General features: G+C 49.6%; 4 protein-coding genes across 10 annotated transcripts; all 4 read right to left on the bottom strand.

Moving 5' to 3' along the window:
* Positions 1-15,084: 15,084 nt before the first annotated feature.
* On the bottom strand, positions 15,085-17,740 carry GJA4 (gap junction protein alpha 4). Of its 4 annotated transcripts, none has more exons than XM_082616292.1 (2): positions 17,673-17,740; positions 15,085-16,594 (listed from the first exon to the last, which is right to left on the bottom strand). In XM_082616292.1, the coding sequence occupies exon 2, from the start codon at positions 16,575-16,577 to the stop codon at positions 15,576-15,578; it is 1,002 nt and encodes a 333-aa protein (XP_082472418.1). In that variant the 5' UTR covers positions 16,578-16,594; positions 17,673-17,740; the 3' UTR covers positions 15,085-15,575. The 4 variants fall into 4 exon arrangements, with proteins under 4 accessions (XP_082472418.1, XP_082472419.1, XP_082472420.1 ...); XM_082616293.1 differs by lacking the exon at positions 17,673-17,740 and adding an exon at positions 17,505-17,655; XM_082616294.1 differs by lacking the exon at positions 17,673-17,740 and adding an exon at positions 16,681-17,487.
* A 5,381-nt stretch (positions 17,741-23,121) lies between these two features.
* GJB3 (gap junction protein beta 3) lies at positions 23,122-27,855 on the bottom strand. Of its 4 annotated transcripts, none has more exons than XM_082612348.1 (2): positions 27,593-27,855; positions 23,122-24,965 (listed from the first exon to the last, which is right to left on the bottom strand). In XM_082612348.1, exon 2 carries the CDS (start codon positions 24,929-24,931, stop codon positions 24,119-24,121), a length of 813 nt encoding a protein of 270 aa, XP_082468474.1. In that variant the 5' UTR covers positions 24,932-24,965; positions 27,593-27,855; the 3' UTR covers positions 23,122-24,118. The 4 variants fall into 4 exon arrangements, with proteins under 4 accessions (XP_082468474.1, XP_082468475.1, XP_082468472.1 ...); XM_082612349.1 differs by having other exon boundaries at positions 23,122-24,987; positions 27,593-27,709; XM_082612346.1 differs by having other exon boundaries at positions 27,482-27,610.
* Positions 27,856-50,741: 22,886 nt separating this feature from the next.
* Positions 50,742-51,563, bottom strand: GJB4 (gap junction protein beta 4; the record flags this gene model as incomplete). Its single annotated transcript, XM_082615514.1, is given in 2 exon segments — positions 50,742-51,218; positions 51,222-51,563. Coding segments are annotated over 2 exon segments (786 nt in total). The 5' UTR covers positions 51,531-51,563.
* Positions 51,564-54,060: 2,497 nt separating this feature from the next.
* GJB5 (gap junction protein beta 5) lies at positions 54,061-55,833 on the bottom strand. The gene has a single exon (XM_082615071.1). The coding sequence runs from the start codon at positions 55,387-55,389 to the stop codon at positions 54,568-54,570; it is 822 nt and encodes a 273-aa protein (XP_082471197.1). The 5' UTR covers positions 55,390-55,833; the 3' UTR covers positions 54,061-54,567.
* Positions 55,834-60,948: the final 5,115 nt, after the last annotated feature.

The following is a 60,948-nucleotide window of genomic DNA, read 5'->3' as shown; positions in this document are numbered from 1 at the left end:
TTTAAATTCCCTGCTGATAAATCCAACATCCTTTTCATATCTGTGTCTGGTTCTGATGTTGGCTCTGTCTCCTCAAACTGTATTTTTGCCTTTTAGTATGCCTTGTAATTTTTTTTTGCTAGCTGGTCATAATGTACTGGGTGAAAGGAACTGCTGTAAATAGGACCTTAGTAATGTGGTGGTAAGGTGTGGGGACGGGGAAGTGTTCTCTACTCCTATGATTAGTCTCAGTCTTTTAATGAGCCTGTGTTTCTGGACTGTGAGCTTCATAAGTTCTTCTTAGATATTTCCTCCCTCCCTCCCTTTGGTGAGACAAGTTGGCAATAGCGGACCAGAGTTGAGTATTTCCCTTCCCCCCAGGTCAGTTAGGCTCTGATAAAACTCCAGCGGGTTAGGCTCTGGTAAAATCGTTTCTCCTGAGGACAGTCCTTGATAAGAAGAATAGTATGCTCTGATGTATTTCGAAATGGCTACTTTCCCCCTCCCTCTGCCAGAAGGAGGACTTTTTCTTCTGATATTCATTGTGAGAACCTAGGTGAGATCCTGAATGTAAAACTCACAGAAGTGTGAGGACCCTCCTTCCCCATGACGGGTTCCCCTGGTTTTTGACTCTCAGACCTGTCTACACGGAGATTCCAGGATTCATCAATTACAGTTTAAGTTTCCTACCCCAGCACTGGTTCCCTCAGAGGTTTCAGCTCACGTGTCTGGAATGTTGTGAATTTTCTATACTAGCCTGTTGGTCTCTCCTTTTGTGGGGACAGTGGTTTACTTCTCTTACCGATCCAGGAAGAGTTGTTGATTTTTCCGTTTGTTCAGCTTTTTACTTGTTGTTAGGAAGGAGTGGAGCTCTAAGCTCCTTACATACTGAGTAAGAAACCAGATGAGTGGAATCCAGAAGTCTCACTTATTTTTGAAATATATTTTCCCTGGGATTAGAGTTCTAGATTGATCTTTTAAAAAAAACTTAAAAAAACTATTGCTCCATCTTGTTTTGGCTTGCTCAGTTTTTTTTTTAACTGATTTATTTTATTTTTTATTTATTTTTGGCTGCATTGGGTCTTTGTTGCTGGTGCGAGCTTTGCTCTAGTTGTGGCGAGTGGGGGCTACTCTTTGTTGCGGTGCGTGGGCTTCTCATTGCGGTGGCTTCTCTTGTGGAACACAGGCTCTAGGTGCACGGGCTTCAGTAGTTGTGGCACGCAGGCTCAGTAGTTGTGGCTCATGGGCTCTAGAGCACAGGCTCAGTATTTGTGGTGCACGGGCTTAGTTGCTCCAGGGCATGTGGGATCTTCCCAGACCAGGGGCTGAACCTGTGTCCTCTGCATTGGCAGGTAGATGCTTAACCACTGCGCCACCAGGGAAGTCTAAATGTCTTCCATTGTTGTCTTCAGTATGTTCATGTTTTTCTTTATATGCTTGAGCATAATTTTTATATATATATATATATATATATATATATAATAACTCATTTAACTTGCTTTTTGCTAATTTCATCATCTCTGTCATTCTTGGGTCTATTTCCTTTGGTTAAATTTCCTCCTGGTTATGAGTTACATTTTCCTGCTTCTTTGCATTTCTGGCAATGTTTATTGAGTGTTGGACATTGTGAGTTGTACATTTTGGATGCTGGATTTTGTTGTATTTATTTTTAAAATGTTAAAATGCCCTAGCATGCAACTAACTTACTTGGTATTAGTTAGAACCTCTTGAGGCTTGTTTTTAAGTTTTGTTAGGGGAAGTCCAGAGGATCCTTTAGTTTGTGGCTAATTTAGCCCCACTACTACATGATACTCATGTCAGGACTATTCAACACCCCATATATTATGTGGTCTCTTACTCTGGCAGGTGGGAACACAAACTATTCCCAGACCTTTGGAGCTCCAGGATTTGTTCAGTTCATGGTTTTCCAGTGATTCTTGCTCTGTCTTCATGGAGTTTCACCATGGACTCAAGGGGAATTTTCTAAACATCTCTGGAGCTCTCTGTGAAGTTCCATCTTCTGTGGCACTCTACCCCAGAAAGTCTAATTGTCTTGGCTTCCTTGAACTCTGATCTCTTTCTCTTCAATTCAGCAAGACTGTTGGTCTCTGTTTGGGTTCCCCTTCCCTGCTTTGCAGCCAGGAAACTGTTCCCACGTAGTAAACTGTGGTAATTGCGGTGCTCACCTTGTTTATTTCCCTTCAGAGATAATAGCCCTTCACTGCCTATTGCCCAATGTCCAAAGGAGTTATTTCATATATTTTGTCTGTATTTTCTAGTTGTTTATGATGGGAGGAAAATTTTCATAGCAATTAATCCTTTGTGAGTAGAAGCACAATTCTCCATTAGTTTTAAACTTCAATAACTTCTAAAAATTTTCTGTAAGTTTGATTTAGTTCTTTTTCTAAAATGCATGGACCTTTATTTCTTAAAAATCTTTCTTTCTCACTTTTTTATTCCTTCTTTTTTTCTTAGTCATTTTAAACATACTTGTTTGTATAACTTAGCTATTTCCATAATAATATTGGATAACACATCATCCAAAAACTCAGTAGCCTACAACAAAAATCACTTATTCTTATGCATCTGTTTATTGGCTGGGGCAGCTCTGCAGAGCTAGGCTAGGTTCAGTTGGGAGCCTCTGGCAGCTGGCATGGCTCTACTTCTCACTGCAGGTCTGTGGTCAGCTCTGCTTCTAGAATGTTAGTTCAGGGGCCACCACCACTCAGGGGAAAATCTTCTCATAATGATCGCAGAGGCACAAAAGAACAAACAGAAACACTTGAGGCTTCTTAAGGCTTAGTCTGGGGACTGATCTGTGGTCACTTCCTCCCCATGCCTCTGGTCAAAACAAGGCATCTAGGCAAGCTCTAAGTTAAGGGGTGTATAAACACACTCTACCTACAATGAAACCATAGCAAGGGTGTGGATGCAAGGAAGGATAAGTACTGGGTCAGTAATTCAGTCTATCACAATTTGATCTACTGAATCTATCCCATGGTTCAATGATTCGAAGTTTTTGGAGGTCAAATTCTGCTGTATGTTGTTTTTGCTCACCCTTATTCATAGTGCATTACTTTCTTGCCTGTTTTGTAATTTTGTGTTGTGTGTTCGTATATGGTGGTGCTATTTTTATGGGACTTCCATGTGGCTTTGCTTGAGGAAACATTCCTCAAGCATGACTTTCTTTCAATTTCTACCAGGTGCCCTAAGTTTCATTAGCTAAGGACTACTTATTATGTTAATTTCTGAGCTTAGGGGTACCTGGATATTGCAAGGAGAAGAGATTCGAACTCCATACTCATGAGAACAGGTCTGTGGTTACTAAATCTCAAGGGAGGCATTTTTTTTCTACTAGCACTAGGGCTGAGAGAAAGAAAGTACTGGCTTTATGCAGGAGTCTCAATTCCAGCTTTGCCACAGGTGGGCCCAAAGCCTTGTCTCCTATTCCCACATCATTGTTAAGAGCCAGTCCCCTGTTACCAAACGCAGGACAACAAAAGCATTGGTACCCACATACTCACTTTGATTTTAAGTTTTCCTCCTTAGTTTTGATGTCTCTTTTCAGCTCAGCTCTCCACTTGAAAAGTTGTTTGTAAAATTTTATCCAGCATTTCTGTTTTATATTGTATCGCATCAGCTATATTGTCATTTTGTACAAGCTTTTCTCTTCCCCTGGATTTCTCCTTTCCTGTTCCCCAATCCTTTGGCTGATACCCTCTTATCCTTCAGGCCTCATTTCCTCTGAAACCTCCAGTAAATAAGATATCCCTGTTATTCCCCCTTATAGGGAAATTATTTTCCTATATAGCATTTATTCACAATTTGTAATCTTATATTTATATACTTTATTTAACTTCTGTCTCCCCCATTAGACTATTAAGTTCCTTGTAGACAGAGACTAGATCTATTTCATTTTCTACTGATCCCCAGAGCTTAGTTCAATGTTTGGAATATGACAGGCTATTTACTGAGGATAAATATTTGTTGAATGAACAGTCATGATATTTGCAAATACCATATTAAAGTCGTGTATGTGATATTATGTTAGTCAAAATAACTTCCAAAGTGTTCATCAAGTGTGGTTTCCCAAAGCTTGGGAAATATGAATGAGGGAGGGGCTCTAGTGGCCTGCTGTAGAGCTGTATCCTAGACTGTGTTCTGGCCAACATTTAACCAATGATGGGATGATGACGTCTATGGAGTATGTCAGAGAATTATATAGGCTTTGTCAAGCTCTTGGTTGAAATCAGTATTTGATTAATTATTATTGGTTGAAATCAGTATTTGATTAATTATTAAATCATTTATGATTAATCTAAACAGAAAAGGAATTTAATTGGGAAGGTATTAAGTAGCTCATAGAATTGACCCAGAAGGCTGAGAACTGGGCTTGAACAAGCTCTAGGGAAGACAAAGCCCAGCGAAGATCCAAGCATGGAAATGGTTTGCTTAGTACTCCTCAGCTAGGGCTGATGTGTCACTGGACACATCCTACCATTGTTCTTGGATTCAGTAGTCCCTGGGCACTTACCATCTGCTATGGACTGAATGTCTGTGTCCCCCCCCAAAATTTATATGTTGAAACCTTAATCCCGAAGATGATAGCATTTGGAGATTGGGCCTTTGAGAGGTGATTAGGTCATGAGTGTGGAACACTTGTGCTGGGATTAGTGAACTTATAAGAAGAGACAGGAGGAGCTTGCTCCACACCCACTCCCTGCTCCCCTCTCTCTGCCATGTGAAGAAACCAGGAAGAGGGTTCCCACCAGAAACCGACTGTGCTGGCACTCTGACCTCTGACTTCCAGTCTCTAGAACTGTGAGAAAAAAATTGTTGTTTAAGCTACCCAGTTTTTTAGTACTTTCATTATAATATAGCAGCCTGAACTAAGGCATCATCATACCAGTGGGCTCATCTCTAAGTGCCCTGTGTCTTGGCAGCCCTTCCTGAAGAGTCTTGGGTAGAAACATCTGATTGGCTGAACTTAAGTCATGGGCTCAAGCTCTGCTTTCTAGGTTCCAGGAACGAGGTCCTATCTCCTCACTTCAGCTTCCATGTTGGGAGGTAGACCCTGCCCTCAATTTATCTTAGGACTCCTTCCCCATTAGGAAGAGGTTCAGATACTTGTTCAGACCCAGCTGCTGACCCCCAGAGAAGATACTTCCCTTATCTGCCTAGGTCTCTGTTTGCCACATTTCCTCAACCCCTGCTCCAGGCTGCAGGGATATAGCTTCCTTTCCTTTTGTGACACTTACCTGCCTTCCATGCAGCGTTTTGGAGCTTTCTTCTCCTAAATTGTCCGTGGATTGGGTAGGTCTCCCCTGCTCTCTACTTCTTCATATCCTATAAATAAGCTCATGGACTTTATTCATTTGAAAGTGTTCTCTGCTGAGCCCTACCAGAATCTCTGAGTTCGGTTCAATTAAATTTTATAAACCTGAATGAACCCATTCTCCTGGTTCAAAAAGTGGTTATGCTATGTGAGTTTCCTGATTCTGGGTATTGAGGATGCATGCTCCACGCCCTTAGGGAACGCATGGGCCAGTGGAGGAGGCCTAGAAAACCAGACTATCAAAATATTTAGTCCAGGTTTCTCTTTTCAAAGCCTTTCAGGTATTGAAATGCTTGGGCCACTTTCATTTTTTGAGGCTCTCACTATATTAAATAGCTAAGAATTGTATAGAGAGAGTTATAAAAATTGTGGTATGTTTCAAATATGTCAATATTGAATGATTTTTAACACACACACTAAAACGCAATTGTGTGTGTAACCTCATTTGGAAGTAATGTCAAAACTCCCATTGATGTCGCTGCTGGGTTGGTAGAGTTCTCTGTCTTGGTTGTCCCTCGTTATCTCTACTCCAGGCATGCCTGGCTCTGACACAGCTTGTTGTCATCGCCTCAGTCCTGGAGGCCTCTCTAGAGCCAATCTTGGGAAGCCATCCTGGGCTCCCTGCCTTACTGAGTTCTGTTCTCTACAGGGGCCAACTACTGTAAGGCTGAGAATGCGTTTTCCAGTGGCTAAAACTTGGCTTGTGCACCTGTGGTCCTAACCTAACACCTGCACGTCTCGTCTTGGGAAGCTTTTGGGCCCTGTGCTGGACTTGGCTTCCTGTGTCTGACCCTCATTCCCCCTTGTAGAATCCACCCTCTGTCCACCCTCGAGTTTCTGTTTCTGGTTTTAGAGCTCCTCTGGGTCACAGCCAAGCTGGACTGACTGCCGTTCTTTGAGCTCAGGGCATGGCCTGGGTAATCAGGTCCCCCCACACACTCAGGTTCTCTGTGATACTTTGCTCTGCTGCCTCCCCACCTGTGGAGTGGGGTGGAGCAAGGAATATGCCTTTTAGAAATAGCATTTTGCACTTAACAAAGACCCCAAACATACAGATGCAGGAATAAACATAGTCTTCACCAGGAAGGGCCACTTAATTGTATTAAACTCTCAGATTTGCCAGATGAAAAATAAATCCTATTTATGGAAGCTAGAAGCTAATTCCGGATGACAAGAGTCCAGATTTAAGAGGATGGTTCTTGTCAGTTAGAGCAATGGGCTGAAGTAGACATGATGGAATTCGCTGGTACAGATGTAAGTCAGATGTGTTATTTTTAATTCCCAAATTCCCAGTTACATAAGCTCATGCTTAGTAATAGCTTAGTGGCAGGCCACATGTAAATGGCTTGGGGTTTTAGCTGGAATGCTTTCCAGTTATATTTTACCAAACTAGCATGACCCTGATTATGAAACGTCTCCACATGGCACACAAAGAAGCCAAGGAACAATTTTACTAAGGCTTTTAGTTGAAGTGTAAGCAAAGTGAGAATATATGGTCTGATGACAAAAGGCTGCTCAAACAATCAAATAGGCAAAATTTTTTGGGGGGGGGAAATATAAATTACTAAGATTCATGGAGAAGAAACTCTGAGTAGACAAATAGTCACTGAGTGACAGTGAAAAATTTTTTAAAGAATGACATAAAGAAGGCATTGAGTCCAACTGGCTTTACAGGCAAGTTTGTTCAAACCTTCAAGGAATCATGCTGTTAAAACAACTGCAGAGCACATAGTCTACTTTAGTTGATCATTGTCCTGGGTATAGAATTTCTGTTGCAAATCACTTCACTCAGAATTTTGAAGGCTTTGATCCATTTTCTTGTAGCCTCCAGGATTGCTGCAAAGTGTGATGCCATTCTGGTTCTTGAGACTGTGTTCTCTCTCTCTGGAAACTTGTAGGCTCATCTCTTTGTCTCAAGTATTTTGAAAAATTTCAGAGGTGTGGACCTATATTGTCCATTGAGCTGGGCACTTAGTAGCCCTCTCAATCTAAGATTTTCTCTGATTACTTCCACTCCTTTTTTTTTTTTCTCCTGTTCCCCTTTCTAGAGCTCCTGTTAATTGGACCTCCTGTACTGGTCCTCTAACTTAAAAAAAAATTTTTTTTGTAATGTCTATATCTTTGTCTTTTACTCTATTTTCTGGAGTGATTGCCTAGCTATCTTCCAAAATGTTTACTGAAGTTTTCAATTCTGCTATCATGTTTTTCATTTTCCAAGAACTTGATTTTGTTGTTATTCTCTGCATATTTCTTCTTCTTTTTTTTTTTTAAAGAATCATTTTTTTAAAACATTTATTTGTTTTTTGTCTGCGTTGGGTCTTTGTTGCTGCACGCGGACTTTCTCTAGTTGCGGGGAGCGGGGGCTCCTCTTCGTTGCGGTGCGCCGGCTTCTCATTGCGGTGGCTTCTCTTGTTGTGGAGCATGGGCTCTAGGGGGCGCAGGCTTCAGTAGTTGTGGCACACGGGTCCAGTAGTTGTGGCTTGTGGGCTCTAGGGCGCAGACTCAGTAGTTGTGGTGCACGGGCTTAGTTGCTCCATGGCATGTGGGATCCTCCTGGACCAGGGCTCGAACCCGTGTCCCCCGCATTGGCAGGCAGATTCTTAACCACTGTGCCACCAGGGAAATCCTATATTTCTTCTTTAGAGCATCATCTTCTTTTTTCATGGATGCAATACACTCTTTTATCTTTCTGAAGAAAGCAGTGATAGTTAAAAAAAGTTTTATTCTCCATACATAATCTCTACTTCCTCTAGAAAACTTTATTCTGTTTCTTTCAGACTCTTTCACATAAGGCGCTTCCCTTGAATACCTGACATCCTTGGGTGCACGCTCATATTTGAGAGTGGGTCACTAAAAAGCTGCTCTGAGTGAATGGGTGGGGCGTGGCCATCTAGCTGTCTGTTTTCTTGGGGAACATCTAGTGCCATATCTTTAGCTCTTTTCTTTTGGGTCTGTCAGATTCCACTTAGAAGGTTCTTTCAAACACCTGCCTCGAGAATATATACCTGGCTTCCAAGATTCTCAAGAAAAGTAAAAACAATAAAGGGAGAATGTATTCTACCAGACATTAAAATGTGTTACAAAGGCACACTCATGAAAAGGGTGGTAGTATCATATAATTTGATAGGTTGATGGAATATAATTTTAGGTAGTCCAGAAATAGACTGTTTTATGTATAAAAAGGTAGTAGACAGTCAAGCTGATATCACAAATTAGTATAGGAAGGATTATTCAATAAGTGCTGATGGAATCATTAATTATTGGGGGAAAAATTAGCACCTCAGCTTACATTATATGCTAAAATTAATTTATTTGTTCATGCTTTATTTCATTCAATAATTATTTATTTGTCTCATTATTTTCAAGACAGGTTACAGTATTAAATATCAAAGAGGAAAAATAATCTTAGAAAGTGGGAAACAGTATAAGTATAAAAATATTGTAAAGGAAAAAATTGACAAATTTGACTACATAGAAATTTAAAAGGACAAAATAACACACTGAGAAATTTTTAAAATAACAAATATGCCAGATAAAGAGTTGAAATCTCTCTATAAAGAGGTTACCCAAATTAATCAGAAAGCACCAAAACATGAGTGAAAAATGGGCAAAAAAAATTCACAGAAGAAACGTGTTAAAGATGCATGTGTTAAAATGTTTAGGCTCACTAGTAATCAAGGCTTATGCATTGAAAGGTGATATATATATTTTTCTGATTAATAATTAATAAACATGGGAATTGAAATTTTTAATAGTGCTAGCATGGGTGCTTTGAAACGGGCACTTTCATATGATGCTATTGAATATACAAGACATTTTGACTGGAAAGAAGCTTGTTTCATATCTAAAATAATCCTGAACAATGAATATATCGATCCCCTTTGTTTGTCAGCTCCTTTCTTCTTCAGCTGTTCCCTCTACCTAGGATGCTGTTCCCCACCTCTTCCCTGGAGCCTTCCTCCTCACCTTTCAGGTGCTGAAGCTCACCTCCTCAAGGAGCCTTCCCTGCCTGCAGTCTTATAGCCTTATCTATCATCCAGCGCTCTGGGAGCCAGCTCGGGGGAGATGGCTGAGCGTCTCGCCATTCAGTATGTAAATTTCCACTTCATTCCTCCATGATCTTCATGGCGCTGCCACCCTCTACTCGGCGTGGTGTTTCCCCGTCCGTCTCTGTTCTATCGTCTCCAGAGAATGAGCTCCCATCGCTCCACAGGGTAGGGGAAGGATGGTCACCTAGCTGCTCAGAATGGAGGAGGGGACCCATGAGCCCACCGCCTTCAGTCAGCTCTCCTGTCTTCAGCTCCACCTTCTCTCTACCCTCAGAGGAAGCTGATGCCTTCACTTATGATTTGCTTGTGCTCTTCTGCATTTCTGAATCATTCACAATGGATTACTTTCATAATCAGTAATGCATTAAAAATTTTTTTTAATTAAAAAAATTAAATTAAAAAAATTTGGGGCTTCCCTGGTGGCGCAGTGGTTGAGAATCTGCCTGCTAATGCAGGGGACACGGGTTTGAGCCCTGGTCTGGGAGGATTCCACATGCCGCAGAGCAACTAGGCCCGTGAGCCACAACTACTGAGCCTGCGCGTCTGGAGCCTGTGCTCCGCAACAAGAGAGGCCGCGATAGTGAGAGGCCCACGTACTGCGATGAAGAGTGGCCCCCCTGGGCTTCCCCGGTGGCGCAGCGGTTGAGAGTCTGCCTGCCGATGCAGGGGACACGGGTTCGTGTCCCGTTCCGGGAAGATCCCACATGCCGCGGAGCGGCTAGGCCCGTGAGCCATGGCCACTGAGCCTGCGTGTCTGGAGCCTGTGCTCCACAATGGGAGAGGCCACAACAGTGAGAGGCCTGCATACCACAAAAAAAAAAAAAAAAAAAAAAAAAAAAAAAGAGTGGCCCCTGCTTGCCACAACTAGAGAAAGCCCTTGCACAGAAAGGAAGACCCAACACAGCAAAAATAAATAACTTAATTAATAAACTCCTACCCCCAACATCTTCTTTAAAAAAAATTAAAAAAATTTTATTATTATTATTATTTTTATATATATATTTTAATTTAAATAAATTTTTAAACTTTAAATTTCATACCTTATTATTATTTTTTTTTTTGCGGTATGCAGGCCTCTCACTGTTGTGGTCTCTCCCGTTGTGGAGCACAGGCTCCGGACATGCAGGCTCAGTGGCCATGGCTCATGGGCCCAGCCGCTCCGCAGCATGTGGGATCCTCCTGGACTGGGGCACGAACCCATGTCCCCTTCATCGGCAGGCCGACTCTCAACCACTGTGCCACCAGGGAAGCCCCATAAATTTCATACCTTTTGACCCAGTAGTTTCACTTCTTGGAATGTCTTTCTTTTAAGGAAATAGGCAATTTGGAAAACTTTTATGTACATTCACATCACAGTACAATTTATAATAGAGGATAATTAGTTGCAAACACTCTAAAAATCCAATATCAGGGTCATGGTTAAGTAGATAATGATAAAGCCATATGATAAAGCCATTAAATGGTGTTTCCTAAGATACTTGATAACATGGTGAAAAGCCTTATGATTTAATGTAAAATTTAAAAAGCAGAATACAAAATTATAGGGACACCTTTACTCTGGTTTTTTATTTAAATATATGCATGGAAGAGTCTGGAAGGAATTACTTCTGAATATTAACAGTTGTTACCCCAAGATGGTGGGATCTCATTGTCTATAATGATCATGCATTACCTTTGTTATCCCCCCCCCCAAATTCTATATATGAAAAAGAGAAGAAAAGAGAAAAGCTAATGTAACCCTAGGTCGCATTAATAGAGGTAGAAGTTTTGAGACAAGAGAGGTGATAATCTGGATTCTGACCACCTGGAGTATCATGTCTAGCACCCAGGGGAGTGTGGCACATGTTAAGAGGAAAGTAGACAAACTGCAGATTGGCCAGAGACTTCTGGAAATCAGAGTCAGCTGGAGGAATAGGAGAAAAGCAGGCTCAGGACCAGCCTGGTGGCTATCTGTATGTGGCTTGGATGGGAAGGGCAAAACTGTTGAGTCTCATGTGACCCTTGAAGTCTGAGCCAGGACTGGTGGGAGAAGCTGTAAGGTAGAAAAAGAAGTTCCAACAATCCTGAGATCATACCTCTTCCTGCAAACATCAGTAGTCATGCTGACGTTAGTGTGAAAAGGAAATGAAGGACCTCCAGTCAAGGCACTGGAGGTCAGTGGTAAATTCATGAGGTCAGCAACCCAGTGGTCAGTGAGCCAGCATGTTAGATGGGGAAGAAGTTTTGACATCACCCAGCCCACGAGCTCTCTGTTTTGTTTATGTGTGGCCCATGACGTTCACTGCTCCCATGGGCTGCAGATAAGATGACCTTGGGTTATGAAAAATTCCCAGTGCACTCCACATAACCCCATCCCTTTCTTTTCTACTCAGGAAGGCAGTGTGGATTCAAGTGACTGGAATTGACCTTAGTGGCAAGTTATTCCTTGCGATGCTCCTCATGCCTAGTTGCCACATGCCTGTTTCTCATCCAGTCCTTTCATTTCACAATGGTGACACTGAGGCCCAGAGAGGGGAAAGGACCACAGTCAAGTGAGGGGGTGGGGGCGGGGAGGCAGGAGTCAAGCCTCCTACGGCTTTTTCTGTGACCAAGAGTTGCCTGTTACCAACTTGAATTTTGGTGGTGACGAGGGATAGGCTGGTGGGAGGAAGAAGAATGCGATGGAAGACGTGAGATGTGAATCTGCTGTGTTCCATCCAGGCCACATCACAAAGGAGATGCCTGAGTACAATATATATTAGCCTTCTCCTTGACTTCCCTCCACCAGTGCTTGGAGGTTAAGTGGGGCCCATGTGGTGGTGGTATGGGTTGAATTGTGTCCCCCCAAAAGGTATTGCTAACGCCCAGCCACTCAGAATGTGACCTTATATGGAAACAGGATCTTTACAGAGGCGAGCAAGTTAAAATGAAGCCATTAGGGTGACGCTAATCCAATAGGAATGGTATCTTTATAAAAAGAAGAAATTTGGACCTAGAGACAGACAGGCACACAGGGAGAATGCCATATGAAGATAAAGGCAGAGATGGGGGTGATGCTTCTGTAAGCTGAGGAATGCCAGGTATTGCCAGCAACCCATCGTTAAGTCAGGAGAGAGGCATGTAACAGATTCTCCCTCACAGCCCTCAGAAGGAAATAACCCTGTGGACACCTTGATCTTGGACTTCTGGCCTCCAGAACTGTTAGACAATACATTTCTATCATTGGAGCCACCCAGTCTGTGGTACTTTGTTATGACAGCTTTAGGAAGTGAATAGGGGTGGGCTGGGGCTTAGAGCCACTCTTCATTTCGTAAGTCTTCACCACACTGCCCCTGCCCTAACCTGTGTGGTCCCATCCCCACTACACTATCCTCATCCTTAAACCCCCAGCCCATTTGCCCTTGTGTTTGAGTGGCCACCAGTCTAGGACCCAACCCCAGCCTTACCAAAGGCCCAAGTCCCAGCACCAAGCTCAGAGTGGGTGAGCTTTGAGGGAGGGGATGGATGCCCTCCTCACTCACCTAAACCTGTCTTCTCCCACCTTTCCAAGCCAGGACAGGTAGGGGGTACCAGAAACACAGGCTCCCAGGGCCCCCAGGTTGGGTTGGCTCTAAGAGACCAACCTCTGACCCCCCAGATCTGGCTTCTCAGCCTGGCTTGGGGAGAATCCCTTGGAAGGGGACCTCAGCCTCCTGGAGTTATGCCCTTCCAACGTATGAACAGTCTACTTTCTGCCCAGTCTAACTTAATGCCTCACTTCATAGTCAAAGTGAATGCAGGGGGCTTCCCTGGTGGCGCAGTGGTTGAGAGTCCACCTGCCGATGCAGGGGACACGGGTTTGTGCCCCCGTCCAGGAGGATCCCACATGCCGCGGAGTGGCTGGGCCCGTGAGCCATGGCCGCTGAGCCTGCGCGTCCGGAGCCTGCGCTCCGCAACGGGAGAGGCCACAACGGTGAGAGGCCTGCGTACCGCAAAAAAAAAAAAAAAAAAAAAAAAGTGTATGCAGGGCTAGGCCCGTGGTAAATGAAGAACGTCTCCCCGGTGGTCCTTAGAGGCTCACTGGGGAGATGAAATAGGCTCATACCAAGCAGTGATCCAGATTGCCGAAAGGTAGAGATCATCACTGGAGACTGGCTGGAGAAGTGGGGAAGGGCTTCCTAGAGGAGGAAGAACCTATGATAGCCTTGCTGGAGAGGGTGAGCTGAATTTTACTGCATGGCATTAGGAGCTAGGTGCACTCATATACTTTCTCTTGTTTTTATTTCTTGCACCTGTGAGGCAGACAATATTATCTGCATTTTATAGCTGAGAAAACTCAGACATGGGGAAGTGAAATGATTGACTTAAGACCACATGGCTTTATACGTACTACAGGCAGCATTTAATTTGAGGACCCTCTAACATCAAAACTCATCTTACTCTTTCTTCTGCTTCAGGCTCTGCCTTTTCCAGGATACAGAAGTGTATGAAGGACTGGTGGGGTTTGGAAGTGTGGGGAAGAGGCACTCTAGGCTGGCAAAGGAGCAGGGTGAGAACATACCCAGTGAGTTTGGGGAGCTGTGAGGAGGCTGGTCTGATTGGATCTCAGGGGTTCAGAGGGAACAATGGGAACCAAAGCTGGAAGAGTAAGGGCTGTAACTTGTCAGGCCGAGCATTCAGACTTGATGGGTAAGCAGTGAGTGAGTGAATTCTGGGGTGAAGTATACAGAGCTGGTGTTTTGAAGACGTATCGTGATGGGACAGGGGAAGGTTGCTCACCTGCTATAATGGTTCTCAAGGAGAAGCATGTGGCCACGTGAGATGGACCCCATCCCTTCCTCCAACCCCACCCCCAGATCTCCCTGGGTAGGGGAGGACAACCAGCAGGCAACAGCTTGCCTCCGAGGGCCACTGAGCGTTCCCTCCATCCGGGTCACCTTCCACGTCAACTCTGCCAACACCGGGTTTATCCTCAGCTGTACTTCCCATGTCCTAGATGGCTCATCAGGCCCTAAGCACCCCCTCAGTCCCCAACGGTTCCCCTCCTCCATGCCTTTGCAGTTTTCTGTCCAAATAAGGTGTCCTTTTCCCTCCCCAGCAGACTCCTATTTATCTGTCAAGATCTAGTTCAATTGCTTTTTTTTTTTTTTTTTCCTGCAACCTTTGTGACTCAGAGGCAAGATTCAATTCCTCCACTGGACCCTGGCTGTCCCTTCCACCTCTCTACACTGCCACTGTCTGTTCTCACTGTGTGAGTTTTAGGTGCATGGGGAGGATTTACGATGCAGGTCCTTGAGTTGCTCCTTCTGGTGGGCAGACTAGACAGGGCCAAGGTAGGAGGGGGCAAGTGATCTAAACCTGCCTCCCCAAATACCAAGGGGTGCAGGCCCATTTGAGCTGGACTCTGAAGGGCTTGGCTGGCATGCAGGCAGGGTGGGGAGCAGTGTCCAGTAAGGAAGCACACTGCAGTTGGGAGCGTGGCGGAGGCACTGGATGGCCATGGGGCAGGATGGGGACAGAGTCTGCTTTGGCCACTGATTAAGGGGCAGGTTGAGGGGGCTGGTGCTGGGGCATTTCAAAAGGCAGTGTTAGGACTCAGAGCTGCTGAGAGGCAGTATGTAGGAGTTTGAGGGTTTAAGGTGCTGCCTGGTGTTGGGATTGCTAAGGCCAAAGACAGATTATGCAGGACCAAAAAGGAAGCCTGGGTAAAGCAGCTATCCCCCCACCGTAGGCACATCATGACAGTATCAATACACACCTCGCTTGTGGTCAAGTCCTGTTTATTTTAGAAGGATAAACAGCAGAACTAGGAAGGAGTGATGAGAACAAGACCCCAGTCCCCTTGACAGGGCCAGATCCAGCACAGGCTCTGTCTGTGTGTGGGATCAAGGCTGACCCAGCAGCCTCGACCAGCCTTTTTCTGTGAGGACAGGGTGTGTGGACAACCTGGGCAGAGGTGAATCTTCCACGGGGGTGGGGGTGGAGGAAGTTGTCTCCGAGTCCCTTTGAACACCGTGAAAAAGACCACAGGGCCCAAACACCCTTGGCCAAGAGCACCCCAAGCTGCCTCTGTCTGTGCCTGGGACAAAGCCACATTCTGGAAGGGAAACTGTGGTGCCCTCTGGTCACCAGGAAGGCCCCAGGTGTTCAAGAACAACATGCAGTGAGGCCTTCTGGCCAGCAAGCACCTGCTTCCCCAGCCCCAGTCATCTCTGCAGAGTCTTGCACGAAAGGCAGCAAGACTTCCCGGGCTCTTATACATACTGTTTCTTGGAAGCAGAGCTGCTGGGGCGACTGGGGGATTTCCGGCCACTCTGGGGGGGCGGGTCCAGGAAGAGGGGGGGTCTGGAAGAAGCCAGCCTCTCCTCCGTAGTCAGGTTGGCCCAGTTCTGCTCACTGGACGAGAGCCCATTGTAGGTGGGGCATGGCGGGGATGAGGGCCCCTCACCCATGGGGAGGTAGAAGAAGACCTGGTCAGCATAAGGCTCCGAGGAGGCGCCCTGGGCTGGGGGCGTGTCCTGGCTCTGCCGGGCCCTCATCGCCCGGTTGAGGCAGCGGCACAGCAGGTACGCCAGCTCCAGCAGGTTGAGCACCAGGGAGATGAGTCCAACCACCAGCATGAAGATGATGAAGATAGTCTTCTCTGTGGGGCGTGAGACAAAGCAATCTACGAGGTAGGGGCAGGGTGAGCGCTGGCACACGAACACAGGCTCCATGGTCCAGCCATAGAGACGCCACTGGCCGTACAGGAAGCCTGCCTCTAGCACACTCTTGCAGAGCACGCTGGCCACATAGGTGCCCATCAGCGCCCCGCGGATCCGCAGGTGACCGTCCTCCGCCACCGAGATCTTGGCCATCTGTCGCTCTATGGCTGCCAGTGCCCGCTCCACGCGTGGGTCCTTGGCCGGCAGTGCCCGCAGCTCCCCCTCTTTCTGCCGCAGCCGCTCCTCGCGCCGAGACAGGTAAATGACATGGCCCAGGTAGACCAGGGTGGGCGTGCTGACGAAGAGGAACTGCAGCACCCAGTAGCGGATGTGGGAGATGGGGAAGGCCTGGTCGTAGCAGACGTTGGTGCAGCCTGGCTGGGCTGTGTTACACTCGAAATCCGACTGCTCGTCGCCCCACACTGACTCACCAGCCAGGCCCAGGATGAGGATGCGGAAGATGAAAAGGACCGTCAGCCAGATCTTGCCCACCACGGTCGAGTGCTCCTGGACCTGGTCCAGCAGCTTCTCAAGGAAGCCCCAGTCGCCCATGGTTCCTGGGCCTCCGTCTGCAGGGAGACAGAGGACACTGTCAGCATCCTTCTCAGCTGTCTTAGCAATAAGCCTGCAGGGAGGCCGGCCACACCCATTTTACCTACAGGGAAACTGAGCTCCAGGAGGGGAAGGGACTGGCCTGGGGACTCACACCCAGATCTTTGGATGATGACTGCTAAGCTCTGGCAAGGGTACAGCTAGGGTCCCTGTCTAGTCACATGTGTCCCTCTTGTTCCCAGCTGCAGTCCCAGGGTGACCACAGCCGAAGGAGGTCTGGATCAAGGTGAGGCTCCTGAGCCTAAGGGAATAGAGAATTTGAGGAACTTATCCAAGGTCACACAGCTGTGCCATGCCCCTCCTCCCTTTTGCTCAGGACAGGCTGTCCCCCCCAGTGGGGGGGTGGGTGGTGGTGGTGACACCTTCAGCTTCTCAGGGGGCCGAAAGCCTCAGGTCCCCACTCCCCACCCCACCAGCTCTCACCCAGCTGGCCTCATTCTAACCTCTGAGTTTATGGTGGGGTGGGTGAAGGCATGCTAGACACTCAAGGCAGCATCCTGCATTAGCTCCACCTGTCAGCGATACTGACCACCTGCCGCTTAAGTACCAACACTTGATCCTGTCCCCTTTCTCTATCCCCTCCCCCTGCCAAAGCTGTTTCTGCCAAATTCTAGACTCTTGAAAGGAATTGTCATAGCAGGGTGAAGGCACAGGCCACAGAGTTCCCAGAACATCACGGGGAGAGTGGGGGGAGGAAGGTAGGGGAAAGGGGCAGGGGTGGTGCTTCTCCCCAGGAGCAAAGCTGCTTAGAGCCAGGCTCTGGAACCAGAGCTGGGTTCAAATTCTGACTCTTCTACAAACTGGGACCTTGGATAAGTGACGACCTCTGAGCACTCTCCTGTAAAATGGAAATGATACTATTCTTACCGCCTAGGGTTCTAAGGATGCAACCGAAGGAGGCAGGAGCCTGGCTTAGCACAGGCTGGGTGAGCGCGGCCGCGGTGGGTCCCCCAGCAGCCACCCTCAGCCCCTGGCACGTGGCAACCTGTCCCTGCCCGCTCGTCAGCTGGCAGGTGGCGCCCCAGCCCAACTCACCGCCTGCCTGCCGGCGGCCCAGGTGGCGATGGGGACGCGCGTCGGCCGGAGCGGTGCCCGTGGGAGCCCTGCCTGCTGGACGGCGCCTGGCGGCGGGGGCGCCTTAAATAGCACGCGGGGCGGGGTGGGGTCAGGAAGCGGCGGGAGGGCGGCGGGCGCTGTTCCGAGCGAGCCGAGCGGGGGCGGGACGGGAGGTGCAGGCTCCCTGAAGCCACACTCAAGGAAGGGGCCCGGGAGGTGGCACCGGGGGTCGAGAGGGAAGAGGATGAGAAACCGCTGCTTTCCATGTCTGCCCTCCGAGGTCTTCAGGCCGACAGACTCTCCCAGCCTCAGCTTCTTTGGCTGTGGAACAGGTTCTCGCAGAGGGGGTTTCGGAGTTTTGAGTTCCCAGGGTGGCTACATTTGAAAGGATTGCAGCCAGGACTTTCTGATCTCAGGCAACTGGCCTGAGAGGCTGTGAGAGATGGGCGGGTGGGGATGAGGGCGAGGGGGCCTCCAGGGAAGGGCATCTGCTTGACCCCTTGGTGAGAAGGGAGAAGACCTCTCATTTGTGGGGTGGCCACGGGGTGCCCCACGCAGTGCCAGGACTTGGTAATCAAGACTCATTAGGGCATGGGGAACCGCAGTGGGAGAGAAGGGTTATAATCTGCCCTCCCTGGCGCCTGTGGTGGAGCTGGGGTCTCTACCCAGCCCCTGTTCTTGCAGAATTCTCAAACATCCCCACTCCTGGGCAGGCTACACAATCAGAGGGCACTAAGCAGTGCCCATGGACCACGTGAGACTGGGGAGGTGATGGCTGGGGGGGACTCTCCCGACCATTAGCTTGGATCCCATTCTCATGCCTCTAAAGATGGGGTGGGGGGAGACATCCAAAGGAATTAAGGGTGGGCAGAGCCTGCCATTGTGCATTCGGGCATCACCCTGTGTGTGAACACTCGTGTGCTGCAGGCACTGTATGTGGAGCTGGGGATTTCACCACAAACCAGCCAGGTGTGGCCTCTGGCCTGGGGCTCCCACTGGCTGGAGCAGAAGGTGGGAACTGAGCATATCAGCCCTTGGGTTAGAGTAAATGCACACAGTTCTCCTGAGAACTACCAGACTCAGAGGGACTTGGTTAGGAGCGTTTCCTGGAGGGGACTGCGCTAGCCACGTCGATGGGCACAATCAACAATCTATAGTAGGAATAGAAAAGAGTTTTATTTGAGCCAAACTGAGGATTCGTGTCCAGGAAATAGCCTCTCAGATAACTCTGAGGAACTGCTCTGGAGAAGCATGGTTTTCAGCACAGTTTATATCTTGTCAGAACAAAGAACATCAAACAAGTCAGGGATACATTCCTTCAAGGTTTCAAGAAAAACAAAAACCAAAAAACCCCAAAGCCCGAAAAGCCACAGCTCAGCAGCACACAGTGAGTCAGTACGGCCTTGGCACCTGGGAAGGGAGTCGTCATCGCAGGAGTAGCAGCCGGGCGTCCCAGGAAGGGAGGCATGATGTGACCTTTATTTTTAACATGAACATTCTTTACTTCTGGTCAGTGCACCCTTTTCTTTAATAATTAAAGCAGATGAACAATGTAGGTTTGATAGGTCACAAACAGGCTGTTTTAGTTAGCATAAAATTCGAATTAACTCATGTACAAGCCAGAATGACTTTCCCATACTGCAATATGTGAAACTTGCTTTCGTCAGCCAGATGGGGGTTGGGGGGAGAGCATTCTAGGCAGAAGAACAGCATGAGCAAAGGCCCAAGGACTGGGGGCTGCGAGGTCCTGAGGCTTCACCGGCCTGGTGGGAGAGGCAGTGGGACCTAGAAGTTGAGACTTTTCTGTTTATCTCTGTGCCCTTAGGCACGTTGTTTAAACCCCTGTGCCTCAGTTTCTTCCCCTATAGATTGGGGAGGTAATAGTTCCTACTGTATAGGGCTGATGGGAGATCCAATCAAAGCACATAGCAAAATACTAGTACACAGCAAGTTTTCCAATGGATGGTGGCTAAAAACGTTGTAACAAAACATTTTTGTGACAAAAAGTGTCAGTGGCTTGGTCTTGGTGGGAGCAGAAAGGGCTGAAAGGGAGGGAGCTGGGGTCAGAATGTTGGTGAAGGATAGGACAGCTAAGGACAGGGAATGTGGCAGGTGGGGTCCAAGGCCTGGGGCCGGTGTCAGAAAGGTCCCGTGTTTCTCCACAACAGGATTCAATCTTTGGATTCCTGGTGCCCCAGGGTGGGTGCCCCAGGGTCCTGCCTTCAGCCCTCGCAGGAGGACCTCTGGGGCAGCAAGTGTGGTGGGCTCAGCCCAGACCTCAACTTCAGGAGGCCGAGCTAGCTTCCCCTTCCAGGACTGTCCCTCAGGGCCATGATGAGCTGAGCCTCCTGGATTTCCAAAGCTGACGAGGAGCCCACGAAATTCTGACCCCTGAGGCCATGAGAACCGAGGTCCCTGGAGGCGGGTTCTCACCACGCCCCCACTACAGCCTCTGCTCCCAGAGTTCCTCTCCTGTGGCTGGGCCCAGGCCCTCCCAAAGCCTCTGTGATCCCAGCTACTGGGAAGGAGGGAGGAGCTGCCCTCACCCTCACCCCTTCCTTAGCGGCCCTGGAGGTCAGAGTTTGAATGATCCCTCCCCTTCCTGGAAAGGAAGAGCCGGGGTCGGCCAAGACAATCCCACAGCCTGGCCATTCCACCTGGGAAACATCCTTAGATCCCCACACCTCCCTCTGTTCCCACTGCCCTGACCCTGTTTAGGCCACCATCTCAGTGGCCTCTCAACTGGTCTCCTGGCTTCCAGCCCAGCCCCACCCTTCGCCAGAAATCAGACCACACGCTGCCCTGCTTAGAACCCTTCTGTGGCTCTCCTTTGCCTCCTGGCCTCAAGCACCTCTCCAGCCTCCTCCCTCTTCCCCTTTCACTCAGTGATCCAGCTGTACTTGACTCTGGCCTTTGTCCGTGCTGTCCCCTCTGCCTGGGGCACCCTCACATGCTCAGCCCTACAGTCGTCCAGGACTTTCCTCCATGTCCCTTCCCTCAGAAATCCCCTTGCTGGCCTCCTCTGGATTAGATGAGCCTTTATGTTCTCAGCGGCTCACCTACTGCCCCTGGGTGCGGTGTTTAGTTGTGTTACATACATTCACATTGTTGTGCAACAGATCTCCAGAGCATTTTCATCTTGCAAAACTGAAACTCTATACACTTGAAACCATCCCCATTTCCCGTTCCCCCACCCAGAGTGCATTGTTTACTTGTCTTTGTCTTTACCCCCTCCCCTATTAGTCTGGGAGCCCCTTGAGGACAGGCAGCTGAGTCCTGTTTACACGCCCAGCACCTAGCAGGGCCCCAGGCTCATATACGAATTTATGAATTCAACAAATTATTTACTGAGCACTGCCTGGTGCTGCGGCTCTGTCCTCGACACTGGAGATCAACCAGGAACCAGCAATAACAGAACTCCCTGTCTTGTGGGCTTTACATTCTAGCCGGAGGGAGACAGACAGAATATAGAATATGTTAGCTGGTGATACCTGTTAGGTGGAGAGTAAAGCAGGAAAGGAGGATCAGGGCACAGGGGGTGGTGGTTTCAATTTTGAACAGAAGAAGGGAGAAATTCTCATGAAGCAGCTGACCTTTGATGTGGGCCCTGAAGGAAAGGAGGGACCCCTGTGGCTCTCGGGAGGAAAGCACATTCCAGGCAGAGGGAAAGAGAGTGCAAAGGCCCTGAGGCAGGAATGTGCCTGGTGTTTCCTGCCTGAGGGAGAGCAAGGAGGTCAGCATGACTGAGTGAGGTCAGCAAGGAGAAGAGATGAGGGTTCAGAAAGGGAACAGGTGGGGCAGGTCTTGTAGGCCCCTAAAGGCCAGTGTGAGATGCCTTTGGAGGTCTGGGGCAGAGGAGTGACATGGCCTGATTTAGGTTTTATGGCACCACCCTGGCTGCTGTGCTGGGAATAGACTGTGGGAGTGGGTGGTGGCATGGTTGTGCCTGGATATTTACTGGATATGTTAGCGCTGAACTAACATGTTATGACACTGTCTCCTTTTATCTCTACAACAATCCTAGGAGTGGATACTGTCCTGAGTGCAGGGCTGAGTATGTTCCTTTTGCCCCTCAGATCTGCTCTGTGCCCTGGGAGGCTGACCCGTACTGACTGTCTCAATAGGCTTCTGTGCCCTCTGGTTTCTGGTTGTGTTGGGTCAGTGGGAGCCACTGGCAGGTGAGTAGGAGATGGTAGAGTGAAGTCATGGTATTTATTTGATTGCTGCGGTTGGATGCATCCTTGCAGCCTTTGTGTGGCAACCCGTCCATTGCTACCCTGGTACTAGCCCCAGGGTACCTTTTATGGGTTTCCTTAATCATGCCTATACCTTCAAAAACAGTCCCTCAAGGAAACTCTTTGAAGTTCCTTGGTTTGAATGTGCCGTCTGTTTCCTGTTGAGACCCTGACTGATAAAATTCCCATTGTATTGATGACAAGACTGAGGTTCTGAAAGCCTGTCCAAGGTGCAGCATGGTGAAGCTGTGGTCATGAAGTGGTTAAGCTATGATTTAACCTGGGAGGTGAGTGTCGGCCCAACCCGGGCCCTTTAAACTTGGCTGGCTTATGCACCACAGTAACGACCACACGTGAGAGCAAAGGTGAACCCCAGCCTGTCCTGTCGACACAATGACCCGTCCTTTCCCTTCCTGCATTGTCTCTTGGCTCACTGCCTCCTGGATTTCTGGCTCCTGGCCTTGGCCTTGATAGTTACTAAATGTTCCTCTGGGTGAGTATAGCCTTGCACCCCCTTTTGCTTTCCATCCTGTCCTGGCTTGGATGTTGGTGTTCCTGAAATTTCAGGTCATCACACCGTGCTGGGAGTGGGGCTGGGATCCACCTGGGGTTGGTTAGTGCAGGAGATGAGTGTGCCTCTGTCTCCCCCAGGCTCTGAGCTCCTTGGGCTCAGGTCCTATTCCCCTGTGCAGTCCTTGTGTCTGCCAGGGGCCTGGGGTGGAGAAAATGCTCAGGGGAAATGGAAGGAGTGGATAGTGCTTGGGTGAGGCTGGGGCTTCATGCCTTTAGAGGAGCCTGTTGTGAGCATACGGGAGTGAGAGTATGAATAACAGGGATTTTGTGTACACAGGGTGGGGATGCACGTTGTGGATGGCAGTGACCGGGTTGCAAAGGAGGAAGGAGTGTGGTTTGTCTGCAACCAGAGGGGTGTGACTGTGTGCGCTCAGGGCAGGGCCTCACTATGAAGGGCTGGCGGTGCTGTTGTAGAGGGAGCACAGCGCCCTCTTGTGACCACGTCTACAATCACAGCATGTATATCTGTAGGTTCCGCCCCAGATCCCTCCTGGGTCAACCCCAGCCCCAGCCTAAATTCAGCTCGAGCCATGGAGCTCTCTCCCCTTCTGAGGGGCTACCTTCTCTGCCCTCAGGGTCTTGTGGGTGGGAGTGTGGGAGAAAAGAAGAGAGTCAACCTGTATAAAAGACAGCCTTTATTGATTTCAAAGAAATTGCCTTGGGGATGTTCCTATCAGCACATCCACCCCAAGTCCCTGAGAGTCGGGTCTGAAAGGCTGGCAACAGACTGAGTACACTTGTGGGAGGAAGATGGGAGCAAAGCTGCCTGAGGGTGGAGGAATAAGATGGGAGGGGGGTTCCCAAAGGGCAGTGGTGACCCAGAGGATCTCTGAGTGTCTCAAGCCTACTGGTGTCACCAGAGCCTACTCCTCCCCTTCCCAGGCTCACTCTCAGCCTCCAGACCTCCACTGCTGGGAGGATACTTCCTTTCCATCCCAGGAATCTGGGTGCTTCTCCCAAAGGAATGAAGATTCCCTTTGGTCTGGTACATCTCACCAGACCCAGGGCAAGCATCTTTCCTTTTGTGGCCTCCAGGCCTCTGCACCTGCTTTTGTCTGCTAGGAATCACTTCTCACCTCTCTTAAGCATTCCTCCCTCAGGGAAGCCTCTCCTCATCATCCCCTCCTGGCTTAGGTGAAGCCCAGCAGAGTCCTCTAAGTGTCCCCTTGCAGGCAGTAGTTAATTTGCTTGTCTTTCTCCCAGGAGGGCTGCCAGTGGGCCTGTGGTGTGACCTATACCAGATAGACAGCACAGTGCCCAGCGCTCAAAAAAATCTGCTAGGGGCTTCCCTGGTGGCGCAGTGGTTGAGAGTCCGCCTGCCTATGCAGGGGACACGGGTTCGGGTCCCGGTCCGGGAAGATCCCACATGCCGCGGAGCGGCTGGACCCGTGAGCCATGGCCGCTGAGCCTGTGCGTCTGGAGCCTGTGCTCCGCAACGGGAGAGGCCACAACAGTGAGAGGCCCGCGTACCGCCAAAAAAAAAAAAAAAAAAAATCTGCTAAAGAGATTGAATAGCGTAGTGGGGCCCCCCAGCTCTGGGAGGACCCCTCCACCGGCACAATACCTCCCTGCCTGTCCCCACGGGCAGTCCAGGATCGCTCGCTCCCCAGCCCGTGGTCAGATGGGGGTCATGTTGGGTGCCGAAGCACATAGCTTCTCGTTGCCGGAATCCGGGCCCAACTCCCCGGCCTCCACCAGCTTGTGGTGGCAGCCGCAGGTGGAGGCCTGGCTGGCGGAGGACGGGGGGCCGCGGCCCCGGAGGCCGCTCTTTCTGGGAAGGCTTCGCACGACCCTGTGGAAGATGAGGTAGCAGATCTCGCAGAAGGTGAGCACGATGCAGACGGCGGAGGCGCCCACCATGAAGTAGGTGAAGAGCTTCTTCTCGGTGGGCCGGGCGATGTAGCAGTCCACGATGTTGGGGCAGGGGGCCACGTTGGCGCACTGGACCAGGCGGGGCATGCTGAAGCCGTACCAGAGAGTGTGCAGCAAGTAGAGGAAGAGGAATTCGATGAGGAGCTTGAAGATGAGGCTTAACAGGTAGGTCCACCAGAGGCCGCCGTGCTTCTTGCCCGCGTTGTCGTACAGCTTGGCGCACTGGTCGCCGTGTTTCTGGCGGTGCCGCCGCTCCCGCTCCTCGCGGTAGGCCACATGCAGGATGACCAGCAGCGATGGGCACGTGACGAAGATGAGCTGCAGGGCCCAGAGGCGGATGTTGGAGATGGGGAAGAACTCGTCGTAGCAGACGTTGGTGCAGCCTGGCTGCTTGGTGTTGCAGTCAAAGTCCTTCTGCTCGTCCCCCCACACACGCTCTGCAGCCACCACATACACCAGCACGCGGAAGACGAACACCACCGACAACCAGATGCGTCCGAAGGCTGTGGAGTACTTGTTCACCCCGCTCAGTAGGGCCTGGAGCGTCTTCCAGTCCATGGTGCCTGGTGGGGGCGCTGGGGGCCGTGCCCGCCTGACAGGATGGGGAAACCAGTCTGAGAACGAGTAGATGACATTTATAGAGCATTTACTATGTGCCGGGCGCTGTTCTGAGTTCTCTATGTGGATGGATTCGTTTGATCATCCCAACGACCCTATGAGATCAGGACTGTTATTCTTCCTAAGCTACAGAGAGGAAACAGGCAGAGAGGCTAAGTAACCTGCCCAAAGTCACAGAGCTATACGCCAGAAGGAAGGGAATGTGCATTTGCTGATAATAACAGTTATTATTTATTGAGCATTTACAATGAGCCAGGCAAGGAGCTAAATACTTTATGTGCTGGACCTCATTTAATCCTTATAAGGACCTTGTGAGGTAGACACCATTATGCTTCTCACTGACAGATGAAGAAACTGATAATCAAATGAGAAAATGATTGCAAAGCACTCAGTACACAGTAAGTGCTCAATAAATGCTGGCTATCCATTGTGAAATCTAGAGCGGTCAAGTCACTCATTTAAAACTAGAATTGAATTCAAGGCTGGGCTGTCCACCACCTGCTCTCCATTTCTCTGCTGGATGCCTGCCCCAGACCAGGTTCTCAAAACTTACCTCATTTATGCCTCGCTATCATCCTGTGAAGTTGGGGTGAGGAACCCCAGATAGGAAACTGGGGCTTGGAGAGGGGAAATAATCTCCCCAAGGTCCCACAGGCAGTGGGTGCTGAAGTTGGGAGACCGGTTCAGGTTCGGGGGGGTGCATGGAGAGGGTAATGGTCTGGTTCCTGGGGACACCAGATCCAGGAAAAATCTAGGGACACCCTCCTTCCCTGTGCCAGAACCTGGGGGAGCCCCAGACACACCAGCAATCCGGGATGCCGGAGCTTTGTGGCGGGGAGTCATGCTTTGTTCAGGTCCCCAGATCACACATCTTCCTCCCAGTCCTGGAATGACTCAGAGGGTGTGGACAGGTGGGTCTGCCTGAGTGCACCTAGTGTCTACATGCTGCAAAGGGTGTTGGGAGCATGTGCCTCTCCGTGTGTACGTGTGGGCTTGTGTGCACACGTGAGTGCTCCTGGAGCTGCTCTGTGACTCTGAGCATGCATGCTGACTGAGGGTCCACCCCTGCATCACCACTTCTCACCCCTCCACCGCCACCCCCTGCTCCAAACCACCATCATCCTTGCTGGTATTATTACCAAAGCCTCCTGGCTGGCCTTCAAGTGTCTGCTCCTGTGCCCGCAGAGTCCATTAAATTGAATCATGTCACTCCCTTGTTTAAAACTTTCTACTAGCTTCTCATTATGCTGAGAATAAAACCCCAGTTTCTACATTCTCACCCTACTCTCCTACACCCTCCAACTGCCTCTCTGCTCGGGCCGCAATGGGGGCCTCTGGGGCTTTGTAATTATTCCTGCTGCCTAGAATGCTCTTCCTCCAGAAACTTGCATGGCTGCATCCTTCTCATTACTGAGGCCTCTGCTAAAACATCCTCTTCTTAGAGGCCACCCTAGATTACCCTGGATCTGGAAGCCCCTGCCCTCCCAGTCACTCTGCTCCTGTCCCCTTTATTTTCGTCCCGGAATTTAATTACCAGTGGGAATTAAAGTATTTGTTTAATCCTCTGCCTCTCTGAATTTTCATGAACTTCTGTTTCACAAGGGCGATTATTTTATATGCACTGGCAGCAGCACCCAGTAACATACTTAGAATAAAAAGAAAGCGTCTGCCTCAACTCAGCTCCTTCCAAGACCTGTCCTTTGGGGAGGGGCAGTGGGATGTGCATTGAGCATGGAGTCACATCTGGATTCAAGCTTCAGCTCTATGCCTTCTTCCTGGGCGACTTCCAAGTCCTCCTAATCTCTTTGACCTTCTTTCCTTATCTCTAAAGGGAAATAACTCCTACTTTCTTGAGCTGTGGTAAGAGTCGTAAAAGACCATTCCCTTCCCAGCCTGCCACTCACCTGGCGAGAGTTCAAGGAGACTGGAGTGGAGGTTGGAACCCTGTCTGCCAGCCCCGCAGGAGAGGGGCCCTGACAGGTGCTTCCACCTGAGCCTTCTCAGGGCGGCCCACCTGGGGGCTGCCCCCTCCTGGGCCCCCACCTTCCACCTTCCAGTCCTGTCTGCCCAGTCCTGTCTAACACACCCTAGGGACGCGACTCACCGGCAAAGAATTTCCCTCCAAGCCCAGGCCCGGGACTGGTGGAGCCGGATCTGGTCCCCCATGCGGCCCCCCAGCAGCGGCTCCCAGCTATCCGCTTTTCCCCTGCCCTGGGACCAAGGCGCGCCCAGCTTTCACCGCCACTCCACAGTGCCGGCCGGCCCCCTCCTCGGGGCAGAACTCCCCTCCCCTCTCCACCCCCCACCCCAGCCGTCACCAGCACCAAGTTTCCGTCCATTCCAGGCAGCTTGGGAGCCTGCCGACGGGGGAGGGGGTTGTCCGGGCACCTTCAGCAGCTGGAGCCCCCTCCCCGCCCGGAACGGAGGGGTGAGAAGGCAAGTGGGGAGTGGGGTGGGTCTAGTTCCCTCGACCTCCTCCCATCCCCTCACCTGCCAGTCTCAGCCTGGCCCGAAGGCAGGATCAAGCCCCCGCCCCGCCCGGGGTCGCCGGGGAGCGCTCAGCGGCCGTGGGCGCGGGGTGGGGAGGCGCCCCGCACTCACCAGCAGCGGCGCGGCCAGCGGGGGGCCGGGACCCCGCGTTCTCGAGGCCCGCAGCGGAGGCGAGCGGGGCCGGAGTCGAGTCTCTGCAGTGGCGGCGAGGCGCGTGGCGGCAGGCACAGCCGGGGGCGGCGTGGAGGAGGGAGGGTCAGGGGAGGAGCTCGGGAGCCGCCCGCCGCAGGGGGTCGGGTTTTAGTCCAGACACTGTCACTCGTTCCTCCGGCAACCTTTTCCCGGGCTTGACGCCCGTCTGAGCCTGGGCTTCTTCTTCATGTGTGAAACGGGGGCATCTGTGGCCCTGGGCATGGCTGTGGCAAAGGGTCCGATGAGATTCGGAGCGTGAAGCGCTCTAAACTGGTTAAGAGTGGTCCCCGGACGGACTGCAATCAGGACTCGCCCACGTGCGTTACCACGGGTACTGTGTCCGCGCCCTGCGGGTCACTGTCCCCGCCTGGCGCTGGGTCTCGACCACTCCCGGAGGCTGCCCTCCCCGCGTAGGTGCGTGGCTCAGGCTCCGCGTCCTGGAATGGGCATGGGCACTTTGGAGAACCAGGGTGGGGGGCAGACCCTGTGCCCGCAGCAGGAAGGGGCACTGCGCCTGGAAAGGAGATGGGGGGATCCTTCGTCCAGGGGTGAGGGCCGGATGGGGGGAGGCCGTTGCCTGGAGTTACCGCTGGGGGCAAATCCCGTGTGCGGTGTGGGGCGGGAGTAAGAGAGAGGTGAGGGAGCAGAGCCTGCGCTTTAGACCCCCTGCGGAGGGAGGCGGGGTCTGCGGTTGGGCTGGGCTGGGCTGGGCTCTGGGGATAAGGACGCTTTGTCTTATTTATTAGTGTGCCACGACTAGGAACGTAATGAGAGCCCCGGGGCCTCAGCCTGGTTAGGGAACCCCCAGGGTTTCCGGCCTCCCAGGGATCCTGGTATCTTAGTCACCAAACGGCCTGAGCACTCCTTGTCTGGACAGAGATGATGTTGCTAGCTGGAGGGTGATTATACATGGCATCTTCCCAGGACTGTACTGGTTTATGCCTGTGGCCCTGGTGTAATTAACAGCATCCGCTTTTACTCTCAAAAGTAACTCCAAACTTGGAAAGATCAATTGCACCATCACCCTACCTACTACTGCTGGTAGAAAACTAACACTCGAACCCGTGTCCCCTGCATTGGCAGGCAGACTCCCAACCACTGCACCACCAGGGAAGTCCCACCCTTTTTTTTTTTTTTTTTTCTTTTTGCGGTATGCGGGCCTCTCACTGCCGTGGCCTCTCCCGTTGCGGAGCACAGGCTCCGGACGCGCAGGCCCAGCGGCCATGGCTCACGGGCCCAGCCGCTCCGCGGCATATGGGATCCTCCCAGACCGGGGCACGAACCCGTATCCCCTGCATCGGCAGGCGGACTCCCAACCACTGCGCCACCAGCGAGGCCCAAGTCCCACCCTTTTGCTCTTTACCGGGTCTTTCCCATGACAATAGATACTCTGGTATTTCTCTGTCTTAACAAACAAAAGTCCCTTGACCCCACATCTTCCAGCATCTGCCTCGTTTCTTTCCATTCCTTTATAGCATAACTTCTCGGATGAGTTGTCTTGATCCCTCACTTCCTTTTACTTTCTCTCTCTCTCTCTTTTGCTCCATATAGTCCACCTACACCGCTCTTGCCACGGTTCCCGTAGCTAAATTCCACAGTCAAGTTTCAACCCTTATCTTTCCCTGCACTCCCAGCAGTGTTTGGCGGCCAGCACATCACATCCCCTGGCTTTTCACCTTCTTTTCTGGCCTTTCTTTCTAGATCTCCTTTGCTGGTTCCCCCTGATCTCCCTGACCTCTAAATATTGGGGTGCCCGGGGGCTCAGTCCTAGGACTCCTCTGTCCTCACTCAGTCTCTTGGTAATGCCATCCCTCTCGGGGTTCAAAATATCAAAATTCGGCTGACAACTCCTAAATACTTATCTCCAGCCCAGACCGTTTCCCTGAACTCCAGACCCCTGTATGCAGCTGCCACTCAACCTCTCTCTCAGGACGTCTAGCAGGTATCGCAAACTTCTCACATCCCAAATTCGTCTTCTTAATGGGATTGCCAGATATAGAAACGAAGCAAAACAAAAAACCAAACCCAGGACACTCAGTTAAATTTAAGTTTCACATAGTCCATGAGACATACTTAAAACTAAAAAAAAAAAATTTCTGTTGTTTATCTGAAATTGGAATTTCACTGAGTGTCCTGTATTCTGTCTAGCAACCTACTCCTTAGATTCCTCTCCACCTTCTCTACTCATGTACTCCTAGAGTAAACAGCAATGTTACTCATCTACCTGTTCAGGCCCCATACAGAGTCATGTTGACTCATTTTTCTCATACCTCACATTCAATGGCAGTGAATAATTTTTCTTTTCTCTTCTCTTCCTTTCTTTCCCTTTCTTTTCTATTTCCTCCCTTCCTTCCTTCCACTCTCTCTTTCTTTCTTCCTTCCTTCCTTCCTTTCTTTCTTTCTTTTTCACTCTCTCTCTTTTTCTTTCTCTCTGTCTCTACTCCTTTCTTCTTTCCTTCCTTCCTCCCTCCCTCCCTCACTCCCTCCCTTCCTTCCTTCCTTTCTCTCTCTCTCTCTCTCCTTCTTCCTTTCTCTCTCTCTCTCTCTCTTCTCTCTTTCTTTCTTGACTTTGGAACAGAGAAAGGTTTATTGCAAGGTCTGAGCAAGGAGAATGGGCGGCTCGGGCTCAAAGAGTCCACACTTTCAATGTCACTGAATTATTTTGTCTCTACTTTCAGATTATTTTCAGAATCCGGACACTACTCACTGACTCCATTAGTATTATTCTGGTAACATTAAGGTCACGAATCATTTCTTTCCTGCATCACTGCAATAGCCTTACAGCTGGTCACCCTGCTTTATTCCCTACCCCATCTATCTATTGCTAGAAATGCTCCACAGGTTTCCTGCTCACTCAGAATGACAGCCAAAGGCATCAGGATGGCTTTTAGGACCCTATGTGCGCTGGTCCTTCTCAGCCTCACCAGTGTGCTCTGGCCTCATATTCCACACCTCTTGACTCTCCCCCTGCCCTGCCTCATTGACTTCCTTGCTGTCCTGGGTCCACAGTGGGTCTTCCCTAGCCTCAGCACCTGTGAACTTGCCCTTCCTTCTAGCTGACACACTTTTCCCCAAACCTCTGCCTGGCTTGCCCCCTCACCTTGCCTAGCCGCCCCATTCAAATTGCAGTTCCCGTCTCCGTGCTCCTTCCATCCCTTCCTGCTTTATCTTTCTCCTTAGCACTAGAATCATGTAGCGTATTCTATATTTTGCTTATGCTTCTTGTTAATTGTCTCCCAATCACTAGAATCTATAGTCATCTTTGTCTGTTGCGTCCACTAGTGTATTCCCAATTCCTGAAACAGTGCCTGGCACTTTGTGGACAAAAGTACTCACCAAATGAGCGAATGGCACCATCAAGCACAATAACCTCCTGTCCCAGGCCAGTACATAGCAGCTGTTTAATCAGCCCCTTCTAGCTTAGTCTCCCACCCTCCGACCCTCCAGAAGTCTCTCCCTGACTGCCTGCCCTCCTCCAGGAAGCCTTTACTGACCGAGCCTTGTCTGTCTCCCTTTCTTCTTGCCACCACACCCAAATCCCTGGAACTCAAGGGTCAGGTGAGCTGTGTGTCTGGCTGAGTCTGTCTGTCCTCATCCAGCCACTGCTGTCCTTCTGGATGGGCGGAAGCTCTTTGCTTGGGCATCAGATAAGCCAGCCTGGGGTGCGGCGTGTGCAATATGCCTGAAGCCAACCAGCCACCTGCAGTGTGGGAGGTTCTGGAGCTTCGGTCCTGGGCCGACTAGGTGATGGGCACTGGACACCCGGGACTAGAGCCTAGACTGGGTCTGGGCTGCAGGACTGTGTTTCCTGAACTCACTGTTCCTGTGAACTGGGGAGGTCATGATCTTGGCACCTGTGTAGGTGGTTTGCCATTAGCTGAGCTGGGAGCACAAGAGGAGCAGACAGGGTGGGGAAGAAGGGGCCTTGTGCCTGGAGTTTGCTAAATGATATTTGTGTTTGTAAATGATATTCCCTTGCAGCCACTTTGACAGGGGCCATCGGGACATTCTGACATGGCTGTAAAAACCCTTTCTTGAGATGCAAGCACGTAGAAGACAGTTTTGCCCCGTTTGCCACTCCATCCCTGAGCCTCACCGGAAGCCCAACCCTTGGCCTCTCCCAGGTCCTCAGGGCTGGGGCGTAGCTCAGGACTGGTTGTTTCTATACAGCCAAACTGTCCTCTGCATCCAAATGCCCTGCCAGGTGGTCTGAGCTCCCTGTGGGACAACACGCATGTGGATGTCCGGAGGCAGTTGGATGCATGGGCCTGAGCCTCGGGAAAGAGAAGAACACTGGGAACTCTCGTGCCTTGCTAGTGCAAATGCAAAACGGTGCAGCCACTGAAGAAAACAGCTTGGCGGTTACTCAAAAAAGTTAAGCATAGAATTACCACTTGACCCAGCAAGTTCCTGCCTAGGTGTATACCCGAAAGATCTGGGAACAGGGACTCAGATACCTGTGCATGAATGTTCATAGCAACACTGTTCACAATAGCCAGTGTTTGAAAACAACCTGAATGTCCATCAAAGGAAGAATGGATGAATAAAATGTAGTCTATCCATACAATAGTATATTTTTCAGCCATAAAAAGGAATCAAGTTCTGATACATGCTACAACATGGATGAATCTTGAAAACATTATGCTAAGTGAAATACACCAAACACAAAGGACAAATATCGTATAATTTCACTTATATGAAATACCTAGAATAGGTGAATTCATAGAGACAGTAAGTTGTCAGAGGTTACCAGGGGCTGGGTGGAAGGGTGGGTGGGGGTTAGTGTTTAATGGGTATAGACTTTTTTTCAGAGGTGATGAAAATGTTCTAGAAATAGTAGTGACGGTTGTACGCCTTGTGAATGTAATTAACACTATTGAATTTTACACTTAAAAATGATTAAAATGGTAATTTCATTTTGTATATATTTTATCACCATTAAAAAAATGAAGGAAAAAGAAAAAGGGGATGGAAATATGGGTTTGGGAGTCAGTGGTGTCCAGATGGTAATGAAGGCCATGGGGGAGGACGAGTTCACCCAGGGAGGGCGTGGACACTGAGGACTGCGGATGGACGGCCTGGGACAGAGCCCTGAGGACCTCCCCAACGAAGTGGGCAGGTGAAGGAGATTGAGGGGGAGTGGCTGGAACAACAGGAAAACTGGAAGAGTGGTGTCCTAGAAGCCTGGATGTGTTAGTCGGCACCCTGGATTGCAAATGACAGAAACCCACCTTGAGTTAGTTTGGGCACAAAGGGGAATTGATTGGTTTGCAGAAACGTGGGAAGGGCAGGGGTACCTTGGGACTCCACAAGCACCTGGCCCAAGTCACGTCTGCTTTCTAGGACGTCTCTCCTGCTTGCCTCCCTCTGCTCCTCCGGGACTGCTGGCTTCCCTCTCCTCGTACAGACGAGCTTCTGCAACAAGGCTTTTTTTTTTAATTTTAAAAATTTATTTATTTATTCATTATTTATTTTTGGTTGCATTGGGTCTTTGTTGCTGTGCACGGGCTTTCTCTAGTTGTGGCGAGCGGGGGCTGCTCTTTTTTGCAGTGCGTGGGCTTCTCATTGTGGTGGCTTCTCTTGTTGCGGAGCACGGGCTCTAGGTGAGTGGGCTTCAGTAGTTGTGGCACACGGCCTCAGTAGTTGTTGCTCGTGGGCTCTAGAGCGCAGGCTTAGTAGTTGTGGCGCACAGGCTTAGTTGCTCCGCGACATGTGGGATCTTCCCAGACCAGGGCTCGAACCCATGTCCTCAGCACTGGCAGGCGGATTCTTAACCACTGCACCACCAGGGAAGCCCCTGCACAAGGCTTTTGCTCATGGCCTGTAGCAACCTGAGCACACACCTCCCCAGGTTTTGCTGCTACATGCTTCCCTTAGGAAGGATTCAAGTAACCTGGAGAAGACACCTGAGTGGCCCCACCTCGAGCACATATCCACTCTGAGGTCATGGGGCCAGGATGCATGCTGATAGTTGCTTTTGTTACCGAGTCTAAGCTCATACTGCTCGCTCCACGCAGGCCAATAGTTGAGAGACGAGTTGTTGGGGCAAGGGATAACAATTTTATTCAGAAAGCCAGCAAACTGGGAAGATGGTGGACTCATGCCCCAAACAACCATCTTGCTTGAGTTAGAATTCAGGCTCCTTCTATACCAGAAGGGGAAGGAGTAAAGTCAAACACTTCTTGGTTCCCATCAACCCCCGGAGGGGATGTGTTAATTTCTTCCTCCCTGCAGTCATTCACAGGTGGGCCTGGCCAGGATGTTTCCTGTGAGCTAAACAAAGGTATTTTAGCTTAATGCTCATTACCTGAGTAACAGGGTTCCCAGAGATGGGTCATTATGTACAATTTAAGCTTATAGGCAACATCCCTTTAGTGATTAACTTGTAATAGAATACAAAATGTTCTTCCCTGTTATACCTTTAGCACCCCAGTTTAGAGGGAGGGGAGAATCCTGGGTGCACAAGACCACATAGGGGAAGAGGCTCAAGAAGGAAGGCTGTTTAACCTGTAAGATGACTCATGGTTTAAGATGAGGACTGGGAACACCTGCTGGGCTTAGCAACAAAAGAGTCTTAGGTGTGCTTGGCAAGGGCAAGTCTGAGTGCTGGGGCAGAGACTGGCTTATACCTGGTGGGAGTGAGTGGGAGGTGAGGACATCGAGTCAGTACATGAAGACCAAGACCTCTGACTCAGGAGGCACAGTTGTGAGAGCCAGGAGAGGGATGAGGAGGTAGCTGCAGGAGACGGGGTCAAGGAGGGGTTTTGTTTTTGTTTTTTGGATGGAGAGAGGTGAGCATGCTTGGATGCTGGGAGAGCCTGGAGAGAAGCAGAGGTTGAAGAAACAGGAGAGAGTAAGGAGGTGGGGAGGGAGGGCATCTGAGCATGGGGTGAGGGGCAGATTAGAGCCTTGGCTGGAGCAGGCTCACGCCTTTTTCTGTGCTGGGGGAAAGGAGGAGGACCCGTGTGGATACGGTTGGTCTATAGGTCTGGTGGCTGTAGATGGGAGAGCGTTCTTCTCAGGCAGCTTTTATTTTCTTGGAGAGGTAGAATGAAAACAAGATGGAACTGGCTAGAAGGAGAGTAGAGAAAGTTGAGAAGGCTACCAGCATGAACAGCAGCAGAGAGACCGAAGCAGGGAAGAATGGGGACAGTCAGATTGGACTGGAGAACATGACTTTGCAGTGGCCTCATGCTGCTGGCTTGATTCACACCAGCAGAGCCCATCACAGGGTGCAGAGGTGGGAAAACAAGCAGGAGGGGCAGCGGGACAATGTGGGTATTGGTACGATGGAATTCATTCCAGTTTTATCTCAGCAAATATTTCTTACCCCTTGACAGTATATCAGGTGTGGTGTAGGGCCTGAGGATACATTGGCAAGCCAGGCAGATTCTGTTCCTGCCCTCGGAGAGCTTGCCCTATAGTAGGGAGGGCAGACATCAATTTATTTAATTTATTTATTAAAAAATTTTTTTGAGGGTATAATTGATTTACAATGTTGTGTTAGTTTCAGGTGTACAGCAAAGTGAATCTGTTATACAAATACATATATCCACTCTTTTTAAGATTCTTTTCCCATATAGGTCATTATAGAGTATTGAGTAGAGTTCCCTGTGCTGTAGAGTAGGTCCGATTAGTTATATATTTCAGCGGTCCCCAACCTTTTTGGCACCAGGGACTGGTTTTGTGGGAGACAATTTTTCCATGGACCAGGGCGGGGGTAGGGGTGGTTTCGGGATGATTCAAACACATTACATTTATTGTGCACTTTATTTCTATTATTACTACATTGTAATATATAATGAAATAATTATACAACTCACCATAATGCAGAATCAGTGGGAGCCCTGAGCTTGTTTTCCTGCAACTAGGTGGTCCCGTCTGGGGGTGATGGGAGACAGTGACACCCAAAGTGTGTTGCTTATGTCCAGTCTACTCCATGAGATGCAGCTTAATTGTCACTTGCCACCAACTGATAGGGTTTTGATATGTCTGCAAGCAATTGATTTATTATGGCCTCTGTGCAGTCAAACTTCTCTGCTAATGATGACCCGTGTTTGTAGCCGCTCCCCAGCGCTAGCATCACCGCCTCAGCTCCACCTCAGATCGTCAGGCGTTAGACTCTCATAAGGAGCGCGCAACCTAGATCCCATGCCTGCGCAGTTCACAGTAGGGCTCACGCTCCTATGAGAATCTAATGCCACCGCTGATCTGACAGGAGGTGGAGCTCAGGCCGTAATGCAAGCAATGGGGAGCAGCTGTAAGTACAGATTAAGCTTCACCTCCTGCTGTGCGGCCCATTTCCTAACAGGCCACAGACTGGTAGTGTGGGGGTTGGGGACACCTGGTCTATTTTATATATAGTAGTGTGTATGGGTCAATCCCAATCATCCAAAGTATCCCTCTCCTCCCCGTGCCCCCCAGTTAACCATAAGTTGATTTTCTTTTTTTTTTAGAATTTTATTTATTTTTTTATACAGCAGGTTCTTATTAGTTATCCATTTTATACATATTAGTGTATATATGTCAATCCCAATCTCCCAATTCATCACACCACACCCCCTCACCACTTTCCCCCCTTTGTGTCCATACATTTGTTCTCTACATCTGTGTCTCTATTTCTGCCCTGCAAACCAGTTCATCTGTACCAGTTTTCTAGGTTCCACATATATGCGTTAATATAGGATATTTGTTTTTCTCTTTCTGACGTTTCACTCTGTATGACAGTCTCTAGATCCATCCATGTCTCTACAAATGACCCAATTTAATTCCTTTTTATCACTGAGTAATATTCCATTGTATATATGTACCACATCTTTATCCATTCATCTGTCGATGGGCATTTAGGTTGCTTCCATGACCTGGCTATTGTAAATAGTGCTGCAATGAACACTGGGGCGCATGTGTCTTTTTGAATTATGGTTTTCTCTGGGTGTATGCCCAGTAGTGGGATTGCTGGGTCATATGGTAATTCTATTTTTAATTTTTTAAGGAACCTCCATACTGTTCTCCATAGTGGCTGTATCAATTTACATTCCCACCAACAGTGCAAGAGGGTTCCCTTTTCTCCACACCCTCTCCAACATTTATCATTTGTAGATTTTCTGATGCTGCCCATTCTAACTGGTGTGAGGTGATCCCTCATTGTAGTTTTGATTTGCATTTCTCTAATAATTAGTGATGTTGAGCAGGTTTTCATGTGCTTCTTGGCCATCTGTATGTCTTTTTTTTTTTTTTTTTTTTTTGCAGTATGTAGGCCTCTCACTGTTGTGGCCTCTCCCGTTGCAGAGCACAGGCTCTGGACGCGCAGGCTCAGTGGCCATGGCTCACGGGCCTAGCAGCTCCGTGGCATGTGGGATCTTCCCAGACCGGGGCACAAACCCGTGTCCCCTGCATCAGCAGGCAGACTCTCAACCACTGCACCACCAGGGAAGCCCCCATCTGTATGTCTTTGGAGAAATGTCTGTTTAGGTCTTCTGCCCATTTTTTGATTGAGTTGTTTTTTTAAAATTGAACTGCATGCGTGGTTTATATATTTTGGAGATTAATCCTTTGTCCATTGATTTGTTTGCAAATATTTTCTCCCATTCTGAGGGTTGTCTTCTCATCTTATTTGTAGTTTCCTTTGCTGTGCAAAAGCTTTTAAGTTTCATTAGGTCCCATTTGTTTATTTTTGTTTTCATTTCCATTACTCTAGGAGGTGGATCAAAAAACATCTTGCTGTGATTTATGTCAAAGAGTGTTCTTCCTATGTTTTCCTCTAAGAGTTTTATAGTGTCCTTTCTTACATTTAGGTCTCAAATCCATGTTGAGTTTATTTTTTGTGTATGGTGTTAGGGAGTGTTCTAATTTCATTCTTTTACATGTAGCTGTCCAGTTTTCCCAGCACAACTTATTGAAGAGACTGTCTTTTCGCCATTGTATATCCTTGCCTCCTTTGTCATAGATTAGTTGACCATAGGTTCATGGGTTTATCTCTGGGCTTTCTATCCTGTTCCATTGATCTATATTTCTGTTTTTGTGCAAGTACCATATTGTCTTGATTATTGTAGCTTTGTAGTATAGTCTGAAGTCAGGGCGTCTGATTCCTCCAGCTCCATTTTTTCCCCTCAAGACTGCTTTGGCTATTCGGGGTCTTTTGTGTCTCCTTACAAATTTTAAGATGTTTTGTTCTAGTTCTGTAAAAAATGCCATTGGTGATTTGATAGGGATTGCATTGAATCTGTAGATTGCTTTGGGTAGTATAATCATTTTCACAATATTGATTCTTCCAATCCGAGAACATGGTATATCTCTCCATCTGTTTGTATCAGCTTTAATTTCTTTCATCAGTGTCTTATAGTTTTCTGCATACAGGTCTTTTGTCTCCCTAGGTAGGTTTATTCCTAGATAGTTTATTGTTTTTGTTGCAATTGTAAATGGGAGTGCTTCCTTAATATTTCTTTCAGATTTTTCATCATTAGTGTATAGGAATGCAAGAGGTTTCTGTGCATTAATTTTGTATCCTGCAACTTTACCAAATTCACTGATTAGCTCTAGTAGTTTTCTGGTGGCATCTTTAGAATTCTCTCTATATAGTATCATGTCATCTGCAAACAGTGACAGTTTTACTTCTTCTTTTCCAATTTGTATTCCTTTTATTTCTCTTTCTTTTCTGATTGCTGTGGCCAGAACTTCCAAAACTATGTTGAATAATAGTGGTGAGAGTGGACATCCTTGTCTTGTTCCTGATCTTAGAGGAAATGCTTTCAGTTTTCTGCCATTGAGAATGATGTTTGCTGTGGGTTTGTTGTACATGGCCTTTATTACGTTGAGGTAGGTTCCCTCTATGCCCACTTTCTGGAGAGTTTTTATCATAAATGGGTGTTGAATTTTGTCAGAAGCTTTTTCTGCATCTATTGAGATGATCATATGGTTTTTCTTCTTCAGTTTGTTAATATGGTGAGTCGCATTGATTGATTTGCCTATATTGAAGAATCCTTGCTTCCCTGGGATAAATCCCACTTGATCATGGTGTATGATTCTTTTAATGTGTTGTTGGATTCTGTTTGCTAGTATTTTGTTTAGGATTTTTGTATCTATATTCATCAGTTTTATTGGTCTGTAATTTTCTTTTTTTGTAGTACCTTTGTCTGGTTTTGGTATCAGGGTGATGGTGGCCTCATAGAATGAGTTTGGGAGTGTTCCTTCCTCTGCAGTTTTTTGGAAGAGTTTGAGAAGGATGGGTGTTAGCTCTTCTCTAAATGTTTGATAGAATTCACCTGTGAAGCCATCTGGTCCTGGACTTTTGTTTGCTGGAAGATTTTTAATCACAGGTTCAATTTCATTACTTGTGATTGGTCTGTTCATATTTTCTGTTTCTTCCTGGTTCAGTCTTGGAAGGTTATACCTTTCTAAGAATTTGTCCATTTCTTCCAGGTTGTCCATTTTATTAGCATAGAGTTGATTGTAGTAGTCTCTTAGGATACTTCTGTGGTGTCTGTTGTAACTTCTCCTTTTTCATTTCTAATTTTATTGATTTGAGTCCTCTCCCTCTTTTCTTGATGAGTCTGGCTAATCAATTTTGTTTATCTTCTCAAAGAACCAGGCTTTAGTTTTATTGATCTTTGCTATTGTTTTCTTTGTTTCTATTTCATTATTCCTGCTCTGATTTTTATGATTTCTTTCCTTCTACTAATTTTGGGTTTTGTTTGTTCTTCTTTCTCTAGTTCCTTTAGGTGTAAGGTTAGATTGTTTATTTAAGATTTTTCTTGTTTCTTGAGGTAGGCTTGTATTGCTATAAACTTCCCTCTTAGACCTGCTTTTGCTGCATCCCATAGGTTTCGGATCATCGTGTTTTCGTTATAATTTGTCTCTAGGTATTTTTGATTTCTTTAGTGATCTCTTGGTTATTTAGTAACATATTGTTTAACATCCATGTGTTTGTGTTTTTTACATTTTTTTCCTGTAATTGATTTCTAATCTCATAGCGTTGTGGTCAGAAAAGATGCTTGATATGATTTCAATTTTCTTAAGTTTACTGAGGCTTGATTTGTGACCCAAGATGTGATCTATCCTGGAGCATGTTCCATGTGCACTTGAGGAGAAAGTGTAATCTGCTGGTTGGAATGTCTTATAAATATCAATTAAATCTATCTGCTCTATTGTGTCATTTAAAGCTTGCATTTCCTTATTAATTTTCTGTTTGGATGATCTGTCCATTGGTGTAAGTGAGGTGTTAAAGTCCCCCACTATTATTGTGTTACTGTCAATTTCCTGTTTTATAGCTGTTAGCAGTTGCCTTATGTATTGAGGTGCTCCTATGTTGGGTGCATATATATTTATAATTGTAATATCTTCTTCTTGGATTGATCCCTTGATCATTATATAGTGTCCTTCCTTGTCTCTTATAACATTCTTTATTTTAAAGTCTATTTTATCTGATATGAGTATTGCTACTCCAGCTTTCTTTTGATTTCCATTTGCATGGAATATCTTTTTCCATCCCCTCACTTTCAGTCTGTATGTGTCCCTAGGTCTGAAGTGTGTCTCTTGTAGACAGTATATATATGGGTCTTGTTTTTGTATCCATTCAGTGAGCCTGTGTCTTTTGGTTGGAGCATTTAATCCATTCACATTTAAGGTAATTATCAATATGTATGTTCCTATTACCATTTTCTTAATTGTTATGGGTTTGTTTTTGTAGGTCCTTTTCTTCTCTTGTGTTTCCCACTTAGAGAAGTTCCTTTAGCATTTGCTGTAGAGCTGTTTTGGTGGTGCTGAATTCTCTTAGCTTTTGCTTGTCTGTAAAGCTTTTGATTTCTCCATTGAATCTGAATGAGATCCTTGCTGGGTAGAGTAATCTTGGTTGTAGGTTCTTCCCTTTCATCACTTTAAATATATCATGCCATTCCCTTCTGGCTTGTAAAATTTCTGCTGAGAAATCAGCTGTTAACCTTATGGGAGTTCCCTTGTATGTTATTTGCCATGTTTTCCTTGTTGCTTTCAATAATTTTTCTTTGTCTTTAATTTTTTTCAATTTGATTACTCTGTGTCTCAGTGTGTTTCTCCTTGGGTTTGTCCTGCTTGGGCCTCTCTGTGCTTCCTGTACTTGGGTGGCCATTTCCTTTCCCATGTTAGTGAAGTTTTCGACTATAATCTCTTCAAATATTTTGTCGGGTCCTTCCTCTCTCTCTTCTCCTTCTGGGACCCCTATAATGCAAATGTTGTTGCGTTTAATGTTGTCCCAGAGGTCTGTTAGGCTGTCTTCATTTCCTTTCATTGTTTTTTCTTTATTCTGCTCCGCGGCAGTGAATTCCACCATTCTGTCTTCCAGGTCTCTAATCCGTTCTTCTGCCTCAGTTATTCTGTTATTGATTCCTTCTAGTGTATTTTTCATTTTAGTTATTGTATTGTTCATCTCTATTCATTTGTTCTTTAATTCTTCTAGGTGTTTGTTCTTTAATTCTTCTAGGTCTTTGCTAAACATTTCTTGCATCTTCCAGATCTTTGCCTCCATTCTTTTTCCAAGGCCCTGGATCATCTTCACTATCATTATTCTGAATTCTTTTTCTGGAAGGTTTCCTATCTCCACTTCATTTAGTTGTTTTTCTGGGCTTTAATCTTGTTCCTTCATACGGTACATAGCCTCTGCCTTTTCATCTTGTCTATCTTTCTGTGAATGTGGTTTTTGTTCCACAGGCGTCAGGATTGTAGTTCTTCTTGCTTCTGCTGTCTGCCCTCTGGTGGATGAGGCTATCAAAAAGGCTTAAATTTTCTTTAAAAAAATTACTTATTTATTTTAAAAATTATTTATTTAGCTGCATTGGGTCTTGTTTGCGGCAGGTGGGATCTTTCATTGCAGTGTGCAGACTCTCTAGTTGTGGTGCGTGAGCTCTAGAGTGCATGGGCTTAGTTGCCCCATGGCATGTGGGATCTTAGTTCCCTGATCAGAGATTTACATGTCCCCTGAATCGGAAGGCAGATTCTTAACCATTGGACCACCAGGAAAGTCCCCATAAGTTTATTTTCTACATCTGTAACTCTATTTCAATTTTGTAGATAAGTTCATTTGTAGCCTTTTTTTTAGATTCCACGTATAATTGATATCGTATGATATTAGACATCAATTTAGAAGCTCCCATGTGAGAGGAGGGTGGCGGGAGGGATTCTGTGGAGCCCGAATGTAGGCTGGATACAGACGGAAGGGAATGTAGGCAGGGCTGGCAGATTGGGAGAGGATCACAGGATCAGGTCTGGAGGTGCCCGTGGGGTCAACAAACATGGGCAGATGTTGAGGGAGAGTGAAGTGAGAGGGTTGGGGTGGCTGCGGTTAGAGAGCGGGTTGACTCGTACCTGCCTCATCCTTTCCTCCTCTCCTCCTGTTACAATAACCGAACTGTACTTTTCCTGTCGAAGTCTGAGCCTCCATCTGGGCTCTGCACCCCATTCCCTCTGGCTCTCTTGGGGACCTTGACCTCCTTTCCCTTCTAGTGGTTTCATCTCACCACTTGTAAATATTCCCAAGCCTCTCTCATTATAAAAAAAAAAAAATTGCTTGACTGCCCCCATTCTCTTGCAGCCAATACCCTTTAATTTTCTATTGTTCCCACAGCCACCATTTTCCAACCAGTTGTCTGCTCTTGCCATCTCCATTTGCTTGCCCTTCACTGTCCCTCACTTTGTTGGGACCTGGTTTCTGCACCCCATTCTCTACAGATGATATTCCTGCCATGGGTATCAATGACCATCTTTGTTAATCCAAAGAACACTTTTCAGTCTTTATGTGACCAATGTTTGGCACTGATGATCGCTTTCTCCTCTTCCTAGAAACTCTTCTAGAAACTTCTCTTGGCTTCCGTGACATCAGCTTCCTCCTCTGTGATATTGTTTTCCCTTGGCTTCTATGATACCAGTTTATCCCACAAGCCCACTCCATTTGGTCTTTAAGCCTCCATCCTAGGGCATCTTCTCATCTCTCCCCCAAACAGTCTCTGTACAGTATTAGACAGTCTCAGGGCTTAAGTTACCACCTACCATAGAGGCCCAGATATAAGAAAAAAAACAAACTAAAAGCAATCCCCTGGATTCCCAATGAGGAGACTCTCCAAAAAGTTTGGAGCCTAATTTGAATACATAAACTTTTAGTGTGGTTGAAGTACTGATGTACTTTATTAACTTAGTTTGCTATACATTAAAAAAATCACATATTATATAAGACATTGTAGTAAGACATTTTTTTTCTCCCCTCATATTTTATGAAGCAATTTTATTTAAACTTTTAACATTTCTCTTTAACACCTGGGTCAGTACCATTAGAGCTTTTGTTTGTTATCATTAACCTTTTATAGAACACACAAACTTTATTTTTGCCCAAGTTATTTGTGTCATAGTGCTTTCTGAATCTGTGTGTGATGCTGGAAACTTTATTCTTTGCCACAAAAACCTGATTGCATAATATTAGGTTGCATAAACTAAAAAAAAAAAAATCATCTGGTAGGTGTGTATTTGTCATCTCCACAACATAACCAATTTCTTTATTGTTCTTGAAGTGATTTTTTTAAGAAAGGCTTGCTTAAAAAGATGAATACTTGAAATTATAAGGTCATACCCCTAGGAATAATGATTGAATCTATGTGAAATATCTTTGCCTCCATTTTTTTCTGATTCTACCAGCGACCTCCATGCATATCCAAAACTTCATTGATTGAGGTTATTTCAGGCTAGCGAGTTTTCCCCAAAGAGCATTTTGTTGTTCAAAACGTGGTAATTGAGAGCCTGCCCCACAATTCAGGAAACTTTATAAGGACTGGAATATAAGACAAATCTTTCCTACCTCAGAGATAATTTTGGAGCAAAATCTTATCTCATATTTAGATATTTTGCTGACAACTCCCAAATTGATACCTCCTGGCCAGGGCTTTTCCCTCTTATACCCAACAGCTTGCTAGACGTCTCCACCTGGGTGCCAGTCACTCAGTGGGTCAACGCATTTTTACTGAGTGCCTACTATGTGTCAAGCACTGTTCTGGGTGCTGGTGGCTAAAGGGGTGAACATGACAGAGTCCCTGTTTTCAAGGAGCTTATCCTATTAGGATGATACAGAGAATAAACATGTAAACAAATAAGAAAATTTCATATACTAGTAAATGCCATGAAGACGATAAAATGGGGTCATATGTTAGAGGGCGACTGTGTGGCCTGTGTGTTTCATAGGGGGTGGGTTGGCCACAAAGTGCCGCCTGGAGGAGAGGATGTTGATTTGAGATGAGAATGCTAAGGAGACAGTTGTGTGAAGCTCTGGGGAAGAGCACTGGCAGCAGAAGTCAGAGCAAAGACACCGAGGTGGGAGAAGGCTGGTGTGTGTGTGCGTGCGGGGGTGGGTAGGGGAGAGCCAGCGGGTGGTGGTGTTGGGGGGGGATGCGTGCGAGGAGGGGAGCGGAGGGCTTAGGAAGATGAGTTTGGAGAGGTAACCAGGGCCTAACCAGGTAGGGACTTGTGGGCCATGGCAAAGAGTTTATCTTCATTTTTTATGGCCCTGATGGGAAGTCACTTGGAGGTGACTTCCTTGTTTTAAGCAAGGGAGTGACTTGGCCTGATTTACATGATAGAAAGATCTCTCAGGCTGCCACGTGGAGGAGGAATTGAAGAGGAGCAAGAGTGGAGGCAGGGAGCCAACTGCAGGTATCCAGTGTTCAATGAGGTGGCACTTGGAGATGGTAAGAAGGGAATGGACTTTGAACATACTTTGGAATTATATCCAACTTAACTCACTAATGGTGTGGATGTGATTATGCGGAAAGAGACATGTAGGTCTTTGAATCGAGCAGCTGGGTGGACAGGAATGACATCTTCCAAGGTGGAGAAGACCAAGAGGAAACATAAATCTGTTCTCTGTTGCGGGATTAGGAGTTCTATTTTGGATGACCAACAGGAAGTTGGATGCATGAGTCTAACACTCATGGGAGTGGTTAGGTCTGAACTTAAAAATGTGAGCGTCAGCAGTTTATAGATGATTTTATGGATGATTCTGAACAAGATCACAGAGGGGAAATGTAGATAGAGGAGAAAAGAGGGTAGAGGACTGGGCCCTGGGACATCCTGCGTTCAGAGATCAACAAGAGGAAGAAGAATCCATGGAGGTCAAGAAAGACCCATCAGTGAGGTGAAATTCAGGAGAGGGTGCTGCCCGGGAGCCAAGGGAAGATGGTGTTTAAGGAGGGAGCTCTCAACATCCAAATGTTGCTGAGGGAGTTAAGGTCAGGATGACCAGTGGATCTGACAATGTGTCGGCCATTCATGACCTTGACAAGAGCAGTCCTGACTGCAGTGGTTAAAGTGGTGAGGAAGTGGAGCTGTCAAGTGTAGACAACTTTTAGAGGATTTTGGTTTTTTTGTAAACAGGGTAGTAGCGGGAGAAGGATGTGATGTCAAGAGGGAATTTTTAAAAAGAGAGAGGGTCTTCCCTGGTGGCACAGGGGTTAAGAATCCACCTTCCAATGTAGGCGACGCGGATTTGATCCCTGGTTGGGGAACTAAGATCCCACATGCCACGGGGCAGCTAAGCCCATGTGCTGCAACCAAGACCCGACACAGCCAAAAATAAATAAATAAATATTAGAAAATAAAAATAGAAAAAGAGAGAGAGGAAAACCTTATAGGATATATTTATAGAAAGGAATCGTGATGCAGTGGAGGTGATGGGGTCCAGTGCCCACATACATTTGGGGGCGGGGGTACCAGAAGCAGGGATGCTTCATCCATGTTATAGGGGAGAAGGCAGAGTGAAGGGGCACTCATGCCAGGAGGCTGGCAGACTTGGTGGTGGGGGATAAGTTAGTGCTTGCCTACTGCTTCTATTGCCCAATGGCACAGGATGCCTGGCTCTCGGCTGAAATGGGGGATTAGGAGAATGGGAGCTGGAGGTTTGGGGAAAGAGAAGGTATGATATAGTTATCTTGGAGAATAGAGTTAAAGCTTTAGGAAAACGTAGAATTTCTTAGAGATGCTGAGTGCCCACTTGATCTTTGTGACTAGAAGTTGCACCTGAAACCAGCCAGTCCAGTGGTATTATTCTCCAGGTGTTCTGGAACAGGGGCCACATGGAGAGTTGGGTTTAACTGAAGTTAGGGTCTTGCCTGGGGAGTGATGACAGAAGCACAGAAAGGCAAGGGAGTGAGGATAACTACGAGTCGGCAATGACGTGGGGGCCCATGGACTCTAAACTGGGGAAGGAGGGAAGGTGGGGATATGGAGGAGGTGATGGACATTGAGATAATGGGGTTATTGACTAATAGATGGGGCAGAAGGATTGCTGGAGTGGGAACGAGAGAGAGTGAGCTACACAGATAGGAGGTTGTGCAGCTCTCGGTACACACAGGGTCTAGGGTGTGAGCACACACGTGGACAGGTTCAATGGGTGGAGAAAAAGACTGTTGGAAACAAGGAAGTCCAGGAACTGAGAGGTCAAGGTTTTGGGTGTGAAGTCACCAAGAATGATAATAAGTGTCTTAGTAGCGAGCCAGTGTTATAAGGCAGTCCATGAATGAGAGGGGATAGCCAGGTATCTTATTTGTGTCTCAGACTAATTCGTCTGAAACGGAATATCAGAAGTTATCAGGTGGAAGTTATCACACCTGCTCCTCCACTTGGTAAATGGCACCCCCACCCAGAGCCAGAAACCCGGGAGTCACTTTGATTCCTCTCTCTACCTGATCCCCACACCCAGCCAAGTCACCAAATCATTTTGATTCTATCTCGTAAGCATTTCTGAAATCCGGCTTCTTCTTTCCATCACCACTGTGCACCCCCTAGTTGAGGCCACTGTTGTTTCTCACTTGGACTATTGCATCAGGCTCTAAGCAGAGAGCCCTGCCTCGGCCCCTCCGCACTGTGACCAGGCGCTGTAAATTAGATCATGTTGCTTCTGTACAAAGTCTCCCCAGTGATTTTTCATTGTTCTTAGGATAAAGTCCAAAATCATTAATGGAGATTTCCAGAGAAAGCACTGCATGATCCAGCCCCTGTCTACTTCAGCCTGACTCCTACCATCAGCCCTCCTGGGTTGCTTCCTGTCCTTGGCATCAGGTTTGCTCTCCTTTCTAGGCTTTTCATATACTCTCCCCTCTGCCTGGAATCCTCTCCCCTCTTTGCTTGGCAGAATCCTCCTCTTTCTCTAGGTGTCAGCTTAAGAAGTCCCAGGGACTTCCCTGGTGGTCCAGTGGTTAAGACTGTGTGCTTCCACGGCAAGGGGGCATGGGCTCGCTCTCTGCTCGGGGGACTAAGATCCCACAGGCTTCGTGGCACGGCCAAAAAAAAAAAAAGAAAGAAGTCCCAGGGAAACTTTTCCTGGGTGCCCGGATGTTGGCTCCCCCTCCCCTTCCCCCAGCATCCCCTGCTTCCCCAGGTGTCACGAGTTCAGCAACCATCCTCTTCATAGCATGTAAGCTCCACGAGGTCAGGGACTGTGCCTGATTCTTCCCAGATAAATCCTGTGCACCTGGCATGGGGCTTGTCACATAAAAGTGAACAATAAATATTCACTGACCTGAATTGGATGGAAGATTCTAGAGGTGGAGCAGTTCTGGGGGAAGACAAGGTCTGGGGTGTGGTCCTGCAAGTGGGTAGCTAAATGGAGTGGAGGAGGAGGTCACAGGACACGAGGACGGCATGGAATGAAGAGCACAGAGTGACACATGGGTGGTCCCCGCAGCCCTGGGCCTTGAGAGAATACCAGAAGACTGCGAGTCACGTGCTCAAGTCTTTAATGAATGAGGAGAAGTAGGTGCAGCCATGGGGGTGGGTGGAGGGTGGAGGAGAAAGATGGCAGGGACTAAGAGAGGGAAGAGTTTTCAAGAAGATGGAGGTGGAATGTCAGAGAGTGGTGGCCTCAGGCCGGTCAGATGGTGTTTGGTCTCCACGTGGCTCAGTTGGCTCAGGACTTGAGACTTCTGGGAACAGTGCCCATGAAGAGGCCTGGCGTGGGAGTAGTCAAGGTCCTAGGATGCTCTCGCCCTGTGTTGGACCCAGCCCCTGGAATGGGAAGCCTGGAATCTCAGAGGGTGTTGCCTGTGGCTTGTCTGCTGTCCTGCATGCGGGAGCTGCCTTGGGCTGAGCAGCTTGGGGCCATCTGGTTCTGAACTGGTCGAGAGGGCCACCCTGTTCCCCGGGGTTGGGTGGTCACAGCTTGGCGGTGGGGGCCACCTTGTTTCTTGAGGTCGGGAGTTCAGTGGATGGTATTGGTGCCCTGCCCATGTCCCCTTTCCTGGGGGACATCCACTCATGGCTTATAGCTGCCCCTGGAGAATTGACCTTGACTGAGTGGGAGCCACCTACCCCTCCTGCCAGCCCTCCTGCTCGGGGTGAAACCATGACTGACAGCTATGGGAGTTCCTAAGCCTGATGCCCTTTCCTCCGGGGGGACCACGCTGTGGTGGGACTTATGATCCAAATGCTCTTCACCCCATGGGGATCAGTCAGGTCAAGGCTGAGTTTCCCTGAACACCCACCCTGCTCAGCTCCTCCCCCTCGCCATCAGCTTCCTCTGTTCCTTCCTTACATGCACACAAATTCCTGCCACTCACTCTGCTTCCAGGGACCCTGACCTAAGATGCGGTGACTCTCTGATCTTGTTCCATAATCAGGGGTGGGCTTGGAGGCTCTCCAGGGATCATGGGGGACACAGCCCTCCACAGATTCAGCTTATTTCTGTGGGCTTAGAAGGTCCCCTTCCCTCTTTAGGCCAAACTTTCCTCACCTATAAAAACCTTTAGGCTGTGTGGAGGTACCAGAAATGGAATGACCAGTTTCCCAAAAGCTTCCATCTTGGGAATGATGCTGATAGTTCTCATCCATTCACAAATGGTGCTTAATAACTCTTTTTAGATGAACAAATAGAAGAATGAATGAAGGTGCCCGCATGTGAACTGAAGTTTTTAAACTATTTGGTGGGAGACTGAGTCAGCCAAAGATATGTAATATGGACTTACTTATTCAGTGTATCTGCATAACGCCATTCTGTTCAGACCTAAGCTTCCTGCTGCTGTGCCCTCACTATATGATGGGGGTGGATACCTTGGGAAAAAGTACCAAATTCCCCTGGAAAGCTGAAGAGGCTGGCACGATGTTCCTTCTTTCGAATTCTATCTCCCAAACAATGAAGTTAATTAAGGGATGTATACTACCTATGAAATGGTGTCTCCTAAATGACTTAGTATCTATCAGCTCCAGTAACAATAAAGAATAATTGCTGAATACCTTAAAAAAACAAACAAACAACCTTTAGGCTGGATTAGTTAAAACAACAACAACAAAACACACAAGCAAGGAAACACCATGCTGAACTCCCTGGGCTAGGTGTGGTGGAGGATTCAGATTCAGATAAGTCCCTTCTGTCAAGCAGCTCATAGCCCCTTTACTCATTTAACAAACTTTTATTGAAGGCAGCAGGGAGCTGGATGACTCATCGTCCTGTGCGTGAAGGGCTCACAGACTCATGTGGAGAGGACCCCTCCAATTCGGGGACAATGGCAGAGGTACAGGCGAGGCTGGCGCATGGAGAAGGTAGCTGAGGCTGTCTCTGGGGTTTGAGGAAGCGTCCCAGCGGAGGGAGGAAGCGCATTCCAGGCAGAGGGAACAGCATGTCCAAAAGCTCCCGTCATGACCCAGCGTGATGTGTCTAGTTGGAGATCCGCAAGCCCTTTGGTGTGTTGTGATGGTATGAGGAGGGTGGGGGTGAGGCTGGGGAGGTCAGTGGGGCCAGGTGGAGGGCAGTGGGGGTGGTGGTCATGGTGGAAAGACTGTCAAAGCAGGAGGAATGATGTGGTCAGATTCGTACACAACCGCTCTGTCCCCGTAGAGGAGGGCAGATGGTACAGGCCCAGTGGGAGGTGGTCAGGCTGTGGGGTGGGAGAGGAGAGGTAGATTCAGGAAACATTTAGGGGTTGAAATTAGTGGGATTTGGTGCTGTACTGGGAGGTGGGGTGTGAGGGGCTGGGAGATGGGGCGGGGATGAGGATGTCAGGCTAGCTCCTGGCTTAGACAATTGGGAGGATGGCAGTGTTATTCATGGGTGGGGGGTGATCCTTGCGGAGGGCAGGTTTGGGGAAAGATGACATGGTCAGTTCGGGGGTTGCTGAGTGGGAGATGCCTGGGGGTCTCCCAGACGGTTGTCCCATGAGCCATTCTTGTGTATTCTGGGACTCAGGGCAAGTCTAGGCTGGATTTGGCCGTTGTCAAGGTCTGAGTGGTGTGTATAGGGGAGGATGAGGGATTGTGTAGCCAGTAAAGAGAAGGGAAGTTCCTCATCCTTAAGGATCTGTGAGGGACCCGTTAGCTTGGATGCTCTCCGTGGGTCCCTGGCCTTTGGGCGTGGGCCTCCTAGACACACTGGCAGACTGCCCATCCGGGACGTGCTCTCGGCACTGCCCCACGCACAGCAGGCCTTCCTCTCCTACCCTCCAAGGGACTTACCTCTGGGTACCTGTGCTGGGAAGGGTCAGGGAGGCTGGAATGGGGGAGCCATGTGCACTCATCTGAGGAACACTCGCTGAGAACCAACTCATGCTGGCACAGGATCTCCTGGGGTCCCTCCCCTCCTGCTTTGACCAGCTGGTTGCAGAGTCCAGAGACCCCTGGGTCAGCCTCTGGGCTTCCCACCACGTCCTGGGGGCATACTCTGTGTGTATGTGTGAGTGTGGTGTGACTGTGTGTGTGTGTGTGTGTGTGTGTGTGATGGGTAAACCTGGATCTGAGGTTCCAGGGCTCAGAGGCCCACTGAGAGGTCTTGGCCTCCTCTCCAAGGTCCATTGTGAACACCCCTGCTTTCCTTCCCATCACTCCCTCCCTGGTCTGCAAAACACTGAGAAAATCCTATTTATTAAGGGTTTGACATACCCTATCGCCATATACAAAATCCCCTCCAGCCATCAACCTTCCTTCCCTGGGGCTGAGGACCCAGAGACCGATTTGCTTCCCAGCATTGGCCCCTAGATGGGTCTCCTGAGCTCCACACCCATGTTCCTCACCTGCCCTGCTGTGGTCTTAGGGAGCAGGCAGAGGCTCTGGTGGTCTCAGCTGCTGACCTCACCGGTTATGGATACCCACTTGCATCCACTGTGCTTGATCCAGCCTTCATTAGGACAGAGTTCCCATCCTGGGGGCGCTCCCCCTGGGAGAGGGCATACGCTGGGCATGTCTCGGGCAGGTGAGTCCAGCACCGAGACCCCCGGCGTCTGGAGCCAAGGGTCTCCAGGCACCTCTTGCCCACCAGGTGGGTGACCTCACTGAGGCTGAGCAAGGCTGCGGCCACCATGAAGTGCATGAAGACCTTCTTCCCCGTGGGCCGGGAGATGTAGCAGTCCGCAGTGCAGAGGCATGGCGACTCGGAGCAGGCCACCACGTGGGGCATGTCATAGTCCTGGTAGAGGCGCTGAAAGATGTAGAGGAAGCCAGAGTCGACGGCCGCCTTGAGGAGGAGACTCAGCAGGTCCGTCCACCAGAGCCCGCCCCGTTTCTTGTCCAGGTTGTCATACAGGGATGGGACGTCGGGCCCGTGCTTCAGGCGGTGCTACCGCTTGCGCTCCCGGCGGTAGACCACACGCATGACCACGAGCAGTGAGGGACACGTGACTGGGATGAGCTGCAGGGCCCAGAGGCGCACGTGGGACACGGGGAACAACTCATTGTAACAGACGTTTGTGCAGCCCGGCTGGCGGGTGTTGCAGATGAAGTCCTTTTGCTCATCGTCCCACAGCTCCTCGGCTGCCACCACATACACCAGCACGCGGAAGATGAAGACCACGGACAGCCAGATGCGGCCCAGTGCCGTGGAGTACTTGTTCACCCCATTCAGGACGCCCCGCAGGAACGCCCAGTTCATGCTGACTGTGGCCTTTGTTCCTCGTGTGGACAATCTAGACCACGGGGTCACAAGGCCTAGGAGAACCTGGAAACGGGAACCTTCATTAAGGGTGCGACTGGCAAACCATTTCACAACCACCGTGTCATCCTGTCCACATTGGCAGTGACTCCCTGGGGGTAAGGATTGCCATTGTCCCCAATTCACGGGGGAGTAAGCTAAGGCCCAGAGAGGCACACGCCCAAGGCCCACGGCTGGAAGTGGCAGAGCTGGTCTTGAACTTCCATCTTCCAGTTCCAAAATCAGGGCATATTTTATTCTACAAAGTAATAGATACATGTGAAGGGTAATCATCCTGCATGGATGTGCCCACCAACCTCATCAACTCCAACCTTCAGGCCTGCGGGGTCGCATGAATTCTAAAGAAATAGTAACAAAAGTGTGGGTTGGATGATCCGCTCTCCCATCAGCTCCCAGGGCTGGACCCGGCAGGACGGGAGGGATGTGTATTTTTTTTTCTTGGCCGCATCGCACAGCGTGCAGGGCTTCTCCTACCAGGGATCGAACCCATGCCGCCTGCAGTGGCAGCATGGAGTCTTCACCACTGGACCGCTAGGGAAATCTGAGGGATGTGTATTTTTATCCTTCAACTTTCTCCACCTGAGCGCCATCATGAGCCGGGCCCTGTGCCTGGTGGGCAGACCCCGGAGTAATATCCATCCTCATTCTCCTCTCCGGCTCCAGGATGTCCCCCACCCTGACATTCCCTTCCAAATGACACAGGCTCTTTGGAACCATGGTGGCTTGGTATCATCCTGCCATCCCTTCTTTTGGTGCTGGGCCTGAGGGCTGACTGTCCTGACCACAGTGGGTTCCTCTGGAATTCCAACCATTCCAGCCTTTGGGAGGGACTGGGGAAGGGACACAGCTAACATTCTGGCACGGTCCTCCCCCCACCACCTACCTTTTCTTTCAGGGACACCTCCCTTCTCCGTCTGCTCGGTGACTGTTTGCTGCACACACAGGCCATTGTTCCATTCAGGCTGTGTCCTGCGTGCTCCATCCTCCACACCCCATACCTGCAGTGACATCTTTTTCCATCTCTGGCCCTGGGCCCTCCCCTATCCCTGACTCAGGTATCAGCATCTTCAAACCTTGTGCCTCTGGGACATTTTCTGAGCACCCTCCTCCATCGTTTCTGGAAGAATGCCTCACCGGTACTTAAATGGTCTGTTTACCTGTTTTCCGTGCCAGACTGTCAGCTTCTGGAGGGCAGCCTCCGCATATCATTCGTCTCTGATTCCCCAGGACTCAGCACCGAGCCTGGCCCAGTGAACACACAATAGACATTTGCTAAACCCAGTCGAAACCCCACTTCTTCCGCATCCCTCCTCTTATTGATCTCTTCTCTAGTCTTCTCTCCTCCCTTTGGTTTGGCAGGACATTTGTTCCCCTCCTTGGGGCTTCCCTGGGGTCTCTCCAGAGACCCTCTGTCCCCCCTACTCCTCCCTGAAGTCTGGCCCACAGCCCGAGTTCCCCTGGGGGTCGTCAGCCCATCCCTGCCTCCCAGCCCAGTCTCCCGGCCAGTCCCTGCCGGGTGGGCAGGCAGGCAGCTAGGCGGGCGGGCTTGCTGGGCACACGTTCAGAGCAAACACCTGTGTCTCTTCTCCCCTGGCCCATGCCTTCTCTGCAGCTTGGCCAGGCATGGCTGGGTCTGGCTCCCCGTGCTGGCAGGGAAACTGCCCGAGCAGGCGCAAGGGCCTGGTGGCCTTGTGTTCAGGACCTGGTCGGCACCAAATGACGTTGTCCCCATCCCCCTCCCATTGCCCTATTGCCCCCGTCCCCCTGTCCCCAGGCCTCTCTCCTACCCTTTTCTCTGGAAGCCTGGTTCTGAGGCCCTCAGCAGCTGACATCTATGGAAAGGGGAGACCTTGATCCAGTCCAGGATTGCATTCTACCCTGGCAGGACATTTCTGGGGACTAGAGCTTGGGCTGCTGGTGAGTTGTGTAGGGCATGGGAGGGCCTGCCTATGGTTCCTCTGGACAAGGGCACCACTGCCCTGGTGAAGTCAAGGAATGCAGGTTGCAGCATGAAATGCACAGCCTCCCTGTCCAGCCTCTATGGGCCTGGGTTTCTGGGGAAGTTGGAGTGTGACCCAGTGTGGGCTGCAGAGAGGCCTTGGGCCTGGAACAGTGAAGGTTAATGTGCAGCCTGGGAGGGGCTCCTTTGCCTCATTTCCCACAAGCATTTATAGAGCACTTCCTAATACCAGTGACTAATGCTTATGTGGCCTTCTTACAGCCGGCTAACCCCATCCGCAGTCGTGAGCTCATCCAGACTCACGACCCCACCAGCTCAGTATTATTAATCCATTTTGGAGAGGAGCTGTAGTCGCTTTTTCAGAGTTCCACTGGAACTTGTGTTCACATGCAAGTGTTATGACTCAAAAGTCCATCAACTTTCCACCGAGACACGCGTTTCCCCATGTAATTAAGCTCCATTCTCTTTGCAGACAAACCACGGGCCTAAAACTGAAACTGGGGATAAAGGCTAGACCTGAGCATGAGCAAGGAGCATGACCCCCCTGCCCCCCAGGAGTGCTGGGGGCTGTCTTACCTGGCTAGATCAAGTGCAGCCCTTTGCAGGGGCAGAGATGTTGATCCCATGACCTGATAAGACTCGCAAACGTCGAAGGATCAAAGGTCACCTTGAATCAGTGAATGAATTGACTTTTATTAAGCCCTGATCGTGGGCACCACACACTGAAGGCACGTGCACATCCGTTCTCGTTAAGCCCCTCCTCACAGCGGCAGCCCTGTTGGGGGGTGCCTCATCATCTCTGCTGTACACAAAAGGAAACCGAGGTTCAGCTCCGAGGGGTAACTTGCCCAAGGCCACACAGCTGGGGCAGGCGGCAGGAGCTGGGGAAAAGGGATCTGAACCCAGGTCGTCGGACCCTCCCTCTTGCCTGTCCCCACTCCCTGCACAGCGCTCCCACCCCCAAGGCTGCACCTTGGCTGCCGGGTCCTTCCAACCCAGGCCTGACCAGGCAGCCCCTCACAGGATGGTTTTCTTCACGTGGTCTCGAGGGTGGTCTGGTGAGAGAGGAGGGGGAGCGTCTGAGCCCAGAAAGATGAGGTCGCCCAAGGGGAGGTCGTCCTGTTTGGAGGAAGAGGTGACCCAGTTCCGGGGGTGGCCCAGGCCCGTGGCCCGGGCTTTTCTCGCCAGCAGGCACTCCCGGCACCTCTTGCTCACCAGGTAGGCCAGCTCCACCAGGTTGAGCATGATGCAAATGACGGCCGTGATCACCATGAAGAGAGTGAAGATGTTCTTCTCCGTGGGCTTGGAGATGAAGCAGTCCACTGTATTGGGACACGGAGCCACGTGGCACCTGACCACGCGAGGGAGGGTGTATTTGGGGTAGAACGAGCGGAACACGTGGAGGAAGGCGGCATCCACGCCGGCCTTGAACACCAGGCTGCAGACGTACGTCCACCAGAGCCCGCCCCGCTTCTTGCCGGGGTCCAGGTAGAGGCGCCCACCGTTCTTCCCCGCTGCCTCTCGGTGCTTCTTCTCCCGGGCCTCGCGGTAGGCCACGTGCATGACCACGAGCAGCGAGGGGCACGTGACCAGGATGAGCTGCAGGGCCCAGAGGCGCACATGGGACACGGGGAAGAACTCGTCGAAGCAGACGTTGGAGCAGCCCGGCTGGCGGGTGTCACAGTCGAAGTCCTTGTGGTCATAACTCCACACGCGCTCGGCCGTCACCAGGTACACCAGCACGCGGAAGATGAAGACCAGGGACAGCCAGATGCGCCCGAAGGCTGTGGAGTACTTGTTGACCCCGCTCAGGAGCCCCTCAAAGATCCCCCAGTTCATGATGGTCCTGGGCGTCGGCCGCTACTGCAGGGAGAGGATGACTGTCATTTCCCAAGTTTATAGAACACTCACCCTCAGCACCTTATAGAACAGTGTCACCGGGTTGGATCCTCCCAGCCACGGCGGAGCTAGGTTCTATTATCGTCCCCTTTACAGCTGAGGGAAACTGAGGTTCAGAGGGGTTATGCAGGGTCACACACGATTAGGTGCAGAGCTGGGCCTTGAGCACAGGTCATTCAGCCCAGAACCCAACTCCTACCCATAACGTGGGTGAAGGCGGGTCCAGGGAGCCACTGGCCCTCCCAGGTCTTACGGAGGCGGGACATGCTGACGTCTCTCTCTCTCCCAGCCACGGCCCTCCTCCTCAGCGAGTCAGACCTGGGGGTGACTTCTCCTTTCCTTTCTGAGCTAGGCTTTCTCCCCTTAGACAGCTTCCTCCCAGGGGGAACCTGCTCTTTGCCTTTTACTTGGTTTGGGGGATGGGGCTAGAGAGGAGGCTGGAACCTTGTCCCCAAACTCCCGTCTGGTCTAACACCATAAATATCCAGGCAGTGTCCTGCTCACGTGCGGCTCACTTGAAGCAAGGCCAATGGCAATGCAGCTGAAACGAAAGGGAGGGAGCGATGATTCTCTTGATATTGATACAATAGGCTTCATAGAGTAGCCTGGTATTCCTGTGCTTCCCAAACTGGTGTTCCATGGAACCCTGCTCAATAGGCTGGCAACAGAAGCAGCAAGAGAAAAGGATGCTATTCTGTGTTCAAGAAAAGTAGGCAAGCAGTATGTTCAGTGCAAAGTTAAATAGGTCCCTTTACTTGACCATGCTAATAAATTCACATTATGCATCTCCCTAAGGAGGACAGAATATGTAGCATTGCACCAACTCCTTTGACTATAGAACCCTTTTTTGTCATCTTGTAGAACAGCCTTGTCAAGACACCAAAATGGGAAATGCTGCTCTGTCAGTTCTGCTGGCGAGTTTGGTGTGATGAACACACAGGAATCAGATTTACCTTCAATTAGGGAATGTGACTATGGTTCAGAGTGAGGGGTGCCCATGACCTCTCTTGGAATTCCTCTGCCTGGTTCCTGGGGGGTCCACTGAGACCTATGCACAGTGGTCTTACCCTACTGGACTCCCTGGGACCTCAGGGAGCTTGTCTGCACAGCCTGTTGCTCTAAGGGGTTAGTGCTGGTCCAGGCCAAAGGTGACTGTGCTGTCCTCCCCGCCCCCACCCTGCCACTGCGTGATCCACTGCAGATGGGCAGGGTAGTGATAAAAGCCAGCATTTATCGGGTGTTTATGCAGTGCCAGCACTGTTCTGAGCGCTTTGCATGAATCAATACAGCAACTGTATAAAAGGGTATATGTTTTATTCCCAATTTACAGGTGAGGAAAGTGGAGCACAGAGAGGTTTGCTCATAGTTACACAGCTGGTAAACGGCAGAGCTGGGATTTGAACCCAGGCAGGCTGGCTTCAGAGCCCACACTCTGGGCCTGGGCCCCTTTCCTTAGGTTTCGGGAAGCTGCCTGCTGTGTCCACTCCCTCCTCCACCAGGTGAATCCGCAGTAGGGGAGGCTGGGGGTGACTCTGCTCCCTGCCCTGTCTCTCCACTGTCCTGTCTACATAAGAATGTGGGCCCCGGCTCTGAATCATCCGCTTGTCTTTGCTCAGTCCTGCTTAAGGTGGGCGGAACTCCTGGCAGCTCCTCAGGGAACACCCAAGGAGGCTCTAGCCCAGGGGCGCTCTGCCCAGTCCAACCTGGGGTTGGTGGGGTTTTGCAGGCCCAGGCAGAGCTGCCCCACCTGCTTAGCTCCTGGCCCCTCTGGGAGCCCCTCTCCCACTCAGTCCCTGGCTCCCACCTCTGCTCAGCTGGGGAGAAATGGGAAAAACTCAGAGCAGAGGAGGGGGGGGCCATCTTCATTCCTCCACCATCAGGATGCAGGGCGGCCTTGTGTCCAGGCGACTCCCCCGACACTCCACCAGAGAAGTCTCCCCCTTCCAGGTGTGCTGAGGGGCAGAGCACATCTGGACACAGGTGGCCTTACCTGAGTGGCTACTCCTCAGGGCTCTCTGGGTACCGGCTCCTGGCTGCCAGCCGTCGAACTCAGCAGGCAGCCGGAACTCAGGTCAGAACCAGGGAGAGTGTCTGGGGAAGCCCGTTCCTAGGACAGAGCCTGCAGATTTCGGCAGGCAGCCTGGGTGTGCCGCCGGCCAGGAGGAGGAGCTGCACCAGGCACTGCCACTGGCTGGGCCCCAGCCTCCCCAGACTGCCTCTGATGAGGCCCAGGAAATTTAGGGGTTCCCTCCTCCCAGGGGCTGGGCCCCAAATCCTGGCATCCTTTTGGGGACAACCACAGGTCCACTCTGACTCCCCGCTTGTCTTCCCACCCCTGGCCTTGGGTGGAAGAAGCCGAGGCCTGACCTGGCTTCTTATCCTTTCCAGAAATTCCCACTTCTTGGGACTCTATGGGCTGCTCCAGACTCTCCTCCCTCTCTAGTTGCTGCTCAGTGGCCTTCTGTTCTCACAGCTTCAGCTACCTTTGGAAATGCCATGAGTCCCAAATTCTCTCTCCAGCCCAAATGCTTTTGCCCATCAATAGTCCCCACCTGGATGGCCTTCCTTCACTTCTCCTCACCTGGCCTACTCCTCCAAGAAGCCTTCCCTGACTGTGCAGCCCCACGTGGCTTAGGGCCCCACTCGGGGCTTCCACTGCCCTCAGCTTCCACGCCCTCATCAGACTGTATTGGAGTAGTTGATTTTTTTTTTCGGTACGCGAGCCTCTCACTGTTGTGGCCTCTCCCGTTGCGGAGCACAGGATCCGGACGCGCAGGCTCAGCGGCCATGGCTCACGGGCCCAGCCGCTCTGCGGCATGTGGGATCTTCCCAGACCGGGGCACGAACCCGTGTCCCCTGCATCGGCAGGCAGACTCTCAACCACTGCGCCACCAGGGAAGCCCGGAATAGTTGATTTTAATTGAATTTGCTCCAGGGACCCGCCTGTTGAATGAGCAAATCAGTTCCCGCGAACGGACATTTTTAGGGGCTTGTCGTGAGCACGACATAACACGGATCAGCCCCTGACCCCCAGGAACTCACCAGCTTGACCTTAATTACCAGCTGATAAGTCTAGTACCAGCTGCATAGCCTCTCATGATGGCGAAGAGGTCATGGAACAGTTTCTGGGCCCAGCTTCCCATTGCTGCTGGAATCTAGTTCAGTCTTTGCACCCCAACACTGAGTATCTGAGGCGTTGGATGGAAAGCCACCCTCCCCCCTGCACACACAGCCCCACTCCTCCCTGCACACGTACACCAAGCTCCTCCCCAGCCCTTCCATGGCTGATTGCTCTTCACTGTCCACCCCGACCCCGAGGGGCTGCCCCCTGCCCCCATACCCCACACACTAGCCCTTCCATCAGCCCGTGTTTTGAATTCAAGAATCATTGCTGAGACACGGCTGTGTGCCGGGTGCTGTGTTTGGGGCTGGGCTGCACAGAGAAATAGACGAGCAGAGAGGTGGTCAGGGTCTCCCAGCCCGGGGCAGGCACCCAGATAGGGTCCCAGAGACACAGAGATGTAAGAAGGACGTTGAGGGTGAGTTCCAGCAGACGGGACTTGGGGTCCCTTGGGGTGGATGAGTCCTGTCCAGAGTAGGTGCCTCCCTGTCTAATGAGTCAGGCAGAAGAAGGAACTGCCTTAAGGCAGGGGAGACCTGCATCTGGAGCTCATACACCCCTACGTCTGGGCCCACACCCCTGCATCTGGAATCTCACAGCCCTGGGTTTGAATCTCACCTCTGGTACCTTCAGATCTGGGTACGTTCCCTGTTTCTCGGATGTACAATGAGACATTTGGTGCCCGTGAGGGGTGCCCTGTGAGGACAGTGAGTGCAATGCAGGGCGGTGCCTGCGTGCAGGCTGCGTGGCCTGAATCCGGCTCTGCCTCTTCCTCTCCGTGTGGTGCCAGTTTCCTATCGGTGCAGTGGGACAATAGCATTGCCTCCCTCATAGGGTTGGCACACAGATTAGCCCAGCCAGTAGAGGCACAGTGCCAGAACAGTGCCCCGCACAAAGGGAGCCCTTTCTACCACTGCCTCTGATGTATGTGAACTGCCCGCACACACCTGGCACGTGGTGGGTACCCAAAATGACTTCCTCCCCCTTTCCCTGTTCCTCATCTCTTCTCTCTGAGATGTAAAGAAGGCAGAGAAAGGAGGGGGAGACAGACTACTCGCCAGAGAAAATCTCATGTGGATGGATGATGTCTTTGGGTTAAAAAGGCAAAACCCGGGTCAGGCAGTGATGGTTGGGGAGTGGGGAGGGCAGGCAGGAGGTGCCCCGGGAGGGTTTCTCATTAGTGCCTGGTCGCAGCCTGTTGGTCTAATTAACTTCTAAGATGCCCTTTATCAGCAGGTCACACGGGGCCTGAATTCAATGGACGCTGTGTCCAAGAGCCACAAACACCACAGGTCTACAGTGAGCGTGGCACATCCCACACGCACACACTCTTACACCCAGGCCACACTATGGGCAGGATGCTACACACTTGTGGGGCAGTGCTGGGCCCTGGGTGCCTAGGATGGGGCCTGTGAGGTATGACGTTAGGCCTCTGTTTACGTTTATGGAATGAATGATGTATGAAATGCACACACCCTGAAAAGAGAGTCACACATATCTGTCCCCCTCCACGTTCTTCCTCCAAACGATTGCCAAGTACAGGAGAGAGGAGACACATGAATGGATCGGGTACAACATTGTGAGAAGAGCTATAAGAGACATATAACAGAGAGGGGAGTGTCAAGTTCTGCCAGAGGGAGACCCAGACAGAGTGACATTTAAGCTGGGTCTTGAAGGATGTGTAGGAGTTCACCAAGAGGAGATGAGGAGGAGAGGCCTTTGAGGCAGAGGGCATAGAGTGTGCAGTGAAAGATGGTGGAAGAGCTTTGGAGAGTGGGCTGGAGGAGGCGGCAGTGGGGGCACTAAAAAGCAAGGACATTCTGGACTGTGAAAGATCTGGAACACTGTGTTAAGAGACTTGGATTGATCTTGTGTGCAGAGGGAGACCTGGGGGAAGGAAGGAGGCTATGCGGTCAGATTGGTACAGTCAATTCTCATTCTTCATGGTAGTTAGTTTCTGTAAGTCACCACAAACACTGAATTAGCAAATCTTGAAACTTTGCCAGTAGAGGAAATACAGGGTTCGGTTCCTGCGAGCCTCTGGTTACAGCATTTTCATCAACTGATCAATATGTAACCTTGTTCTATGTGTTTCTCTTGAAAGACACCTTAATTATATATAGTGCTGAATCATTAATGTTGAACTCGCAGCCAACAGCACTATTACTCCTGAACGAAGCTCATCTTTCTATCCTCTTTCGTTTTGGCCGTGGCATGCGGGATCTTAGGAATCCAGGGATTGAACCCGTGCCTCCTGCAGTGGAAGCATGGAGTCTTAACCACTGGACTGCCAGGGAAGTCCCCCTGAACGATGCTCATCTAACACGTATTTTCTCCCTAAGGCCCGTCACAACCTTCCTATGCTTGGGAACACCAGA

This window comes from Mesoplodon mirus (assembly GCF_964341445.2).
Source record: "Mesoplodon mirus genome assembly, chromosome: 3".
Lineage (NCBI taxonomy): Eukaryota > Metazoa > Chordata > Mammalia > Artiodactyla > Ziphiidae > Mesoplodon > Mesoplodon mirus.
Note: the sequence above shows the minus strand (reverse complement) of the source record. Positions and strands in the feature narration are given on the sequence as shown.

Bases quoted from the DNA above. Each gene is read 5' to 3' on its own strand.
- GJB3 (XM_082612348.1), bottom strand. From the start codon at position 24,931: ATGGACTGGAAGACGCTCCAGGCCCTACTGAGCGGGGTGAACAAGTAC.
- GJB5 (XM_082615071.1), bottom strand. From the start codon at position 55,389: ATGAACTGGGGGATCTTTGAGGGGCTCCTGAGCGGGGTCAACAAGTAC.
- GJA4 (XM_082616292.1), bottom strand. From the start codon at position 16,577: ATGGGCGACTGGGGCTTCCTTGAGAAGCTGCTGGACCAGGTCCAGGAG.